General features: G+C 45.7%; 4 protein-coding genes and 1 pseudogene across 5 annotated transcripts in view; 3 read left to right on the top strand and 2 right to left on the bottom strand.

Annotated features, from left to right (window-relative positions):
- Positions 1-2,694, top strand: part of LOC136472787 (heme A synthase COX15-like) — a 4,584-nt gene extending 1,890 nt beyond the window's left edge. Inside the window, exons 3-7 of the mRNA XM_066470492.1 lie at positions 480-705; positions 778-1,023; positions 1,124-1,234; positions 1,855-1,986; positions 2,194-2,694. Of these exons, the coding sequence (XP_066326589.1) occupies positions 480-705; positions 778-1,023; positions 1,124-1,234; positions 1,855-1,986; positions 2,194-2,364 (886 nt within the window). The 3' untranslated portion in view covers positions 2,365-2,694. The remainder of the gene's footprint in view (positions 1-479; positions 706-777; positions 1,024-1,123; positions 1,235-1,854; positions 1,987-2,193) is intronic.
- Positions 2,695-23,021: 20,327 nt separating this feature from the next.
- LOC136472788 (nuclear transcription factor Y subunit C-6-like) lies at positions 23,022-24,835 on the top strand. The gene has a single exon (XM_066470493.1). It carries the CDS (start codon positions 23,108-23,110, stop codon positions 23,711-23,713), a length of 606 nt encoding a protein of 201 aa, XP_066326590.1. The 5' UTR covers positions 23,022-23,107; the 3' UTR covers positions 23,714-24,835.
- Positions 24,836-33,190: 8,355 nt separating this feature from the next.
- Positions 33,191-34,670, bottom strand: LOC136472789 (uncharacterized). Of its 2 annotated transcripts, none has more exons than XM_066470494.1 (2): positions 33,650-34,670; positions 33,191-33,439 (listed from the first exon to the last, which is right to left on the bottom strand). In XM_066470494.1, exon 1 carries the CDS (start codon positions 34,399-34,401, stop codon positions 33,676-33,678), a length of 726 nt encoding a protein of 241 aa, XP_066326591.1. In that variant the 5' UTR covers positions 34,402-34,670; the 3' UTR covers positions 33,191-33,439; positions 33,650-33,675. The 2 variants fall into 2 exon arrangements, with proteins under 2 accessions (XP_066326591.1, XP_066326592.1); XM_066470495.1 differs by having other exon boundaries at positions 33,191-33,461.
- Positions 34,671-35,100: 430 nt separating this feature from the next.
- Positions 35,101-36,615, top strand: LOC136472790 (protein RAFTIN 1A-like). The gene is made up of 3 exons (XM_066470496.1): positions 35,101-35,258; positions 35,364-35,475; positions 35,569-36,615. The coding sequence occupies exons 1-3, from the start codon at positions 35,211-35,213 to the stop codon at positions 36,432-36,434; spliced, it is 1,026 nt and encodes a 341-aa protein (XP_066326593.1). The 5' UTR covers positions 35,101-35,210; the 3' UTR covers positions 36,435-36,615.
- A 24,977-nt stretch (positions 36,616-61,592) lies between these two features.
- On the bottom strand, positions 61,593-70,285 carry LOC136469493 (chloride channel protein CLC-f-like; annotated as a pseudogene).
- Between the last annotated feature and the right edge of the window lie 970 nt (positions 70,286-71,255).

The raw sequence follows: 71,255 nt of genomic DNA on the forward strand, positions 1-71,255 counted from the left end.
CAACATCAAACAAAAAGAAAAAAAAAGGGAAGACTACTGTTTTGTGCTATCCTATGTTCCAAATTATAGTTCACTTTAGCTTTGTCCTAAGTCAAACATCTCTAACTGTTGACCAAATTTATAGAAAAATACACCAACATCTACACCATAAAACTAGTTTCTTTATATTTTCCATGAAATATGTTTTGACATCACATTTAACTGAATTTGTAGATGTTAATATATTTTTTTCTAAAAAACTTGTTCAGAGTTAGAGAAGTTTGGCTTAGGACAAAGCTAAAGTGAATTATAATTTTGAACGGGGGAGTAGTAATTGATATGAGTTTGGTAGCAATCTAGAATAGGTAGTTCACATGGACTCTCAGAAACTCTATTTATTTTCCTTGAAATAGATAATGACTATCCCCTTCCTTAAGTGATGCTGCTTTGAATGCCATATTTCTGCTAATGCAATTGCAGCATTCTACAAACATATCTAGGGTGAACAAAGGAATGAGCCTTGAAGATTTCAAATTTATATACTGGATGGAGTATGCACACAGAATGTGGGGAAGAGCTTTGGGCTTTGTATTTGCGGGTCCTTTTGCATACTTTATTGCAAAAGGTTATGTTACCCGCCAACTTGGGCTCAGGTTGTCGGCTCTTTTTGCACTTGGTGGTGCACAAGGACTCATTGGCTGGTGGATGGTGAAAAGTGGCCTTCAGGTATTTAGTAGACAATGTCTTTCATGTTTAATTACTTTGAGGCTTTGAACTTCACTATTTTTTTCACCTCAGGAACCAACATCTGAGTATGTTCAACCAAGGGTTAGCCCGTACAGGCTGGCAACTCACCTGACATCTGCATTTGTTATATACTGTGGTATATTGTGGACTGCTTTGTCAGTAGTGATGCCTGACCCTCCAACCGGATCAATGAGTTGGGTTAATGGTGCAGCAAAAATCAGAAAGTTGGCAATTCCTGTCAGTGCTGTTGTAGGCATTACTACAATATCTGGAGCATTTGTTGCAGGCAATGATGCAGTACGTATTACATTCTCTGCGTGTGTTTTGTAGTTTCTGTCTCAAAACTACGTTTACGTTTTCTTTCTTTCATCTAATTATTTATTACTGCTATGACAAGGGGCATGCATACAATTCATTCCCAAAGATGGGTGACAGTTGGATTCCTGAAGATGTATTTAGTATGGAGCCTTTCATACGCAATTTTTTTGAGAATACATCTACAGTACAGGTAACTTTTTCTCGCAATGTTAAGTTTACAGATCTGTTCATGTTCTCACACAAAGGAGTTCAGCTCCACATGTTGTCTGGAATATTTTATCTGAGAGTTTTCAGTCACTCTCTTTGCTTCTTTTCCCTTCATCCCAAATCATATGTCGTTTTGACATAGCTTTTGCAATGCACCTAGATACTCCCTGCATTCCAAACTGTAAGTCGTATACACTATGTCTAGATACATAATAAATAAACACTATGAATCTAGAAAAGCCAAAATGACTTACAATTTGGAATGGAGGGAGTGTATGCTATGTCTAGGTACATAGTAAAAACTATATATCTAGAAAAGCCAAAACAGCATATAATTTGGAGTGGAGGGAGTAGTTTTTAAGCAATTCATTTTGGCAGAACCACAAAATAGGTAGTTTAGTGGCATAACAGTTTGTTTCTTCCCCAAAGTATGCATTGACCATTTTGCAAGAAGTGTCATATAAGTATTACAGTAAGTTCTTGTGTCAATATGCATTGATGATCTGATCACCAGTAATTTTGGAGTGCATCAACACAAGAATTGTGTTAGTCCAGAGTTCTTCACCTTTTTTGTAGACTAACAAGCTCTTCTCATTCTTGTAGCTGAATCACCGAATTCTCGCAACAACCACATTACTCTCTGTGGGTGGATTATGGTTGGCTGCAAGGAAAATAGACATGCATCCAGCAGTCAAGTCACTGATCGGAAGCACACTTGGGATGGCTGCTCTCCAGGTAATACATCCAGCTCATATTGTTAGTTCCTGCTAGTAACTTATGTAACTATCAATTGTTGTGCACAATCCAATATGTGTGCTGATGTGCCAGATGAAGTTATTGCATCACATGGACAAGTTCATTTTTGAGGCACATGAAGAGTATAACCGAGTCCTAATGAACTAGTGTACAACACCGATAATAATGTTAAATATTCTATTTCAGGTTACATTGGGCATATCTACACTATTGATGTACGTTCCAACCTCTTTGGGCTCAGCGCACCAAGCTGGAGCATTGACTCTGTTGTCACTTATGATCCTTCTCACTCACACTCTAAGAAGGCCGTCACCAGCTCTTCTTAAATCAATTTCATCTGCTGTGAAATCAACCTGATACTACTTGAATTTTTCCACCCTACAATTATGAGTTGATTTTCCTTTCCCCATCCTAACATGCAATGGTGCCCGTGTTTCTTTGCACCACCTAATTACTGTAGCATTTTGGAATTGCTGGAAAAGCATGCAGCTCTTGAATAAAAGGGTCCTCAATGTTTTCTAGTGCCAAGTGTTAGAAATCTTTCCTAGCCTTCTTTTAATTGCTGCATTACATTTTTTGGCACAGCTGTGTGCACTTCTTGTATCCAGGATGAATTTGTACCGAGAAATTATACACAAGCTTTGGTTCCTTTCTTCCCCGCAAAAGAAAGAAGCTCTATTTCCTTTCTATTCTTATGAATAAACCAGATGCAAAAGAAAAAAAAAATACTCTGTTTCCTTTCTTTTCTTATGCATAAACCAGATCCAGGTTGATCTTTCCCAAATAATTTATAGCTAATGTCCCTCTTACCTTAACAAGATGCTAATTCAACTCACCGCCTGGAGGCAGGTTTGATTTCAAATCTCCAAACTTAGTCATGTGCATAAAGTATTATGAGAGCATATTGAGCCCTGTTGTCAAGGGGTGGAACTCCCTCGATTCTGTTCACTCTAGGCACAATTTAGTTTGTTGGCAAGAATACGAAACTCTTTCGGCTTTACAACATGTTTTCGTTTATTAGTGATCAATATAAAAAGACAAAAATATGTAAATGTAGTTCAGGTGTCTTGTTCCACAAAGGATGATGCCTTGTTCTTGTTCCACAAAGGATGCATGATGCCTAATGGAACCTCGGCATAAACCATTGAACGAGTTCCAGCCAGTCAAAACAAAGCTGAATGGCTTCAAAGTGCCTTTTCCAAATTTGACTAGAAGTACTAGGAACATGACCGCAATCCCCAAAGACGAAGAGAAACAATCTGTAGTGGCACGGTTCTTTAAATCATAATCATATAGATATATATCCCTTTACCATTAAACATGAGCTGTTCAAGACTCTTTTCTGTATCCAGCTATGGGAGCCAAATTAGAACCTCAACTTGGATGTTGATTCCTCCACCGAATGGCCCCTGTAAAATGTGATGGTACGTAGAGCGTTATATAAATATGCTCATTTAGTCATTTCATTACAAATGGCCATGTTCGCTTGTTTTTTTCAGCCTTGTTTTTTCAGTCATAACAGTGTTTTTCTCTTACAACAAATCATCCGGAACAGTGTTTCGACTTGTTTTTTTAGCGAAACGAACGGGGCCAATCTACTGAACCAAGGTACTTCGGTCTGCAAATCGAAAGTCTAATGATGCTTCCATGATCGAGATATAGTCCTTGATAACCTGGTGCTGCCGAAAATGTGGACCAGGAGTGTTACAGCTAATTTTAGTAGAATATGCTCATTATCGTCGTCAGGAACGCAGGAACAAAGGAAAGCAAACAGAGAAATAGAAAAGAAACCACAAGAATAGAAAAGGGATGTTGGCAAAATAGAGGATTAGAAAATACAGGAAGTAAATGGGAAGACATGTTTGGAACGCAAGAAGTAGAATCAAATAAACTATATAAATTTGTCAAAAAACATAGAAATAATGAAATGAACTTTAGTGCTTACTACAACAGCTATATGTGTAGCTGTTGTAGTGTATCTGTGTTGCTCAGTGTACTTTGTGAAGGGAGAAAACCTAGACTCAGACTGGATCTTTGTTTTCCTTCGAAATAAGAAGTCTGTAACAGTGTTCTATAGGAAAGGAACTGGATAATCCTTTGATCCAAACGCCATGCTCATAATACTCTATTCCAAACGGGGCCTGATGGTTTGATTCTGAAAATACAGTGTGGCAGATGATTGGTAACTATATATGATTTTCAACCCTGAATCGCATTACTATCAAACTCCTAGCCGTCTTGAATTTCCAAAATTTACCAATCACTTAACCTCTCAATTAAAACAAATTGACTATTTTTTTGCAGCCTGTTGATATCAGTCAGAAAATTTGTTTGTTTGTGCGTAGGGCTGTATAACAAGCTAGCTTAGCTCGTTAAGAAAGCGAGCTTAACTCTAGCTCGGCTCGACTTGATTAGCTCCCGAGCCAGCTTGTTTCACTTGAGTGAGCTTGTGAATAGCTTCAACTAATGAATAATCAACATAGCTACTAATTCGTTCCATGCAAACATCAAGCCGAAAAAAGTATAATGCATGGCATACATTATTTCTTGACTTCAGCCTTCTTGTGACTACATAACATCAAGCCTAATTATTGTTGGTTTGGTTGCCCCATGAAATACTTGGCTCGTTTTGCTCATGGGCTAGCTTGCAAGCCGGCTTGAGCTAGCTCCTTAACTTATGATCTAAAATATTAACTCGTCTCGTAAAAAACAAGGAAACAAAGCCGAGTCGAGTCTAAGTTACCAACTTACCATCGAGCCAAACGAGCTAGCAAGCCAGGCCTGTTCGGCTGCGGTAAAAAGCGGCTGTTGCTGCTGCAGCGGCTACAGGTTCTCTCACATAGATACTATTGCAGCAGCTGCAGGTGGCTGCAACAGCCGTTTTTTTTTAAAGGGCAGCATTATATATTATCTTAACATATCGTTACAAAGGAGGGTTTGAATTGCATCCGGAGCCTCATTACACCAAACTGAAACAGAGAACTGATTAGCTAGCCTAGCCATTACATGAGCTGCCTCATTGCAACTTCTCTTAGTGTACATGAAAGAGACAGAAACTTCACGTACGAAGTTTTTGACATCACACACAATGGCTCCAACATGAGATCTATCTAGATGCGGTGATTGTATTTTTTTATGATGTTTTGACAGTCAGAAGCCACAATGATATATTGAAGATTTTGTTCTTTTGCAAACAAAACACCACATCGAATTGCTAAAATTTCAGCCAACTCAGGATCTTCAACTCTGTGCATCTTCTTACAAAATGCCATTTTGAAATCCCCAAGATGATCACGAATTACTCCACCTATTCCGATTCGAGAGGGATCTTTAAAGGTGGCTGCATCTACATTGAGCATCAACCAGTCATCCGGCGGTAGAGTCCATTTAGGGGCAAGCAATTAGACTTGCACCTGTGGGGGCGGATTCATCTCTATGTAAGCTTTTGTTCGTTCAGGAATGGAATGAGGATGCAACATTTTCTCTCCATTCCTAACTATTTCTTGCCTCCCAAATGTGCCACACAGTAATTGTAAATGCGGTGGCTTCATCATCCTTTGCTCTATCTAAAAAATCAAAAAGTCATTGTTTGATGTGTAGAAAAGCATGAGGCTTGCAATTTATAACAAAACACTTTCTAATTTGACGCCATACCTCTGAAGCATATTGGCACATTAAAATGGCATGCTCCACTGTTTATTCTCTTCCAAAATAGCAACAAGCATCAGATGCAGGAACATGTCTATACTTTAGTTGTGCTCCTGTTGGCAAACAATCATGAGCCATTCTCCATAGGATTATTTTCATTTTTGGTGGTGCTTTAATTGCCCATAGTCGCTTCCATAATTTAGATGTCTCATGTTGATTTGAAGATTCACCTCTGCCATTTTCGCTTAAAAAGTGATGAAGGCTTTTCAATCTTGTGAGTGAGTATGTGTGAGTGTGTGCAGGTGATGTGGTATCATGAATGTGATACCTAACAAGTTGCATGGGCTTCCGTGCTCTAGATATTATTTTTTTACCTATAGAATTATTATTTTAATACTTCTCCTTTATTTCAGGTGCCTGAATTTTAAGATAATTTCAGGCAACACTCCTGTACAATCACTAGTACAAGTAAATTATTACTTTTGTGATTTGTTATTTGTCTTTGTATCATAACATATCAATTTTTTTCCTTATCTAAGTATATAGAAAAAATTGTGAATTATGAATTGTGTTTGTGTCAACATATATTAGATTTTGTCTGGTTTTGTCTATCGGGTTTTGTATTCTCGGAATAAAAAATTGCAGATTATGCCTACATAAATTGTAGCAAACTAAAGCTACAATTTTAGTATAAACTATATGCAATAACGGTTGCCTAAAAAAAACTAAAATTCAGAGCAACTCCCTTATTTTAAACCAGCAGGAGAGCTGGAGAGGTAAGCAGGAACAAGGGTGAACAATAAAAACAAAGGTAAAAAAACTAGAAATAAAGAAGAAAATGCAATAATTAGTTTTTAGTGCAAATAAATACACAACTGCGTATATATGGTACATGTTCAGTTTGGTGAAGCCAGTAAGTGGTGTCGTCGGTCCTCCACTAACCAAGTCCCATAGATAAATAATTTAAAATAAAGTTCATCTTTTGAACTACATCAGAGGCACAATCTGCCTATATAAAGAAGGACCTGGCTGCTGAGTTCTCTCATCCTCCTCTTCCCGATCCCATATTCCAAACTATCTAGCTAAGCTAGAATCATCAAGATCACCGTGTCCTGCAGCTTGTTGTAAACTCCATGGCCATCTCGTCGAAAACCGTCGCTGCTGTGCTCATCACCATGATGCTGCTCACCACCACCCCTGCTGCCACCATGAGCACGCACCATTATCCATGCACTGGAAGAAGGGTTTTGCAGGTGCCTGCAGCTGCAACTAACAAGGACACCGATTCGTTCCCACCATCCACTCCAGGCCATAGCCCCAGCGGTGGCCATGGCAGCAGTCCTCCGATGACCAAATGATGAAGCGTACCATGCATCTGCTTGCTCCTGCTCAATCGCTGCATCTGCCATCCTACTGTACATGTAATTTCCGAGATTATATATTCCGTGTGCTTTGTTTTGCTTCGTTGAAACATAAATAAGTCTAATGTATAGGGCATCTAGCTAGGCGTTGTTTGTACCGCTCGTTGTAAAACTCTTGCTATCTTCTTGTATTGTATCTAAATCTACAAATATAAATAAAGGCAAAGATTATGCAGCACTTTCAAAAGGCAGGAAAAGGTTTACCAACAGCAAATAAAACATGTGCATCCATGCATATTATGAATACACGCTTCATTATTCGGCATAATACACGCTTCATTATTCGGCATGGCTAGCGTCTGGACGGACGCACGCGTCTGAATGCCAGTGCAGCCTGCCCCGTCTGCTAATTCGCCCTGCCCCGCACACGCACCCCACTCCCGTCACTGCGCCAGCGCGTCTGGATGACTCTCCTCGCACGCGCAGTCCGCCCGGTCCGCCTCGACTCGACCTGCCCCGCACCTGCACCTCGCCCCGTCGCGCCCCAACCGCCGGCTCCCAGCGCGCCGTGCGTCACGTCTGTCGACCCTCGGCTTGCCGCGCCCCACTCCCCAGCGCCCGTGACGTGCCACAATCACTCCCCGCGTCTCCTGACTCTCCGAACAATATGAAATATGTGCAACATGAAACACTTGAATGCAACGTATGTCTAGAAAAGATGAAACATCTATAACATACACTTGCAACATATGTGTAAAACATATGCAACATCCAGATAAAACACTTGCAACATAAAAACACTTGTTGCAACATAAGACTAAAACAGATGAAACATTTGGAACATTCTGTTGTAACAGTGTGAAACATATGCAACATCCAAATCAAAACACTTGCAACATACGTCTGGAATAGATGAAACATTTCGAACAAATGTTTGCAACAACATGCCTAAAAAACACTTGCAACATAAGCATGTACAACATCTCCGATATACTTTTGCAACATCTATATGAAACAACTGCAACATACTTCTAAAATATCTGAAACACTTGAAACATACATTTGCAACAAAGGGGAAAGGGAGGCCTGGGCCGGTCGATTCCGAACATCGGGGTGGGAGTCGGCGGCGAGCGGCGGCGCGCAAGCACCACTAGCATTCGACCACGCTTATGGGTGCCCTTGGCTCGGCTGGGGATGACCCGAGGCGCCCCAGCACCTGCGCCCAGTGGCCATTGGCAGGGGCTACTGCAGCGAGGCATCCCGACGGCGTTGGGGGTTGGGGAAGAGGCCGGAAGGCGTGCACTCTGCTGTTAGCTGACGTGAGATAGATAACGAGAGATGGGGAGAGTAGAGGCAGCACATGCAGGATGGGGGCACGGCGAGGAATGGTTGTGGCAGGCGGGCCGCGTGACGAGCTGGCAAGCGACGGGAGGGAGCAAGTGTTGTGGGCGAGGCATGTGTCGCAGGCACGGGAGAGAGCAGCGCGGGCAAAAGCGGTGAGACGGAGTGTGGCGCGCGGCGTCCGAACGGACAGACGCCAGCGTGGAAGCATTATTGTTCATTATTCGCCTCTTATGGTGTATGAATGACATACTCGTGTTAGAATTGTCTAAGGTGCTGGCATTTGGACATAAGAGCATCTCCAACCGTTACCAAAAATCACTTGTCAAGTTTACTATTTTTTCCAACTCTTGAAAAAAGCAGGGAGGAATTTGTTGTCTTTCTCGAGGACCTCGTTTGGATCATTGGAATTAAATTCATTCTAATAAACTATCATTTAGGCACATATTAATTAAGCTAATATAGTTCTATATGGAATATATTTGTATACTATTGTTAGCAATGCAAGGAAGATGCTTATATGTTACATTTCTCCGATAGGGAAGCGAGTTGAAGAGCGTGCTATAAGTTGAAGAGTGAAAACATAGCATTGTGTTCTATAGAATTAATATTCTATCTCTCACCCTATGAATTTGAGATAGGCTTTGTATGTGAACTTTGGAAAGTTATGGAATCTCAAAATTTCAAGCCAAATAGCCTAATCCATTAAGTAGATTCTAATTCCTTCAAAATGAAAGGATCGAAACAGCCTCTAATAGTTTTTAATAATATGCTCCTGATGAAAAATAAAAAAGGAAGAGTAGGACAGCAAATTGTTTGGTCGGTTGTAATCCTCAAGATTTAGAAACGTCATTAGTTTTTTTTCTCAAAAATGCTCAAAAATATGTTTACATTTAAATGAAAACTAAAGGCACCTTGAGTGTTTTAAATAGCTTTTTAAAACTGTACAATTTTTACCACTCAAAAAGTAAATCACTTTCTTGAAAACAAGACTATCACTACGGGACACAGTAGCTTTGCCGAGTGTCAGGCCCAAAAACACTCGGCAACTGCTTTGCCGAGTGTAACACTCGGCATACAACACACGACATCAACAGTGTCGGCAAACAGTAGTTTGCTGAGTGTTTTTTTATCACGCACTCGGCAAATAGTTTGTCGAGTGTCAATAAACACTCGGCAAAAAAATGTTAACGGGATGGCACGGTGACGGCGGTTTTGCTGAGTGCACGACGGAAAACACTCGGCAAAATTTCTCAAGTTTGCCGAGTGTCAAGCTCAAAACACTCGGCAAAGTTTCTAAACTTTGCCGAGTGTCAATTCCAAAACACTCGGTAACGTTTCTAAAGTTTGCCGAGTGTCAAAACCAAAGCACTCGGCAAAGTTTATACACTTTGCCGAGTGTCACGCCCAATACACTCGGCAAACAAGCGTGCTGTAACACCTCAGGTGTTTAAAATACTAAAACCTGACATATCATCATATGCATTGCAAAGCATTTGGCATTTGGTGAAAACTTTCAGATGCATACACTAAAACGAGTTTATATTCATGTGGTATGTGTTGAATTGTATTGTTTGAATTAAATTTAAAGTTTGTTTGGATTTTTGAATTTTTCGAGAAAACCCCGCGTTTCAACATGTAAATCCTACCCTGAAAATCCATTTCAAAATCTAAGCATATTTTGGGGTTGATCCCAAAAGAAAAAGTGTAGAGCTTGGCAAGTTAAGCAAAGTTTATTTTTGGAGTTTTTCAAGTTGTTTAGAAAAATTTTGAGTAATTCAAAAAGGCGTAATTCGTTAAATATCCCCTATTTGAATTTAAAAGATCATTTCAAAATCTAGACCAAATTAGGAGATGGTTATAAAAGCAAAGTTGTAGAACTTTTGTTTTTGAACAACTTTTGTTTTTGGAGATTTTTGAGTTGTTATGAAAATTTGAGAGTAATTGGTGAATTTTGGCGAATGGCAATTCTGTAATTTGGATGAACAGTGTCCACCGCCGAAGCTACATGGCCGGCGATCTTCGGTTTGCTTCCAGGCGCGGTCGTGGCCGTCTTTGGCGTTGCGCTGGCGCGGTGAAGGCCACAGCGCAGCTTCCTTGTGCTTCTGAGCCGTGTTATTTGAACCGAGGCGCCGTCGTCGTCGTTTTTCTTCTTCCTCTGTTTTTCCCGTCGCCACCGCCGCAGCTCCGTCGAGCTCTCGCCGTCGACTTAGCGCCGTTGCCATCTCGGCAAAGCGTGCTCCAGCTCCGCCGTATCCTTGCGCATCCAGCCAACCCACCAATTCAGCTAGTCTAAGTCAGGAACTCGAGTTGCATCGTCTTCTTCCTCGCGGCCGGCAACTCCTCCGCCGAGCGCGATTCGCCGCGACCAGAGCTCCACGGTGCATCTTCGTCCCTGGTTTTGGCTGATTCTGTTTCGCCTCGATACTGTGGTGCTTACTCCATAGTTGGTTGTTCATTTTGACCACTGCAGTCACCGGTACACCATCGCCGACGACGTTTTGCTCCGCCGTGATCACCGTGATCGTCGTCACGCCTCTCCGTTGCTTCTCCGACCTCGCTCCTTGCTTCAACACGTTCGGGGTGAGCTGCTGGTGCTTCCTGAGCCATCCGTTTAAGCTTTACAGGTCTCCCATCGCCGGCGTAGTGCAGCAGCGCCGTCGTGGCCGCCATGGTCGACGTAGTGCTCGGTTCAGTCCGTAATTGGTTGCGTTAGTGCCATAAATCGATGCGCCTAGACTTGGTGATCATTTTGGTACGTTGGTCGTCACCGGTGATCTCACCATCGGCGAGAAATCGCCGGTCAGAGCCGTCGCTGCCATGGTCAACGTCGGAGGTTGAAGATGACATGTGGGACCCGGGTGTCAGTGACTCAACGTTCTAAGTGGATTTCCTATTTTTCAGAATTAAATGAATAGTGCTGTAATTTGTTATTTTTGTGTAGAATTATTTAGAGCTCCAAAAATTATGAAAATTTTTGTGTGAATTCTCTATGATGTATATTATATAACAAAAATTTGAAATATTGATTTCCAGTATTTTTGGGGTATGATAAAAATTGCTCAATTAATTAATAAATGACTTTCCATGATTTTTCTAGGCTTATTTACTTGTCCAAAAATTATGAAATTTGTTTTGCCACTTAGTTATCATGTAATGAACATTTACTAAAATTTTGAGCTCAATTAGAATAAGTTGATTTATTTCATAATTTTAATTAAATAATTAATTCATAAAAGCAAATGGTAACCTTTAGTGATTTAGGTTTTGTTTGGAATTTTGGCTTGAGTGATGACCTTGGGTCATTTGTTGTTAATGATCCTTGGCAATTGATGTATGTGTTACGAAAAAGATTTAGCCTGTTTGACTTGCAACTATACCGCGAAGGAAAGTTGTATTCAAATTCTTAATTTTTGTATCCATCATCGAGCATCATGTTTCGTAATTCCGCATCATGTTAAACATGGCATTGTTATTACGTGTAGTGAACGAAGGTGAATACGCGGTAGTTAATCAAGTTGTTGAGGAGGTTAATCCGTCTATTGAGGTCGGATCGAATACTTGTGAAACGACGCAGGAGCCGGACTTTTCCGTCAACGAAGGCAAGCCCCGGATGCATACAACCCTACCTTGTGTTTTATAAATTAATTTCGCTTTTGCTTTCCGTTACTGCATTAAGTAATTAGGAGTTAAGTAAAAGCCTAATTGTTGCATTACCACCCTTGTTATTCCATATTTACCATATTACCAGTTTTTAAACTCGTATATGCCTAGTTTTGCTTAGCTATGCATAGAACGATAAAAGTCGGGTGATTACCTGCCACCTGCAAGTTTTAAATGGAACATCGGTTAATTATGTTAGCATGTGATATGGGAATGTGGAGTAATAAATCTAGACCGGGCGGACTCGGTGTGTGTGAGCCACAAGACATGGAGGTCTTGTGAGCGGGTTCTTTCCGCCTGTGTCGATTAAGGCACGTCCGTTGTTGAATTGCATGAGGTGAGAATTTGTAGTACTAACCACATACTCCGGTAAGCCTGAACTTGGCGATTCTATTACGAGAATGGCTACTCGCGCACTGGGAGTGGAGAGATGGCGGGAATAGCGTGTACCCACGTGGCCATGGGCTGGAATGGTGGAGTACTGTGTTCTCGGGTGGCGCGGACCCGTTCTTATTTTAAAGGATCTGAGGGTAGGTTGGTATATGTAGGTCGGGGACCTACATATGTCGTGTGGTCTGGAATCCCCAGCTGGGTTTAATCGGTTCGAATCGTCGTTGCTCCTCGGTTATGGAGACTCAACTCACTGTTCATCATCGTAGTATTAATAACTAGAACTTGAGAATAGTTGATGAAGGTGTTGGATATGAAGTTTCATGATCTCATTACGGATCGTGTCATCTTTGTATATGATTTTATGAAGTTTAAATTGTTGAAATAAAGAACTTTGTTAAAAGAGCTTTTACGCGAAATAACTTCGATTATTGCTAAAACCATACCTTGAATCCCTGAACCTGCATTCCTGAGTTCTATCAGTTTTATTTCGGTTAAGTCTTGTTGAGTACTTTTGTACTCAGGGTTCGTTGACCCTTGTTGCAGGTGAGCCTCATGAGCAGATCTGTTTTGGATCGTGCTGCATGACAGTTGTACCTTGTGATGACAATGAGAAGTAAATGTGTGGCCATTGGGCAGGGCAATCTCCTTGTGTGTTTTGTATTATATTATAATGCCACTCCACTATTTCGTTTTGTAATAAACATCGAACCTAGTTGCGAGGTTTGAAACTACTGTTTTGTAAATTATGTTATTGTAAGACTTCCGCTGTTTTTACTCTGATGTTTATATTTGAATAAATGTTGTAATACTGCAATGACTCTGTAACGTGATCCTGCTCGGAAATCATGGATGATTCGAGGTTCCCCGAGGACACCCGACAGTCTTTTTAAGTTATTGGAAACATATGCATAAATGTCAAAGGTCGTCGGACAGTGACAGGTGCATGTGGGCCCTATAACTTAGGAGGTTCTGCCACACGTGCAACTGGCAGATTTTATGGTCACTTTGCCGAGTGTCCATTAGAATACACCCGGCAAAGATAAAACACTCGGCAAAAAAGATTCCCAGAATAACAGAAATTGGTCTCTTTTGGCTTGACACTCGGTAACGCCTCGCTTTGCCGAGTGTTACACTCGGCAAAGCGACCAATACCCCCCTTTTTTACTAATATGTCCCGTATAACAGACCCCTCTCAATTCACAATAAACCATCACAATTCACAATAAAGCATCATCACAGGCATAATTATATGTCACAGGCATAATTGTATGTCACAGGCATAATAAACTAAATCATGGATTGGGGAGAGAGGTGGAGAGGGATTCTTGGGCTTCATCCTCTTCTCCTTGCTTTCGTTTTCTTGTCACCCTAGAGAAAGAATGACAGAGAGTTGTGGTAGGGTGTGAAAGGAGTGCAGAGCTGAATGGGATGAGGTTAGTTCATGCTGACATGTGGGCCCAAGGTAAGGTAGGAAAGAAGTGGACAGCTCATGACTTGCATTATTTTAGAGTCACTGATGTTCTGGCGGATAGTCCGGTAGACCTGACAGATAGTCCGGTAGACCTGGCGAATAGTTTGTCGAACCCAGAATGACTCAATGGAAAAGGTTGGTCAGCGAGCTGACATGACCACTCTCATATAGTTCGGTAGGACACTAGTGTAGTTTGTGGGTTTAAGTTTGGGCTCAACTATTAGGGTCACTTGGCTGGGGTACTTAGGTCATTGCTTAGGGTAACATCTCTTCCCACTTGGGATTATGGGGTTCCGATGATGTTACGACACTTCATCTCAAGGTCTCTTGAGTGATACTTGGCTCATTTCATAGGTGGCCTGTCTCACCAGAAACTGAGGCCTCGTTTGGCATAGCTCAGCTTCACCAGTGAAGCTGTTTTTTGGAAAACGGCTTCATGAGCAACTTCTCAGTGAAGCTACGCTATTTTGGAAAAATAGTTTGGCAAAATAGCTTCAGCAACAATTTCATACATGGATGAGAGAGAGAAACGAGGGAGAGAGCTGTGAAAAGCTATTTTTTAGCTTCACCTCTCTTCATTCCTTTGTGAGAGCATAAAAAAGATCTTCACCCCGTGAGCTGTTTTTTATAGGACCCTGTGAGTTGTGTTTGATAAAAAAACAGCTCACAACATCTCATAAAGCTGTTGGTGAAGCTATGCTAAACAGGCCCTGAATGTGTGGCCTAGCAATACTTGACCAATAGGAGGATTTCATGGCAAGGCATTGTAGTTGTAAGCTAGAGTAGACTATAACCCTTGAAGTTGAAAGGGAGTAAATGCTCACGGGCATTCATGGTAAGATGGGGTTAACCTAAGAGAGGGTTGCTAGCGGGGTTATTCTCCCGGGCTGGATGGAGGAGGATAACTAGATCTAGGTAGGGGTCAGTAACTACTAGGATTGACTATATGTAAGCACGTGGGAATCACATACTCGACAGACTAGGCGCAAGCACTAGATAAGAACTCTGGTGTCAGTGTTATCCTAAATACTAAACGGTAAACAGTTGATCACTTTCCTTTTAACCATTAGGCCAAATGAACACTTAATTAGGAAAAATAGTCATTTGAACAGGATAAACATGTGTTTTCTAAATAGAAACGATGTACTATCATGTAACATTTAAATCATGTGTAAATGGGCTAATTATGCTTGCCGGTGATAACTCCCTCATCATGAGAAAGAGACTTGGTCTAGTGGATGGCTAAGATGGTTTGGTTAGAAGAAGAATGACTCTACTTGCAAAGCTTCAGCCAAACCAGATTTCGATCGTACGATCGTAGTTGATTAGGGCTCCTATAGGTGATATTTTATGACATCACGGTCTCAGTTAGGGAACTTGATTAAGTTTGACAACAAATATAATTATAAAAATTTAATTTGTTTTTTCTGTGTCATTATAGGTGGGAAGGGAAATACTCTCCCCCATTCTCTTTTATAAGACCGTACACATACATCAATGTTCAAAGTTTAAAAATTTTAACTAATAATTTGGTTAACAATTTTAATTATTATAATGCAAAATCAATATTGTTAGATTTGTAATTAAATGTACTATCTAATTTTCATAAGTTTATAAGTATAAATATTATATTATAAAATATATAAATAGTCAAAACATAATTTTGGAGATGTTAAGGTACACCTTATAAAGGCAACGTATCAGGTGCAAACCAATTAATCTGTACAAATTTAAAAACTACCAATCAGGACCACTGGATGCTGATCCAATAAATAAGGTGAGAGGTGGGATTTTTTACGCTTAAGCCCCCCACCCGCCGTCCTTTTTTTGCGCTTAAGCCCCCTTATCCTATCCATTATATCAGCATTTAGTGATCCTGATGGGTAGTTTTCAAGTTTGTACAGATTAGTTGGTTTATACATGATATATTGCCCCTTATAAAAGCAAACTGATCATAGATCAGTTGGTTAGGTTTCTTACGGTAGAACCTATCCACCTGGGTTTAAGTCTTCAACTTGGCACGGGTGTTCATATTTTTCTAGATTTATTCCAGGATTTACTGGCGCTATGCTTTCAATGGTAGGTGACGTCCCCATCGACAGCGAGGCGTATGTGGTGACTTCGTGAATCTCGAGATCTGCCGGCTCAGTCCTTCGTAGGTGCTCATAAGGGTAGGGTTTGTGTGGGGGTACGGCCCCCGGTATCAACAAGACAAGACATGGGCCGCACCATCAGAGGTGGTCCAGCCCACAAGATCAACGGCGCTGCTCGGCGTGCACCGCAAGATATTGTATAGTACCAAATAGAATACTTTATTTATAACCCTACCCCTCTAGAGTATATAAGGAGAGGTAGAGGTCCTCTACTCGACATCATGTATTCAATACAATACACCAAAGACACAGGATGTAGGGTATTACGTCGATCAGACGGCCCGAACCTATCTAAATCGTTGTCTCTGCGCCTTGTGTCACCATCCGGTTCCTGATTACGCGCATCCCCACCGACAAATCTACCATCGCGGGATACCCCTCGGTGGACTGCTGACGATATTATGTCGACAGTTGGCGCGCCAGGTAGGGGTGTGCGCTTGATCCATGGCGAGCCAGATGGACCTCAAATCAACAGCGCGATCTCGTCATCAATCTCATGGAGATCCATGCTGATCCACGACGACGATTCATCGCTGGCTACATCAGCCCCCATGACAGTAGATCCGATCTCAGAACCACCTCTGAGATCACCTTCATCAACAACTCGCTGCTCGCTTTCTCGCTACCAGAGGAGGCAGATCATCAACGATGATCTGATCGTATTCATCGATCGAGTCGGTCTAAAGTTCGTCGATTGCCTCTCCATCGTCGAATCGGCTCTAGACACTCTGGTTCAGCGCTGACCACCCTCCGATCCAGATCTATTAGAGGCTGCTTGAAAAACTCCAGGAGTTGCGGCTCTACCCTTCGGGTTCACCAATGCCACCGTCGCTTACCAACATGCCCAAAGGGGTAGATTTGCCGACCAGGTTAAAGACGTCCATCCTCAATGCCAACTAGATAGCGCCATACGCCACCGACTAGATGCTTCATCCAAAGCTAAGTCACGCTTTAATATTCTTCTAAATATTCTCCAATCTCCGTATATCGCTATAATGTTTCTCCGAACTGTTTTCTCCATATTTGCTCTCTGAAAGGTCCTAATATGGCTAGAGGGGGGGTGAATAGCCTATTTAAAATTCTACAAATCAACTAGAGCAATTTGATTAGTAAGACAAATAGCGTAATGCAAACTTGCTCTAGCTCTACGAGGGTTGCAAGCCACCTATCCAACAATTCTAGTTGCAATGATAGCTAGACACACAACTTGCTATGATACTACTCACTAAGAGCTCTCAATCTTTCTACTCTAAAGAGCTCCACTAAGCAAACTTAAATAGCAAAGCAAGCTCTCAAATCTAATTACACTAAAGAGCTTGCTACAACTAGTTTGCAAGAATATAAACGAGTGAGTAGGATGGTTATACTGCCGTGTAGAGGAATGAACCAATCACAAGATGAAGATCAAACCAATCACCGGGAGAATGCAAATAACAAGAGACAACCGATTTTTCTCCCGAGGTTCACGTGCTTGCTAACACGCTAGTCCCCATTGTGTCGACCAACACTTGGTGGTTCGGCGGCTAAGAGGTGTTTCACAAACCTCGTCCACACGATTGGACACCGCAAGAACCTACCCACAAGTGAGGTAACTCAATGACACGAGCAATTTACTAGAGTTACCTTTCGGCACTCCATTAGGGAAGGTACAACTCCCCTCACAATCACCGGAGACGGCCACGAACAATCACCCACTCGTGCCAATCCTCCACCGCTGTACCGAGCCGTCTAGGTGGTGGCAACCACCAAGAGTAATAAGCGAAATCCATAGCGTAACACGAATACCAAGTGCCTCTAGATGCAATCACTCAAGCAATGCACTTGGATTCTCTCCCAATCTCACAAAGATGATGAATCAATGATGGAGATGAGTGGGAGGGCTTTGGCTAAGCTCACATGGTTGCTATGTCAATGAAAATGTGCAAGGGTGTGAGCTTGAGCTGGCCATGGGGCTTAAATAGAAGCCCCCACGAAATAGAGTCGTTAGGCTCCTCACTGCACTAAACACGGGGCGACCAAACGCTCCGGTCAGATTGACCAGACACTAAACCTCAGTGTCTGGTCGTGCGATGTGCGCCACATGTCATCGGCTTCAAATGTCGTTCACCCAATTTCAATGATCAAGTGATGACCGGACACGTCAGTTAGAAAGTGACCGGACGCTGGACCTTAGCGTCCGATCATTTCTAGTAAGGTTCCAAACGTGAATTTTCATGACCGAACGTGTCCGATCATGCTCGACTAGACTCACCCAGCGTCCGGTCACTCAATGTCTCCACTGTGCACCACACGTCAGTGTACGTCAGCATTGACCGGACGCACCCTACCAGCGTCCGGTCACTCTTCATGCCAGCGTCCAGTCATAAGACCGAGACGCGTGCTCACTGCTGCTACTGACCGGACTCTAAACCCAGCGTCCGGTCACCACACCACCAGCGTCCAGTCACTCTATGAACCTCTGTCTTTTTTTTCTAGGGCGCCGGTGGCACCGTCGGACAGTCCGCACTCTACGGGCGAACACTCTGCCGGTGAAGTTTTCTACCCTTGCTCAAATGTGCTAACCACCAAGTGTATCACCTTGTGCATATGTGTTAGCTTATTTTCATAAACATTTTCAAGGGTGTTAGCACTCCACTAGATCCTAAATGCATATGCAATGAGTTAGAGCATCTAGTGGCACTTTGATAACCATATTTCGATACGAGTTCCACCCCTCTTAATAGTATGGCTATCGATCCTAAATGTGATCACACTCGCTAAGTGTCTTGATCACTAAAACAAAATGGCTCCTACAATTTTACCTTTGCCTTGAGCCTTTTGTTTTTCTCTTTCTTCTTTTCCAAGTTTAAGCATTTGATCATCACCATGCAATCACCATCGTCATGATCTTCGCCATTGCTTTATCACTTGGAGTAGTGCTACATATCTCATGATCATCTTGATAAACTAGGTTAGCACTTAGGGTTTCATCAATTAACCAAAACCAAACTAGAGCTTTCACTCTCCAAACAATTTTTCGAACTCCCAAATAGTCCTGTTGATGCTCGGACGCCTCCAGAGATGGCCCTGTCTGTGGCTCCTCCCTACACGTGCTACGGGCTCCGTGCTCTGTGTTATGGGTGGTTGGCAGCGGCTCCTTGGTGATGCCTGTTCCTCCTACATGTGCACGGGCTCCGCGCTCGATGTTATAGGCTATGGGCTAGCTAGGGCTGGAGACTCAACTACACACTAACTGGTTGGGCGGTTTATATTAAACATAAATATATTTTCACACCAACTAATCACCAAGCTACATACGCTATTTTTTCTCCGGAGTTCATATATTTTTACATCATGTACTACCCATTCTACATATTTGTTTTGCAGGATCAGAGTCTAGGTAATCACTTGGTGCTCGGAGGACTTCTCCACCGATCAACTGGTCAAACCGCTAGGTTCATGGACTTTATCGCCGACTAGTTGATCAAACTGTTCGCCAGTCGCTTCTACTCAATGCTCGCTTCGCCGCCGACCAGTTGACTAGACTGTTCGCCGCTCATGCTTTATCACTAGCTACGCCGGTTACTCCTCGGCACATGGATACTTCATGCTCGAGGACTAAGTGGGCACACTTCATCGCACGGACATCGTCAGCTACGTCGGTGCTCAGACCTCGCTGCCTACGCTGGGGACTCCTCGGTGCTCGAACCTCGCCGCCTACGCCGAGGACTCCTCGGTGGTCGAACATCGCCGCCTATGCCGGGGACTCCTCGCTCATCGATGCTCGGTCATCGCCAGCGACGCCGGAGACTTCTCGCTCCTCGGCGCTTGGTCATCGCCAGCGATGCCGGGGACTCCTCGCTCCTCAGTGCTCGGTCATCGCCAACGATGCCGGGGACTCCTCGCTCCTTGATGCTCGGACATCGCCGCCTATGTCGGGGACTCCTCGGTGCTCGGACATCACCGCCTATGCTGGGGACTCCTCGCTCCTTGGTTCTCGGACATCGCCAGCGACGCTGGGGACTCCTCGCTCCTCGGTGCTCGGACATCGCCAGCGATGCTAGGGACTCCCCACTCCTTAGTGCTCGGTCATCGCCAGCGACACCGTGGACTCCCCGCTCCTCGGTGCTCAGACATCACCAGCAACGTCGGGGACTCCTCGCTCCTCGGTGCTCAGTCTTCGCCAGCGACGCTGGGACCTCCTCGCTCCTTGGTGCTCGGTCATCGCTAGCGACGTCGTGGACTCCTCGCTCCTCGGTGCTCGAACATCACCAGCAACGTCAGGGACTCCTCGCTTCTCGGTGCTCGGTCTTCGCCAGCGACACCAGGGACTCCTCGCTCCTCGGTGCTCGGTCATCGTCAGTGATGTCATGGACTCCTCGCTCCTCGGTGCTCGGACATCGCCGCCTACGCCAGAGACTCCTCGCTCCTCGGTGCTCGGTCATCGCCAGCGACGCCGGGGACTCCTCGCTCCTCGGTGCTCGATCATCGCCAGTGATGCTAGGGACTCCTCGCTCCTTGGTGCTTGGTCATCACCAGTGACGCCGTGGACTCCTCTCTTCTCGGTGCTCAGACATCACCAGCGACGTCAGGGACTCCTCGCTCCTCGGTTCTTGGTCTTCGCCAATGATGCCGGGGACTCCTTGTTCCTCGATGCTTGGTCATCGCCAGTGACGCTGTGGACTCTGCTCCTCGGTGCTCGGACATCACCAGCGACATCGGGGACTCCTTGCTCCTCGGTGCTCGGTCTTCGCCAGCGATGCCGGGGACTCCTCGCTCCTCGGTGCTCGGTCATCGCCAGCGACGCCGAAGACTCCTCGCTCCTCGGTGCTCGGTCATCGCTAGCGACGCCGAGGACTCCTCACTCCTCGGTGCTCGGTCATCGCCAGCTACATCGAGAACTCCCTGGGTGGTCGGACATCGTCGGCTACGCCGGGGACTCCTCAGTGCTCAAATCTTGCTATGTCTCATCGATGTGCTATCAAGCTGCTCCATGCTGTTCGGATCAAGGTGCTAATCTTGTGGCGTCTGGGGTCTTGATACGTGCATGTCAGACAACGTCGGCAAGCTTTCAAACTTCTTTGACCCTACTATAAGATTCATTCTTTATCTTCCAATAGGCTCGGGGACTAAGTGGGCACACTTCACCTTGTGGTGAATGTGCTTGTTCTCGTCTCGAGGCTACGCCCAAGGACTGGCTACCTGCTCGGCTGGTTTTCTACTTTCTGACCCTGGCACCACGCGACTACGTCACCTACTATCAGGCTCGGGGACTAGTTGTGGGGGTACGTCCCCCGGTATCCACAAGACAAGACATGGGCCGCACCATCAGAGGTGGCCTAGCCCACAAGATCAAGGCGTGCACGGCGCTGCTCGACGTGCACTGTAAGATATTGTATAGTACCAAATAGGATACTTTACTTATAACCCTACCCCTCTAGAGTATATAAGGAGAGGCAGGGGTCCTCTACTCGACATCATGTATTCAATACAATACACCAAAGACACAGGACATAGGGTATTACGTCGATTGGATGGTCCGAACCTGTCTAAATCGTTGTCTATGCGCCTTGTGTCACCATCCGGTTCCTGATTACGCGCATCCCCACTGACAAATCTACCATCACGGGATACCCCTCGGTGGACTGTCGACGATATTCTGTCGATAGTTTGCATATGTGTGTTCATAGGGATGAGTGTGCGTGTGTGGGGGCGTCTACGTTGTACCGTATAATTCTAAAAAAAGGTACACTTATAAAAGTAAAAGAGAATAAAGGCAGTAGAAATTTAACATGCTAACTTCCCCGACACTTTCTTAAGCACATATAGATAACACTAACGCACCGTGCCCCACTCAGCCTCGCTGCTCTCCCTCGCGCCGATCGCTCCCACCAGCGACGCGCGCCCCGCCCGCGATGCTTGTTCCCTCCCGTCGCCTGCCCCACTCGTCGCGCGCCACGCCGACGCGGATTCGCCGCCTCCACTGCGTCTCGCGCTCGGAATCACGCCTCCCGCCCAGTCTAGTTTCGCCCGTCGCGGCCGCGCACCCATCCGCCTGTTGTTGCCACTGCGGAGCCCGTGCTGCCGATGAGCTTTGCACCGGCGACCTCCGCGTCACTCCGTGGTATTGAACTCCACGTCGATGAGCCTTTTGCAACCGTATGTTTCACGCGTTTTAGATATATATTTCATGTGTTTCATCTGTATGTTACATGTGTTTCATCTGGATGTTGCAAAATAATCTGGTGTTGCATATGTTGCAATGACTACACATGTATGTTTCAAGTGTATGTTCCACAAGTTTTAGTTGTTTCAGACGTACGTTGCAAATGTATATTCCAAATGTTTCAGCTGTTTTAGAAGCATGTTGCAAATATTTTATCCGGATATTGCAAAGCAGGTATGTTTCAAGAGTATATTGCATATGTTGCAACGGTCGAACGGATGTTGTAGAGGAGATAAGACGTTATGATGGGGAAGGGGCGCGACTGAGACAGAGCGCGGCTGTGGATGGCGTCGCGGTGAGGGGAGGAGCGTGGCGTGGTGGGGGAATGAGCGTGGCGGGCTTGACGCTGGGGCGCAGCCAGGATGGGATCAAGGCGTGGGGTCGCGGGCGGCCAGACGCGGGCGCTGGTGCGGGTTCTGATGCGAGCGCAGGGCGTCCGATGCGACGCGGGTATAGTCGTTGAAGCTGCGTCCCCACGGGGGCTAGCGTCTAGGCCCAAGGCTAGCCGTGCCGTATAGATAAAAGAATATAAAATCCAACCTCTATATGTGCTTTTAAAAAAAATATAAATGCATATGCACCGTCAATCCTAACTTGGCCTATAATTTCTCCCTTAAATATCTCCACGGTATATATGAATTCTCACTTAATTATCATTTTATTGACCAAATAGAAAAATAGAACTAACTCATATTAACGTTCTCGGTCAACTCCCAGCTCTAACTAACATGCCACTTCTAACGGCGCCAAGGTCTCCTTTCCTTTCTCCCCTGTTCAGTGTTCAGCCAAAGGCCAAAGCCTCCTCCCCCAACCCAATCCCGTCACGTCTCACTCTCCCCTTCCCTGCCTCGGGAACACCCTAGCAATGGAGCCCAAATCCACCACCCCTCCCCCTCCCCCGGTCATGGGCGCGCCCGTCGCGTACCCTCCGCCGCCCGGCGCCGCGTACCCCGCCGGGCCGTACGCGCACGCGCCGGCGGCCGCGCTGTACCCTCCTCCCCCGCCGCCGCCGGCTCCCCCGTCCTCGCAGCAAGGCGCCGCGGCGGCGCAGCAGCTGCAGCTGTTCTGGGCGGAGCAGTACCGCGAGATCGAGGCCACCATGGACTTCAAGAACCACAACCTGCCGCTGGCCCGCATCAAGAAGATCATGAAGGCCGACGAGGACGTCCGCATGATCGCCGCCGAGGCGCCCGTCGTCTTCGCCCGCGCCTGCGAGATGTTCATCCTCGAGCTCACCCACCGCGGCTGGGCGCACGCCGAGGAGAACAAGCGCCGCACGCTGCAGAAGTCCGACATCGCCGCCGCCGTCGCGCGCACCGAGGTCTTCGACTTCCTCGTCGACATCGTGCCGCGGGACGAGGCCAAGGACGCCGACTCCGCCGCCGCCATGGGAGCAGCCAGGATCCCGCACCCCGCCGCCGGCCTGCCCGCCGCCGACCCCATGGGCTACTACTACGTCGAGCCGCAGTAACGAATTTGCCTCCTTATCATGGCTTCGCTTCCATGGAGCCTCTGCGGTTTTTATTTAGTAAATTAATTACTGAGAGTGCCCTGCTGTTTACCCTTGTTCTGTCGTTGCCACCAATAACTCTAAGATGGCGTGATGATGATCATCTGGTGTGCCCCCCTTTTGAGTAACAAGTGATTCCATTTCATTTCTGATTTGAGAGAGATGACTGCTCGTAATTAAGAGGGAGGCTGCGTGATGGTGATGGTTCATGCCATGCTTAACAGATAAGATTGTTTGCCTGTCGTAATTATTAATCATTGTGCTATTACTCTTACCTTGTCCAACTCCCAACTGCCGTGTTCTTGTTACTTTGTCCTGAAGCTATAGTATTTGTGTAATGTCATGCCGTTCTTTATATTTTTGTAGTAGGATAGAAAAGCAATTATTTCCAATTGTAACGCAATGGGGGCTTTATGTAATCTCAAGCTTGTCGGTGGCACACATATTTTCTCTGTATTATTCAATCATTTTGTTTTGTTTTTTTCTCCTGCTGTGTAATCATGTTCCTCTTTGGAATAATTTGAGGGACCTTATGTTTGCTAAATTTCCAGAGTATGAATGTGTTTCCTGATTCAGTGATTCTTGGAATAGATCCAGGCCAGTGTATTTTGCCAAATATCCAGAACTTGTATTTGTATACCCTGTTTCTTTCTCCTTGGAAAAGTTTCAGGCCACTGTTGTTTGTAGGATATACAAGCAATCAGTCAATCACTTTGTGATAGCTACACCATGGGAAGTTACTAGGACCTTGCAGTGCTCCTAGCAATGGCAGATATGCAAGGATCCAGAATTTTCGTTTGCTGTGCAAACTTCCATACATTTTCTGCTGCTTTGTAGGTGGCGATGTTCAAGTTTATTTTCTTCAAGTTGGTAGCTCTGTTTCTTGGAGGGCATTTGGATGAATTGTGTTTCTTCAAGTTAACTAGTGGCCCCTGATGATTTATTTGGTTAACAGTTTGCCTAGTAGCCGCTTCTTACTTAGGACATTTTTTTTTTCAATAGAGTATACTCCAAACTCTACGTATCCATGATGTACTTTGTCACGACTCACGATATATTATTGTATGTATGTACTGCTGTACTGGACTTGATGTGCTGAAATATGGAGCTTTTTTTTTCTGAAGCTGGCTTAACTTCTCTCTCTCTTTTGTGTGTGTGTGTGTGTGTGTGTGAGAGAGAGAGAGAGAGAGAGAGAGAGACAGACAGAGCGCATCTTTAGCTAAGTAATGGCTGCAAACATACGCAATTCTCTTAGTTGCTGCTTTATGGAGTAATCATGATTGGCACTTGCATTGGACAGTTAACATTGTACCTCTCACTTTCATATCTAAAATCTAATTGATTGCTTTGAGCTGCCGGGAACTCCGAACAAATTGATGTTACAGGTAAACTAGATATCAGAACATTTGGGTGTTGCTGCTCCATCTTTTACTGTATGAATTATGCTGCTGGAATGCTGTTTTGCACCAACTAATCGTATACCTGAATACACTGGAATCTGAACGATGACAAAAATGCGCTGATGCCATTAAACTTCTGCATCGTTTCCACACCGGTAAACCGAATTTCATTACATGGCAACGAAATTACAGAAAGTATCAGTTCAGAACCATAGACCAAATGTAAACGAAACTACCATTACTCAAGCAAACAATCACAAAGGGAACGAATGCAAGAGTGCGCAGCCACTACAGACATAGCATCTACCCACAGATAGCACCAAAACACGGATAAAAGCGTTCCATACAAGGCACCCGGCCACAGCACCAGATGGTCACTAACAGCTCGAAACATCCCCAGAGCTTAACCAACGAACGGAACCATCTGAAGATCCTCCTGAGAACGCGTCTGCAACTCCTGCTTATGGAAGAAGAGGGCCGCCGTCTTCACCACCTCAGCTCCTTGGATCACTTGCTTCTTGAGGCCATCCTTTAGCATGCCTGCCCAGTATGTAAGAAAAGAGCAAATCATACAAATAATCTCAGTAGGAGATTTAATTTTCTTGTTGTCAAAGCACACTGTGTTTCTGGTCCGCCAGATGGCCCAGCAAACAGCAACCAACCCCACAGAATGAAAATTGGGGGCTTGTGGAAGAATCCTTTGGATCCAAAACCAATATTGGTTCAAGCTATTTGGTCTACAATCAGCACCCAGAGAATATGCAAGCAAACTCCAGACATATTTAGCCGTTGGGCATTCAAAAAACAAATGTTGTCCATTTTCATTGTCAGTGCAGAAGGTACATGAGGGGGAACCCTTCCACTTACGTTTGATCAAATTATTCTTAGTAAGAATAGCATCCTGAGAAACAAGCCACATGAAAATCTTGATTTTTAAAGGAATCTTAGCTTTCCAGACATGTTTAAAGTTGGGGCCATATTCATGTCTACACAGATACTTGTATGTTGATTTCACAAAAAAACAAACCATTTTTGTTCCAATCCCATTTAGCATGATTTTTATCACTATTAGTACCATACCGGTAAACAATATCATGTAGCCTTCTAAGCTGGCATTGCAGGTCTTCATGCAACCACCTCATCTTCATATATTCAACAGTACAATCCTGATCTTCACTGATTTGAAAAAGCCCAGGAAACTTGTCTGCTAAGGAGATAAGGCCACACCATTTATCATGCCAGTGTTAGTGTTGATCTCATCCAACTCGGCCCAATGGTTGAGTCGGGCCTTGATTCAGTGCCCTGATCGGGGCATCCAACCAAACTAAGGTTGGTGGGCCCCCGTCGCGCAGCACCATATGAAAGCAGGTGGGGGTCAGGGCACATGATACAAGGTTCAACTGAGCCGCTAGACGCCCCCACCTACTTCCTAAACCTAGACCGATCAAGAGGGGTGCTGCCAGCGACGAGAAGCGCCACCACCGCCTCTGTGCCACACCGGACGTCTACGCCATGCCGGACTCCACTACGTCCTCTACCCCGACGCTGCCGCCACCGGATCCACCGCCGCTGGACGACGCCACCGACTGGACCTCAACATGGATGGCTCATCCTTTCCCAAAGTCGATGGTCAGCCACTCCTACATCTCCCTCTCTCACTGTCTCCCTCTCTGTATCAAGTTATAGGTTGAATTGAACTAAACAAGTACCAGATTCACCTTCCAATCTACACCTAACAATGGTATCAGATCCGGCAGGGGTAGTAGCAGTTTAGAAGAAGTTGAAAAAGATCCAATTCGGATCGAAGCAGAGGGTTTCGAACCCTAACCCGAGAAGGGGAAGAACATCAGAAGAAAGAGGGTTCGATTCGGCCCGATTCGGATCGACCCAAATCCGAACCCTAACCCGTGTAGATCGATTCGGAGAAGAAAAACAGTAACAGAGGGTTCGCGCTGAATCCTCACCCTAACCCGACTCGACCCTAACCTTAAACCTAGATCGGACGAGCTCCGAGAAGAAGAGTAAGAAGAATCAAGTAGAAAGAATAAGGGGAAAAGTTTTAGGGAGGCGGCTTACCTCGCCGGCCTCCACTCACCGAAGCACTCTGGGAAAGACTCCGCGCCGGCGCACCGCGATGCGTGCTAGGGTGCCGCCGCTAGGGATGGCAATGGGGCGGATTCGGATCGGTGTGGAGTCTCTATGCATCCAAACCCGAAATCAAAACCCAAAACCGCACCGAACACCGATTCAGGTGATAATCCGTCCCCAAAACCGAACCCGCGGATACCCGAAACCCGCTTTGTATGACAACATAGTAAGAGAAATAAGGACTTTCTATAAACATATGCATGATATATATACACATATTCACATGTATAAACAAGAGGCAACAAATAATAAATATTTTCATGAGTCAACTTAGAATAAATTTAATAATATAAGTAAACAAGTTATTATTAGCATATTATAAAACATGAGTTTTAATTCCAAATGATTTATTTCGAATATCCATTGGATATCCACGGGTGAAAAACCAAACCCGAAACCGAACCCGATTGGTTTCGGGGCCCCGAACCCAAAAACTGTGGGTGAGAAATCATCCCCGAACCCGAACCCGCAAGACCCGAAACCTGCGGATATCCGACCTAAAACCGGCCCGTTGCCATCCTTGGCCGCCGCTAGACCGCTTGACGACGACACGCTCACCCGCTGGAGAGCGTGCGTGCCGGTGAGGGGGCCGACGATGGCACCACCACCCCTCTGCCAGCACCGGTGGCCGCTACCGCTCTAGCGCTCGGTCGCTGCCGCTAAGAGAGAGAAAGGGAGAGAGTGTGGGGTCAAGGGCAACGGCGCAAGGCTGCTCGACGGCGGCGCGCTCAGCCTCAGGCGAGCGTGCTCACCGGCGAGGGGCCCCGCGGCGGCACCACCATCTCCAACCACCGAGGTCCTAGAGAGAGAAGGGAGAGAGAGTGGACCATCGCGTGCGTAGAGAGATGAGGGAGGGGCGAGTGAGCTAGGGTTTTGGGGCGCGCGACCGCCTAGGCATTTTTGTTCTATCGAGGAGCGCGAACGGTCGTTCGATCAAGATCAATGGCCAGCGTTGATCGAACCGGGATCTGGCCCAGGCGGGAGTGCGTGGGTGGACGGCTTTGTCGGCCCAGGCCCAGGTTGTGGCCTGGAAGGCGCCGTGCGCGCGCGAGAAGAGCAGGCCGGGCCGGTTTTTGTCGCTGGGCCGAGCAACAGTGAAAAGTTTGAGCCCAATTTTTCCTTTTCTTTTTCCAGTAAATTGTTATTTCCTGGAAAATGATTAATGGCTCAAGAAAAAAAATAGCAAAAGAGAATTTTCCTATGGATAAAATTCACCAATTATGTTTAAGTTTCCGCTGCAAAGTTTAATGTTTATTATCTTCTAATTAAATTCGAACCAACGGGAGAATTTAATTTGAAGAGCAGTTATATTTAGTAAATCATGATTATGCTTATCCTCTAATTAATTGGAACCGACGGGAAAATTCAATTAGAGGAGTAGTCCATTTTTGTTTATGTAAGATTATGGTATTGTCATTTTTTGACCAACGTTGATGATGACAATATTATAATGAATTTGAGTTTAAAGTTTAAATCTCTAATAAATTTTACACCAACGTGATAATTTTTTTAGAGAGTAGATAATGACCAAGAAATGTTCCTGAACTAATAGAATGTATTTCATTATCAAGTTTCTGCTGCCATGATGTTGATTATCTTCCAATTAAATTCGAACCAATGAGAGAATTTAATTTTGAAGAGTAGTTATACGGATTTCAAGTTAATTTATGAGTTTTATGCATTAATTCTATTTTCTGCCCAACGGTGATGTAGAATTGATGCAGAAGCATATTGTATGTTTTATTTTTAACCCACGAGATCACTCGGCTGCATGCCAACGGACTGCAATGTTGGGGTGTGTGAATGAAAAGGCTTAAGTCAAGCCAGGATAATTTTTTGTTAGTTTACTAATTTCCTAATTAAATTAGAACCAACAGGAAGATTTAATTAAAAAATAAAGTATAAGTGAATGTTTTAGTTGTCATGATTAAGTTTTCGTATAGATGTATCCCGCACGGGGAGAAGTTTGGCATAGTATTTATGCTAGTCAATCCTGCATGGCATGAGAAGTTTTCTGATGATTCACATGTTTTGTATCCCGCATAGCGAGAGAAGCTTGGGTAGCTCTTATGCTGTCCTAATATTGACCTTGGCATAAAAGAAATACATCATCATGGTCAATACTAACTAAAGGATAAGAAAAGATGCAAGCGTGACTTGCAAAAGTACAACTAATGAAAGACCTCATTGAGTTGTTGAAGTGAAATAAGGAAAGTGTACTCCTAAACGGATCAAGAAATAACTTTGTTTACATGATATAATCATGTGAATGAAATAAGTTATAAGTGTCTTGTTCACAGGCTCTCTAAATAGTTATCGAAATTATGGCAGTAAAGCTCGTGCCATATTTCGAGGGGGGTATTAAGATCAATTAAGAAAGATACTCTTCATTAAAGAGTGAGATAAAGATTAATTAAGATGAAACTGTTGGAGGAGTACAACGGTAATAACAATGATACCCCTAAACAGAGAAATAGCTAAATTCCTGGACCTTTTAAAGTTCTGACAGGAAGATAGCGTAGTCAGCCTCAAAGATGTTAAGGTGATGCTTAAAGCGCCATATGAGGTTTTAAAAGATTAAACCGATGATAAGGTGGTGCTTAAAGCGCCATATGAGGTTTTAAAAGATTAAACCCAAAATAAGACATTTGAAGATACACCATTTTTTAGAAAAGATAAAAAGATCTAGGGGAGCATGGTATATAGAGGTATGTAGAGACCTAAGACTTGAAGAGAAGAGTGACTGTATGCCCACTCCAGTGACTTAGAAGCAACAAGTTTCTCAATACCTGTTGATGTTGTATGACCAATACAACACCTATTGTTAGCTCTTCGAAGAAGATGAATAATGTAAATAAGGATCTTGTTATACAGGAGCCTGTAGAATCAATTGTCTCTTGGCAATGAAAAGCAACGACAACCCATATGAAAGTGTCAGTAGCTGAGGCCCCAGAAGATCTCAAAGAATTAGTAAACCAGTTTTTTCCAATGACTATGAAGTCTATGTTAATAAAGAAATTCAAATGAAGTGTAATCCCACCTCATTTGAAGAAGCCATGAGAAGCGTTTACTCATTTAAATGGCAAGAAGATATGAAGTTGAAATAAATTCGATGAATACCAACGATGTTTGGGACTTAGAAGTAATTCCTAATGAAGACAAAATAGTAGGCTGTTAATGGGTCTATAAGATAAAATGTTGACTCCAAAGGAAATGTAGAAAGAAATAAAGCACGACTTGTAGTAAAAGGCTTTATGCAAAGAGGATGGATAGATTACGATGAGAGTTTTCTCTCTAGTCTCATCCAAGGATTCTTTAGAATTGAAATGGTGTTATTGGCACATTAAGATTTAGAGTTACATCAGATGGATGTAAAGACGGCATTCCTCAACGGGGATTTGTATGAAAAATGTTTTCATGGCACAACTCAAAAGGTTTTGTCATGGAAGAAAAGAACATATGGGACGCCGCTCGTAGAAATCCATTTATGAGTTAAAAGTAAGTCTCTAGACAGTAACATTTAAAGTTGATGAAACAATGAGAAAGTTTGGGTTTTAAAGAAAATGAGAAGGACAATAGCATTTATGTGAGTATCAAAAATGGAAAATTCATTTTCCACATCCTATGAATAGATGACATTCTACTCATTAGTAGTGATGTTAATCTATTATTGGAGAAGAAGTTTTGTCCTTAAGTTTCCATGTGAATGATCTTGGTGAAGCGTCATTGGTTTTAGGAATCAAAATTCACCGAGATAGAAGAAAATGGGGTATTAGGACTATCGCAAAGGCATACTTAGAAAAGATTATAAAGAAATAAAGTATGCATGCGAGTAAACCTACGCCTGTTACTATAATCAAGGGTAATAGATTTAGGAACTTTAAGTGTTTCAGAAACCGATATGAGATCGATCAAATGAACATGGTTCCATATGTTTCAGTTGTTGGAAGCTTGATGAGTGTACAAGTACAAGTAAGAACTTACCCTGACGTAGTTTACGTATCTGAGATATTTTGGCAGAAGTCCAGTCTAGATATAGATCACTGGAATAGAGTTAAGAATGTCTTACAATTTTGCAAAGTATCATAGGCCTCATGCTGAGTAAGAAAGAACAAATACTCTTAAATAGTTGAGGGTACAAATGTTAAGTCTTGGCGAGATGTGTAGTGAAATCCATAATAGTTGCTAACACTCGCAGTTGGAGTATTATTGTGGAAAAGCTCCAAAGAAACAGTTGTGGTGTCATCAGTGATGCATATGATGGTATAGCTTGACATGAGGCTTAAGAAACAAGCAAAAGGTGGTTAAGGGAATTTGTACCCGGATTTAACAATGGTAGACAACAACAATAATTATTTAAAGTAAGTTAACTCCTAAGACAACATATCAAGTATGCTGCCAAACACATTGACACTTAGTTATATGTTGTAAAGGAGAAAATCTAAAATCATTTTGAAAGCACTGAGCACATAAGTACCGAGTAAGTACTTGCGGATCCGCTTACCAAAGGCTAACCACCCAGTGCGTTCAGAGAACACACAGTCGACGTGAGTTTATAGAAAAGCCTATGATTTCTGGATACTAAGGGCCTAGTTGAGTATCTGTTTCAAAACAGAGAGGTGCATTGTAGCTGTTAAATCTAATGGCAACTGACTGTGACGATGAAGCACGCTCTATGCACTGATCTGTGATGGAATAAAAAAAAGATAATGAAAGTTGAGTTTTAAGTATGAGGTGAGATCAAGGAGGAGATTGTTAGTGTTGATCTCATCCGACTCGGCCCAACGGTCGAGTCGGGCCTTGATCCAGTGCCCTGATCGGGGGCATCCAACCAAACCAAGGTTGGTGGGGCCCCCGTCACACAGCACCATATAGAAGCAGATAGGGGCCAGGGCACATGATACAAGGTTCACCTGAGCCGCTAGACGCCCCCACCTACTTCCTAAACCTAGACCGATCGAGAGGGGTGCTGCTAGCGACGGGAAGCACCACCACCGCCTCTGCACCATGCCGGACGTCTACGCCATGCCGGACTCCACTGCATTCTCTACCCTGACGCCGCCGCCACCGGATCCACCGCCGCCGGACGACTCCACCGACTGGACCTCGACATGGACGGCTCATCCTTTCCCAAAGCCGACAGTCAGCCACTCCTACATCTCCCTCTCTCACTGTCTCCCTCTTTATATCAAGTTATAGGTTGAATTGAACTAAACAAGTACCGGATTCACCCTCCAATCTACACCTAGATGATCCTAAGAATCTAACAGCCTGAAGCTAGTGGATTTACCATTGCCCACTATCATAGTTCTACCTTTCAAGTATACAGGTCTTACTTTCAGTAAGTCATTCCAGACAGAAGAGTTTCTGGGGCTTTTCTTTAAGTGAGCAATGACCCCTTTTTTCAGATACTTTTTCCTGATGATATCTTGCCAGATTCCCTCTCCATTTTCAGCTTTCCACCACCACTTACAAAGTAAGCTGATATTCATTCTCCTCAGATCCTTAACCCCTAGACCACCTTTATTCTTTGGTTTTGTAATTCTGGCCCACTTAACTAAATCGTATTTCCTTTTTAAATTCCCCCCTTGCCAGAAAAATCTTTTCCTGACAGAGTCCATCTTGTTAAGGACTGACACAGGCAGCCAAAACATGGACATAGCATATACAGTAAACTTCTGCATCTAAGAAAAGATCATAACCACACGAAGTTCAAGTCACTGGGGCATGTTCGTCATCAGCTCAGGGTTCACAGAAAGATGACACCTGCACACGGTCGTTTAACAAAATGATCTTGAGCTTCTTTTAGTTAATTGTCCAAATTGTTAGAAACCTGAATAAGAGAGAAATTGCGCACGGAATATCACTTCGACTCAAGTTGCTGAAGAGCTAAGCAAAACTTGTCTTTCTGAAATTGCATAAATTTCTCATGCTACAGAGGCTCAAACAACAAGCCTAAAGGGTTTCCATTACAGAATATTAACTGAAGCTCCAGCTACCGTAAAAATTACAATAAAGAATGCGCATTTCTGCCATTTCAGAGGGTCTTGCCAAGGGAGCACAAGTAGTGTCTCTGTTCCCTGCGCGGCGAACAGTCCCCCATTTTTGGTTCTGCAGATCAGCTAAAGAAGCTGGCGCCCTGCATGCAAGCAAGAATAAACCTGCGTCAATAACAACATTTCGATCATTTACGTTTGAATTCCAAATGTGTTGTACTACCAATTGCAAGAAACCACAGCAAGGTGGGAAACATCGTGGAATTTCGTTAGAGTTTGATGAAAACATGACCCGAAATAAGCCAAGAGCAAGGTGGAAAAACAACGAGAAATTGAGTTGATTCAGAACTCACACAACGCTATATAACCTCCATCCATCCTAGGTGCAGAGGATGAACTTGCCGGAGGGCAAGGCGGCGGCGGCGACGGCGAGGAGGCAGAGTGTGACGACGTTCTGCCGACACCACCGGAGCGGTGCCCACGCGCCCGCGCCCTCCACGCTGGCGCACTTGGCCCTCGTCACCCCGTACTGCGGCTCCTTGGACAGGTCGAACGCGGCGCCCTTCAAGCGCAGCTCCTGCACGGCCCGCGCGAGCGCGCGCGCGTCGCCGCGGTCCCGGCGAAGCCGCGCCGCGGCGCGCCAGTAGGCGCACACCCGGAGCTGCACGGCCACGGCGAGCGCGAGCGACGCCGCCAGGGACAGAGACGACGGCGCCCACCACCTCCTGCACGCGGCGGAAGGGGAAGGGGAAGCGGCGGCGGTGGAGGCGGACGCGGCCACGGACGCAGCGAAGAGGAGCACGAGGGAGAGGCCGTGGAAGGCGAGGAAGGCCGCGCAGAGGTAGAAGGCGTCCCGGCGCGCCGTGTCCATGCGCGCTTCCAGCGCGCAAGCGCGGCGGCCCAGGCGGTCCTCCTCCCACTGCCACAGCTTGAGCAGCAGCAGGTGCCCCGCACTCGCTGCGATCTCCCCGAGCGGGTGGCCCTCACCCGCCGCCGCCGCCGTCGACTTGTCAAGAAAGGCCTCCTCGCCTCCGTAGGCTTCGCCGCCGTCGACGGCCACCGGGATCTCCACGACGTGGGCCTCGTTCTTGGCCGGCTCCGCCATGGCAAAGGTCGTCGGTTCTTGGTTTCTTTCTTTCCTTTTGTCTATCTAGGAAGAACGGATCTTTGTCGGGACCGGACTTGGGGGAGGAAACAGGGGAAGCGGCGATCTCTCAGGGAAAGATCAGAGTTGATGTGAGATCGGAGTCCGGAAGGGGAAGCGCAGATGGAAAGGCGAGAGTGGAAGCACGGTGATCGATCTGGCGGCCGCCGTGGGTTGGGCGCGGCGCGGCTTAAGGCCGGCGGGATGGCGCTGCGTCCAACGGTCGGGTGGCCGAGCGCTTTTGGGAGAGGCAGGCAACGGTCACATCTTGGGTGGGCCTTGTAGTGTTTCCGTGGGCCACAAAGGGCCCATAGACCTTGAGGGCTGCTGTGTTGTGGGAGATATTAGGTCCAAAGTCATAGACCGAAGGCCCAACTGAAACTTGTATACCCACGAGAAAAGTGTGACGCGAGGGAGATCGAGAGCAGCGTCACCACTATCCGATGCGGTAGGCGTGTGCGGACAACGCCGGCGACGAGCTGAGCCGACGACGCGATACGGTGAGCACCGCGGATGTCACACCGAAGATTATATTCCCCGGGCGTTCGACCGCATCGCTCATCACACCGGGCGTGTCGTATCTCTTCCGTTACCTTTCGCCGTCACCGGCGGCCGGTTGACACCGCTGCTGGCTTCTGCGAGCACTCCATTTCCATGGCGCTCGACGGCATGTCGCATCTATAAGTATTCGCCTTCCGGGTCAGCTTGTTTGCACACGACAAGTCCAGGGAGTAGGGCAGGGAGACGTGGCTTGCTTCTGCCTCCCAGCCATGGCGCGCTTCGCCTCCGCCGTCCTCCTCGCCGCTGCCCTGCTCATGGTAATGATCGATCGAACAACCCGCTGGTCAGTGCACGTAAGGTAGAGGAAGACGCATTCACGAAGTTCTCCTTGCCTCCCCTCCCCCTGGGCTTCACTTGTTCAGGCTGGACGGCTGACGAATGCGGGGCCATCGACGACGGCCGAGGAGGTGTTCTGGCGCGCACTCCTGCCAGGCTCCGCCGTGCCGGACGCCGTCCTCCAGCTCCTACGCCCAGGTCGGTTCTCCTCTCACTTTGCTGGTTCTATCTTGGAGAATGTACGGTTTGATCAGGGACCAATGCACTTGCACATGTGAATGGAACGTTCAGCTACGACTACATCACCTACGAAGCGCCCAGCGAGCCAAGGGGTACCGGCCAGCGGCGGCGCGAGAGACGACGACGACGACGACGACCCTTCGTTCAAAGGCTACGAGTTCAGCTACGACGCGCCCATTGCGACGACGCGAGGCGGTGGGGCGGCCACGCCGACGCCGACGGCCCCGACGGCGGCGGTGTTCTTCCACGAGGAGGCGGTGCGCGTGGGCGAGCGCCTGCCGCTCCACTTCCGGGCCGCGGCGCCAGCCGCGCTGGGTCTCCTGCCGCGCGGCGTCGCGGACTCCATCCCGTTCACGACGGCGGCGCTTCCGGCCGTCCTCGCGCTCTTCGGCGTCCCGCCGGGCTCGTCCAGGGCCGCCGCCATGGCCGAGACGCTGCGCACCTGCGAGCGGCCCCCGCCAGTCGCCGGGGAGGCCGAGGAGGCCAGGTTCTGCGCCACGTCGCTGGAGGCCATGGTGGAGCGCGCCGTGGCGGCGCTGGGCACGCGCGACGTCCGTGCGGTCACCTCCGCGCTGCCCCGCGCGGGGCTGCCGCCGCAGGCGTACACCGTCCGCGCCGTGCGGCGCATCGGCGGCGGCGCCAGCTTCGTGGCGTGCCACGACGAGGCGTACCCGTACACCGTGTACTGGTGCCACGGCACGGGGCCCGCCAGGGCGTACCTGGTGGAGATGGAGGGCGCCCGCGGCGGCGGCGCGGTCACCGTGGCCTTTGTCTGCCACACCGACACGTCCCGGTGGAACCCGGAGCACGTCTCGTTCAAGGTCCTCGGCACCAAGCCCGGCGGCGCGCCCGTCTGCCACCTGATGCCGTACGGCCACGTCATCTGGGCCAAGAACGTGAAGCCCTCGCCGGCGTGAGGAGCTAGCGGGGCACCATTAATATCCATTCATTCCGCTGGAGAATGAAGTATTTCTGTGTTGTATTCAGGACTTGGCCGTCTGATCTGCTCTTGTTTCTGCCTGTCCTGTGGTGTTCTGTGCCTGGTCACTAGACCAGCGTCTGCAATAAAATGGACTCTGCTGTGTGCAGTTTGTGCTACATGAACATAGGCCCCGTTTAGATCCAAATTTTTTTAGTTTTTGGTTACTGTAGCACTTTCGTTTTTATTTGTCAATTAATGTCTAATTATGGAATAATTAGGTTCGAAAGTTTCGTCTCACGATTTCTCATCCAACTGTGCAATTAGTTTTTTTTTCGTCTATATTTAGTACTCCATGCATACGCCGCAAGATTCGATGTGACGGGTACCGCGAACGGAGCCATACTCTATTGTGAAATCACTTATAACGCGCTGTGACAAAGAACTGAGTCTGAACAGGAAAAGGAACTGCTGGTCGACTATCCACAGAGCTTTCCGACCAAGTGTGCGTGTTGCTTTCTCACCTCTTGGTCGGAAAGGTTACTGCTGACGTTTCTCCATGGTGTACGGGATGGGGAAAAACAGAATTTGGCACACCTGACCATCTGTTCCTGCAAAGCAATGGCAAATTCAAAGATCCAAACAAACCAGACCCAATATGGATGTGTACGAAAACAAAAGTATGCTGTGTGATGGATCGAGTAGCTCGCCCTCCTCCTATCAGTCCTCATCCTTTGATAGTGGTACATATTGATATGAGTATATCTAATCAAACAAGCAAAATGAACAACAGATCAAAAATAAATCAATCAAAGAAGGAAATAAACAGCTGACCCACAAAAACTGAATATAGTCACTGAATCATTAGGATGCTAATCAAACTTCTGGTACGCATATTTGTAACTGACACAGCAAAACAATATGCATGGCGTACAAATTTTTTTCAAACTGAAAGATCGTCAATGATACATAACTGCTAGCCCTTTTTATCACCATACAGTTTTGTATGAACATGTCTGAGAGATTTAAGTAGAAGCAGAGCCAAAGTATTCATGTAATAGTTTAGTGAAGCACAAACCATATTGTAAACCATCCTGTACCAACCTCTTTTTGAAAAAGGGAACTGATAGGAAGGAGACATTGCAATGTAGTTTGAAAATTTATTCTCTAAATATCACAGTAGCCATGTGTATTCTATAGAATTAGATAAAATATCATTTACTTTTATAAATAGTTTCCTGAGAGCAGAAAATCATGGACACTTTTTTTCTTAGAAGTGAAGGACATGAACAAGGGAGCAGATCATTCATTAAAAGATTAAATGATTCAGTTACCTTAGCATGAATATAGGGACCTGGAAAGAGAAAAAAAATTAAATTTACTGTTTTTTCTACGGTTTTTTTTAGGTCAACGACGGGGGGAGGAGGGGTTGGTTAAGAGATCCCCACCTGATATATATTAAGCCACATATGCCGCCGTGAGCCTGTGGGTGGCGGGGCACATGGCCCAAACAAAGTTTTCAGAGTTACAAATGGAGAGGGGTAGACTCAAATAGGCAAAAGATTACACCAAATAGAGGAAAGACGAGCATCATTCTTTGGCAGGCGGCATCTCCATTGTCGCGCTGATTCTTGGCAAGCAGTGATCAGGCGCTGGTGATCTGGGTGCATGCCTCTAAACACAAATGTCACAGGTATCCTCGTCAAGTACCTTCTCGTCAGTTGACTCCCACAGGCACCGAACTTCAGCTATTACCTCAGCCTGCCAGCCTATGTGTCTCCAGAAAGCTTGGGCAAAAGGGCAACCTGAAATTATGTGGGCCGCATTCTCAAGCCCATGGCCACAAATGTCACAGGTATCCTCGTCAAGTACCTTCTTGTGCAGCAGATTGCTCTTGCAGTTGATTCTATTCTTCGTTAGCAACCATCCAAAGAACTTCACCCAGGGAGTGGCTATGTTCTTCCAGACAAACTGGTAGGCTGGGCAGGAGCTGCTGTTTCTCATAGAGGCTCTGTAAATCATACCTGAGAGCAGCCGCTGGTTGTTATCAGCAAAGAAGCATGATCTTTTGTCACTGCTGTTGTTGAGGGAGACCTCCTGTAACATGGACTCTAGCTTTTGTAGTTCTTCTATCGCCTGCCGACTTAGCCGCCGTTGTAACTGTGAGAGCAGTGATCTTGACAGCACCTCCCGGATTGAGGCTCCTTGCTCCACACAATGGCCGTGTAAGACCGGGAGGCTCTCTGCTAGTGGACAATCTCCTAACCAGACATCATCCCAAAATGCCGTGCTGCGTCCATCCCCAACATCAACCCTGGTAATCTTGCGGTATGCTGGAAGGAGCCCTCGAAGGACATCCCAGTGCACGCCGGCCAAATCCCCCTGCAGGCTATGTAGTTGTGTCTGTGTTTTTGCCCAGGTTGCCCATGCAGACCCCTCAGAGTGATGCAGCCGCTGTATCAGTTTGAGCAGCAAGCTCGCATTTTGTGTGTCCAGCCTTTTGATCCCATTATTCTACAGTTTGCATCATGCGCTTGGTACATACAGTAGAGAAAGAAATATTGCAAGGAAGATTTATTTTTTTCCCTGATGCCTTGCACCACGCACTTGGTACATGTAGTCTAGAAAGAAACATTGCAAGAAAGAATAAGGCTGTTGTTTCTTTACTGCCTTAACCTTATAGAAGAAGTGTCAGTTATCATAGTACAAGGCTAGCAGGCAACACTGATTATTAGCAAGTGCACTTACAAAGGCTGATGTGTCTAGATGCAATGTAATCGGTCTGAAATAGGTAAACCACCAAACCTCACAGCTGAGCAACTTATATGGTAGCAAACATGACATGTCATTGTATACAAATACATGTAGTATCCTATGGTGCCAGTTTTGCATACACATGGTAGAAAACTTAGCTGTAGTCCCGGTTCTCAACCCCCTTTAATTCCGGTTTTAGAACCGGGACTATGTAATCGGGACTAAAGGTCTTGATTTTTAGTCCCGGTTCCTCCAACTGGGAGTAGAGGTGTTTATTGAGTAAAAAAAAGTTGCAGCTGTGGAGATTCGAACCTACGACCTCCCTCAGAGTGATGCAGCCGCTGTATCAGTTTGAGCAGCAAGCTCGCATTTTGTGTGTCCAGCCTTTTGATCCCATTATTCTACAGTTTGCATCATGCGCTTGGTACATACAGTAGAGAAAGAAATATTGCAAGGAAGATTTATTTTTTTCCCTGATGCCTTGCACCACGCACTTGGTACATGTAGTCTAGAAAGAAACATTGCAAGAAAGAATAAGGCTGTTGTTTCTTTACTGCCTTAACCTTATAGAAGAAGTGTCAGTTATCATAGTACAAGGCTAGCAGGCAACACTGATTATTAGCAAGTGCACTTACAAAGGCTGATGTGTCTAGATGCAATGTAATCGATCTGAAATAGGTAAACCACCAAACCTCACAGCTGAGCAACTTATATGGTAGCAAACATGACATGTCATTGTATACAAATACATGTAGTATCCTATGGTGCCAGTTTTGCATACACATGGTAGAAAACTTAGCTGTAGTCCCGGTTCTCAACCCCCTTTAATTCCGGTTTTAGAACCGGGACTATGTAATCGGGACTAAAGGTCTTGATTTTTAGTACCGGTTCCTCCAACCGGGAGTAGAGGTGTTTATTGGGTAAAAAAAAGTTGCAGCTGTGGAGATTCGAACCTACGACCTCCCACTTCAGCTCTTGCACGCGTTACCATCTCACCTACTACCACACATCTAACTTAGATAAGATACGTTTTCCTTTTAAATTCAGTTTGGAGACACCTTTAGTCCGGGTTTGAGACATAAATCGGGACTAAAGGTACCTTTAGTCCAGGTTCGTGTCTCAAACCGGGACTAAAAGTCACACTTTTAGTTTGAGTTCATGTCTCAAATCGGGACTAAAGATTCTGGCACTGACGTGCCTCTGACACACCTCGGTAACCGTTACAACCGGGACTAAAGGGTAGAATTAGTCCCAATTTGTATTATAAACCGAGACTAAAGGTTCAGTCCTCCCTTTAGCTACGGTTGTAATTTTTAAACCGGGACTAAATACTTTTTGACCATGGGATGAAAGGCCGTTTCTCTGCCAGTGACATTGGAAAAAGTAGCGCTCGGATTGTAGCGGCGATGACATCCAACGCTGCTGATATGTCTGAGCTCAGAGTTACGGTGCTGGAAGCTAAAGAGTATCTGCAGCTGCTAGTTGATTGGAAGATCAACAAGGTAAAGAGAGATTGCAACAATGTAGCGCATGAGCTAGGTCAATTAGCTAGGCGAAATGTTCATACTGCAACGTCGTGGGGGCAAGCGCCTGCGTGCGTCTTGAGTCTTCTCAACTCTGATTGTAACTGGTCGCCAAGTTAATAAAGCTCTCTTTACCCCGCAAAAGAGAGAGAGAGAGAGAGAGGCACAATTGTTCTGTTGCAGGCCAACAGTATATATCAAGAGCCAAGATAACGATATGCATATAGGGACCTGGAAAAACACATGATGCTAGCTGGACCATGGAACCCAGTATTGGAGCCAATTCAAAAAGTTTGCACAGGAGAAAAACAAATGTACATTTTATAAGCAATATGTAAAAACACAATATATGTGCTAAGACCACATGTTAGTGTGAATATACTCCAAAATATGCCTTTAACATGATACACTACACTCTTGGCAAGTTGAAATGTTTAATCAAGTTTAGGGCTCACTAACTAATTTAACTAGATAATGCCTGCGCGTTGTTTGCGGGTATTTTGTAATATTACAAAGGAGATTGTTCTGTAATCCTAAACAGGAGAGAATCATTTTAAGTAAGATACATCAAGCTACAAATCCTCGGGTACCAATAATGAAATCAACTGGCTCGGGCAAGCAAAACTTCAATTTGATCTGTACTAATTAAAATTTGAAACTTAAAAGATTGTTGAAACCATTTACGTGATGTAAAGCCAGCAAATAACATTCAATTGAAAATGCAAATAAACAAATTTGAGTCCATACTTCTTTGGTGGACATCACAATTCATGGTGGAGAATAACAGCCATAGATCCATAAAAGAAGGCCAAACAATGATCCTTCCTATATATGCTCACACATAGTGACAGATGATGGAATGAAACGGAGATACGGGAAGTGAACAGTGCAGACAATAATTGAACCAAGATTTCTAAATTGCTTAGCAAATTAAACAAATGGTACAGAAGCTGTGATGAAAAATATTAAGCTCGTGCTTGACAATTAAGAAATCCGCCTACCTGATCGTGCTCCGTGCTCGGCGGCTCGGCGCTCAGCTGCAAGCTGATCTTGATCAGAGTTGTACCACAACATCGATGATGATGTGCTTGGCTACTCTTTGCAGTTGTGCACGGTGGGTGAGGCACGAGTGGTGCGGATCGCGTCTCTGCAGCACCATTGGTGCGCGGCGGCACCATTGCATGTTCGCAATTTCTGTTTATCTCTGGACGACAATTCATGTCGCAGGTCATGGTCGCTGGTTGCGTCAGGCTTCCAGGATCATCGTCATCAATATATATGGATGACATGATGGGCCGGGGGAGATTGTAGAGTAGCACGATGATCCTTTGTATGCCCACTCACACACACTGTATCAAAATTGAATGCTTCCTTGGTGGAGATGAATTCGAAAGAGGCTGCATGGAACTGATTCCTCCACTTTCTAGCAGTCTCCTATGCATCTAGTAGTGGAGAAGATCCTAGAGGAGTGGGTGTGCACGTAGTGGAATATTGGAGGTTGTGTCGTCATGGGATGACTGCAAGGGATATGAAACATATTTTGATGAGGTGGCATTATGAGGAGCTAGAGAAATACAGTAGTAGGGATCTCCTATTTGGATATAGAAGAATCTCCTATTTAGATATAGAAGATTAGAGTGAAACGTAAGTGACCAGGAAGTTCTGACAACTCCTTACATGCCTCTTTATTTTCTCTTCTTGCATGGCTATGGGAGGTGACAACCAAGCAACAAACACCAAAGGAAACAACGCGCAAGCTTAAATCGGTATTCGCCCTGTTCGCTGGGCTTATAAGCCGTATTTTTTAGTCAACAAACTGTATCACAACAAATCAGCCAATAGTACTTTCAGTCATGGCTTATCAGCCAAGCGAACAAGGCAATTGTCAGCAATTTGTTTTAAAAAAATGTTACCCTTACGACAAGAGCCCCCAGAACACATTAGAATCAATCTCCATAAAGTCGGTACATGAGATACTTTTTTACGGATAGATGATCTATAAATAATATTGGTATTACAAATTTGGTGACACCATCAGAAAATTAAAAAAAGACTGCCTATGTAAAACTACACTTATATCACCAGTGTGCATATAGTTGTACTCAAAACTCAAATAAAAAGGAGAACCAAAAGTGGTCGCACACAGCAAAGTGTTTGACAATGATCTTTAGGGATAGGACATGTGCTCAGAACCAACAATGTATACTTTGACGTCACAAGCAATGATCACAAGCCTAGAATCAAGAAAAATATATATATCTATCACTTCATGGGCAATAAACACAAGCTCAGATTTGCACGATTATGTGCTACTAACATCACAAAAAATGATCATAAGCAAGTCCAAGTGCAAAACCAAAGGCAATGATCAGATTAGACAAAGGAAGAAATCTGCACAGGCAATGACATCACAAGCTGAGATTTCGTAATTAAGAGCTAATTCCAAGCGTGTACTACGTGGATCAATGGGCAATAAACACTAGCTCTCGTTGGTGCCTCCAAACTATACAAAATAGAATAGTAGAAAGAGATGCAAAAAAAAAAACATAGCCAACCAATTGACCATTGCCTCAGTTATGATGGAACATGTAGAGAGAGATGAAAAAATAGAATCATCATTTGTTAGATGTATAGGATATATACATGTATTTCCCCTCTACTTGGAGGGCTTCTTTGCATTTTTGCATTGTATATCTGCCCCTTTGGGCCTGGCAGTACATTCAGTTGGCCTACTTCTAACACTCATGATCATTGCCTCGGTTATCAACATAGTAGAGAGATGTAAAAGGAAGAAACATCATAGCTCATGAGCATTGTCTCAGTTACCAAAAAAGGAAAGAGATGTAAACTGTGGAAAGATAGCTCATGATTATTGCATCAAACATTAAACATAATTTATGATGCTATCATCATAGCGCTAGCTCATTCCCTCAATTAAAATGTAACAGCAATAGAAAAGCGTACTCATCATTGGACATGACCAAAATGCAAACGATAAACCAAAAATCATGTATCTCTAGATCCCCATATGGTTTAGTATTCGAAGTCGTGTAATCTTTCGTGTAACCTCTGATCTACGGAATGTAATCGTGTTTCCCCTTCTGGTTCTTGCTTCGAATCTTGGGACGAGATTCTTTTTAAGGGGGGTTAGTTGTAACACCCCTGGTGTTACGAGCCTGTTTAGCACCGCGATTTAGGCCTAAGAAAAATTTCTTAAAACGTTTTTCTTGAATTTTAAAAACTTGACTTATGTATGTCTGATAGCAAATAAAAGGGCGAATGGCTTGTTTATTTAGCAAATAAAAGAGCCTGTTTAGATAAATTTAGCTCTGGTGCCGCCCCTCCTGGACCGGCCTGTTTCCGTGCGAGGACTAGTGGCCCACCCGCGCTAGATTGGATTCTCGCCTTGCTGGGCCGCCCGCATCGTTACCACACGTCAACATGGGCCATCCGCGTCATCCACCGTTGCTGGGCCGCTCACGCCTGCCGCGCGTGGGCCAACTGGCTGGCCAGCGCTCACCGCGCCTTTGGGCCGTGGTCTGGGCCATCGGCCACGCACCCTATCCCCACGTCGCTGGGCCGCTGCCTGCCCGCTAGGTCGACCTGTGCCGTGTCCGCCTGGGCCGCGCGTCCCTCTTGGCCATTCCACGCCACTGGGCCACGTCTGGCCAGCAAGCCGTGCGTGTTTGCGGGCCGAGCCAAGCCGCCGGCCCTTTTCGATTTGTAGAGCATTTTCTAAATTAGCTTACAAGGAAAATGGTAGAGTTAAAATAAAATAGTTTTGGTGTCCTAAAATAGTGAAACTTATTTTGTTAGTCTCCTAAAATCATGATCTACTTGCTAGTATAATTTGTTCACATAGTTGGATAATATTCTTAGGAGCTATATAATTAATTTGGGATACTTAATATTGTAAAAATATAAACTTATAGGAATTATTGTGATCAACTGGTAATATTGTTGAATCTAAAATTTTTACAGTGGGCTCCTAGCAATATTAGGTACTCACCGTAATTTTTGTAGCTCCGAAATAATTAGTTTGCTAAATAGACAACGATATCCTATTGTGAATGAAGGTTAAATTGATAGAATATAATAAAGAAACAACTTAGGATTTTATAACTAAAACAATTATTGGAAAAGTAACGCCTTATTCGCCAACATGGGTATGTAACCTAAATACGGACGTCGTTAGAACGAGCTTGTTAGCTTGAGAGGCGTAAATCGTATTGTACGAATCACGGTTGCAGTTGATTAATTACTTCTTACATTGCATCGCATTGCATATCATATATGTACGATGATGGATTAACAGATCAATTGAAGGATGATTGGGAATTCAAAGATGGTGTAATGGTATTCTCTCCAGGAGATGATGCAATAGGCTTTCTATCCAGTTGATGGTGGATGATCTGAAGATGCAGATACTAACTTTTAATATATATCTTACCCAGGCAAGCCCCGGTGCATAACCCCTACTTTTTTGCAGTTTAAATTATATTTGTGCATTAAGTTTTAAGGAGTTGAATGAAACCCACTTGCATAAATATATCTTTATCCTATGAGTCTTACTAGTATGATAGGATCGTGTAGATTGCTATGCTATAGGACTCTGGTAGAAGTCGAGTGATTGCCTGTCACTCGTGAGAGATATAAAATATATTATTGTATTATTATCACTTGAAAAATATAAATGGTGGAAAAGAAATTAGTGACCGGGCAAGGATATGGTTTAGGTATTGGTGGGTGTAAGAGGTTGTGTCGCCGTGGACGCGGGGCATAGCTTAGTTACACTGTTTTCCCTGTCTGTGTCGATTAAGGACCGGTCGTTGCATAAGCCATCGAGGCAAGTCACAGACTTATTATCTTAAGCACATACTTGGGTATGGGCGCTTGAAAGACTGGTTGTTCTCTTGTCGTGGGTTTTAGCTCTTTCCGGACCGACTGTCAGGGTTTCTTTTTGGTGGAGGAGGTCCTTGCACCGCACTGAGTCTAGGACTCAGGTGCAGGGGCTTGGAGTCCTAGTTTGGACGGAGACCTAGGACTCTAGGATAGGAGAGTGATGGGTTGGTCCTGCTTGTGTCTTAGGTACAAGCAGGGCGTGTGTTTTCGGGGTACCCAGCTGGGGGCATTGATTCGCGAATCATCGGGCAATCTAGTACGGCTTGTTTCATGCCTAGCACTATAGTAAGAACTGAAAGATGAAATATAGAAGATGAAAAGAAAAATAAATCTGATTGCTTACCAGCTGCTTGAAAGTAGTACAGGTGCTTACATAGAATGGTTAGTTAATGAACCAATGCGGCTATTAATAAAAATCGAATATAAGGACGTACACTTAGTAATGCTTCCTACAAATGCAATAAACCCACAAGCCAGATAGCCTTGCATATCCTTAGAGTCTTTTCTTTCCTCCTGTTGGGTAAATCTTGCTGAGTACAATTGAGTACTTAGGGTTTTATTCTCCCTGTTGTAGGTGACAGGTAGAAGCTAGAGCTGACCCTTATGTGTGGATATCTCCTAGTGGGCTCAGCGAGGATTCCTTTACGCTGCGATCATAGTTTTTATTTACAACTCTTACCAAATGCTTTTATAAATGAAAGTTTTATAATCTGTTGCCGTAGTTTATAAATCAATACTTCATCATGTCATGTTAGATATTTATTTCCGCTATAATTCGGATCACTTGTTATATTCCGCTGTTTAATTAAATTGTTTATACTCTGATAATATATTTATATTCCGCTATTGTAAATGATAAATATTGTACTCTGATGTTATATGCAAAGTGATGTAAGAAATGGTTAAGAATGATGTAAGCTTTATTCTCTCATTTGTGATCCTGATGGCAAAAATGTGGATTTTTGGGTTCTTCCCTAGGGTGTGCCCAACAGGACCATGTAATTTGATGTTCTCCTTCGAGTGCTTAGTGTCTAATGGAAGACGAGCACTCCTAGGAGGCATTAGATTAGGCGGTTCTGCTATGGTATCCGTGCGCTTGTGGATTTATCTATGTGCGTTAAAATATACCAACAAGCTTTCTGGCGCCACTGCAGGGGAAACGGTTGCTGAATTAACTTCGAGCCTAGCTTAACATTTTATGTTTTGTTCTTTCTTTTGTTTTACTTTTTCGTTTAGCATGGATTCCACTCCTATTTATCAATATGCTAAACCCACGAGCGCATGCCTAAAGCCACCTAAATCCTCAGACCCTATCATAACACCTGGTTATGAGTTGCGCCTGTATTTAATAAAACTAATTTGGGATAAATCCTTCTCGGGAGAAGGCGATGAAAACCCATACTCACTCCTACGGGAGTTTGAACAGACCTGTGCATGCTTGTGTATCGCTAGCATCTCTGATAAAACCTTAAGATGGAAGTTATTCCTGTTCTCTTTGATGGGAAGAGCTAAACAATGGTATAGCCTAACCATAGGAAGTATGCAAGAAGATTAGGAAATATTATGCTCTAAATTTTATTTATGTTTCTTTCCCATCTCTAAGGTAGTCAGCCTTCGGAAAGAGATTCTAAATTTTAGACAACTAGAAGAAGAATCTCTTGGTACATCGTGGGATCGTTTTAATGAACTAATCATCACTGGCCTGGATCATACTTCAATATTTTTACATGGGTCTTAGCAAAGATTCCAGGGAATCCCTTAATGTAGCCTCTAGAGGAGCTTTCCTTTATTCGTCTGCTAGTGAAGCAAGGGCTATGCTTGATAGAATTAATGGAAAGACTCCCTGCACTAGCATTCATTATGAACTCCTTGAAGAAGAGAAGGAATCCTCTTCAAAACAAGAAGAGGAAGTTTTGATAGCCAAATCATAACCACTCCGATTCCAAGATTTAGCTATCAATCCCGAACCAGCAATACCCCCAAAATCCCCCAAAAGAAGAAGGAATTCCACCTTTGGAAATCCCTATTGAGATTAAGGATGACCTCTTTGGTGCTGATTTTGGGAGAGCATTAAATTCTCATAAGAGACCTTCAAGCAAATATAATTCAAATCCTCTCAAGAAAGAATCTCTTAGAAAGCGTCCTTATTCCCATGTGGGACATTGGGAAGAATTCAAGGATACCATGTCTAGTGATGCCATAGAAGGAGAGCCAAGCCATTTAGAAGTCAATCATATCTTCTCCCCTTCTATACCCACATTAGATGTCTTATTTGAACCCATCTCTCAACCTATCCTTGACCCCGATGATCCCTCTTATGCTCTTTCTCCTAAGTCTCATGATGACCCTATAAATCCATTAAGACAATTGAAGCATAGGAGTCATGAAGACCATAAGGATGACCAAGAAGAGCAACAATAATGGCTAGAATGTGTTAAGAATTGGTTGCAATGTGTTAAGAATTCTTATGCCATTGCTACAGATTGGATGGACAAGGACAAAGCCTTATGGGTAGAATCCAAACTTGGCTTAGATTCAAATAGTGAGTTTGAATCAGCCTCTTTAATAAACATGACTCATCCAAGTTTGGAGGAAGCCTTAGACGAGATCAACCCGAGAGATATCAATCCAAGGAAAATATTGCACATTTAGGAAGAAACATCCTTGGAACTTGAAAAGGAAGATGACATCAATGAGCATGGGAGTTATTTCATGAACATATCATCAAATCCATGCTCACATGAGAATTCTCCTGAATCAATTGGTCTCTCCAACATTGCCACACATGAGATCTTCAACCCCCTCATACTCCCTATTCATAAAACTATTGAAAGGGTGGTTGTAGATGCATATGTTTATCATAAATATTGCAAATCTCATTGGCATTAATCTTGAGATAGGCAACCTAAGATTGGTGTTGGAGGGGAAACCAATGCACCAATTAGAAACATAATTCGAAGGTTTCTCAAGGACGAGCTTCTATCCTAAAACAAGCATTTTTGAGAGATAACATGAGCTTTTACTTTTTCCCATAATGCCCTTGTGAAGTGAGCATAGAAATATAATTCTAACATATTCCTTCGGGTATTTCTATCACTAACCATTTTAGGTTTGGAGCAAAAAGAATGAACGATGATGACTCAAGGTATGTCCAACCAATCATCATGCAACATTGAATCACATCCATCCAAACTTGACTTTGCCTTGCAAAATTCAAGCCTGGGGGATGGGCTTCTCTAAAAAATCTTATGCCATATTGCTACTTCATCTTGGTTGTCTCTACCTTTAAATCATGCTCAATAACAATCATGCTTTTTCATCTCTAATTGAATAAATCTCTATAATGCTTTCATGCTACCTTTGTTTGTCATAGTATACTTAAGATTTGGAGTATTTTCATACACCTTTTAAATTAGGCATGGTACTTAGTTTAAACCAAAAGGTGTGCTAATTTTATTTCCAAAGACTTTTAAATTAAGCGAGGTTCTTAGATTAAAATACCTTCCTAAATCAAATTAGACGTGGTGTCTAGGTTGATTTTTTAGTCGAGTAAGTCTTGTTGAGTACCCTCAAGTACTCAGGGTTTGTTAACTCCTGTTATAGGTTCTGACTTGTGCTGCTAACCGAGGTCATGTCGGTGGGCTCGACATGATCTGGCTGTCCCTTCTACCTTAGGTGCTTTACCTAAGTTGCTTCTGTAGTTTACTCACCTTTTGGAACTTAAGTTTTTATTTGAACATGTTTTGTAATCTAATGTTGTAAGTCTTCCGCAATTCGATGTATGTTGTTTTTGTACAAAATGTTGTAATCTTGTGGTAACTCCATTGTTGATATTGTATGAGTTGTAAAAAGTGTATGATTCAGGATTCCCCGAGGACACCTGACAGACTACCGAAATTATCTGGCTCTTGTGTGCAGCAGTAAGAGGTCTTTAGGACAATGATAGGTGCATGTGGGCCATATAATTTGGGCAGCTAGCTAGCTAGGGCCTAAGCCCTTGGAGTGGTGCTCTTATTCTTCTCCTCAAGTGTGGTGTGTCTGTGAGGCCCTCCTCCTCCTTATATAGTCTCCCAAGGTCTATTCTAAGGGGAATATTCAAGAGAATCACCCACAACCGACGTAGGGATAACCAAGGGAGCGACACATGGAAGATGGGCATAAGAGGTGCCATTAAGGGGTCGGCCGACCCGAGGGGTTGAGCGACCCCCTAGGACCACCTCTCGCACTGCCTTTCGCCTAGGAGACACTGTCTAGTGGGCCCTTAGGTGGGTATAGGGTGTTTGGTGCAAAGTTTAGTCAGCTTTCCACCATTTGTGTTCCCATGAATCCATGTGTTTCACCCTGATTGGCCGAGAGTGTGTTTCTTTGCCTTTTTTGGGTGTGTTTTCCCTTTCTTTGGATGATAACTCACCTGCATACAAATATTCACCCGACACTTGTGGAAATAGTTAGTATAAGCTCCTATCACTATGTTGGTGCTTATTTTATAGTGTCTTTTATATCTTTTATGCAGGAATTGACGATGAGATATGGCACTTAAGGACCGTCAACACCTCTACTCTAAGTGTTGTGATTTAGATAGGTTAAGTCCTTTGGTCCGATGTGGACCATCGGACCAGTCCAATGGCAATTTGAGCTCTCCGAAACCTCTCTAGAATGCACCAGACTATGAGCATCAGACCCTACTATAGCATGCATCAGACCATAAGCTACAAGCTTTGAATTCAACCATTGTAGACCTATTAGGAGTTGTTGGTGCCTCACGGTATGATCGGCCGACCCCATGGTCGGACCGCAAGCGACGGGCTGAGCAGGATGAAAGGACTAACGGCCATTTCCTCCCCTCTCCTTTATAAATAGTGGGATGGCCAGATAGGGGTGTTCTCTTGGCCATTTGTTAAACCTCCTACACCCATTGAAAGCTGAGAAAAGTCTCTCCTCCTTTCTCTTGCTCTTGTGCTCTTTCAAAATACTTTGAGAGATAGATCGATTCATCACTAGAGCATTGCATTTGTTGATTGCATCGTGGTGGTGAAGCTTGGGCGTTCTTGTTACTCTTGGCTATTGTCACCACCTAGATGGCTGAAGCTTCGGTGATTGGTGAGGGGAATTGGTGATTGTTTCTGCCCCAATCAAGTGATTGTGAAGAGGTTCTTGTTCTAGCCTCATGGATTGTAAAAGGGGAACTCTAGTAAATTGCACGTGGCTAGATGGAGGGCTTGTGGGAGTGATTCTTGCAACACCCAAGTTATGAGCATGTGATTGTTGTTAGTTCACAATAAGACTCACCACAACAGGGATAAAGTTGCCGGCAAGCAACCAAACCTCGAGAGAAAAAATGGTTGTGTCATCTCTCTTGCCCGGTTCGGTATAAGCTCTACACTTGCGTTACTTTCACATTCATACTTGTGAAGTGCTTGTTGGTTGTGTGGTTGAGTATTGGTAGTTCTCTTATTAGTTGTTGCCTAGTGTAGCTAGTAGCCCTTTTTAGTAGTGACTACTTGTAAGTTGCTCTTGTTTCTAGCTCTTTAGTGTAGTCTAGTTGTTAGTAGCTTTGTGTGGTGAAGTGATTAGATAGTAAAACAACCGATACTAGAATTGTGTAGGGGGGCATGCTTGATTTGAACTAGAGCTAGTGGTTGTAGTTGCTATTTGGGTCACCTATTGTTGTAACACTTTGCTCTAGTGAAATTGTGTTTTGTAGAAATTTTTTATAGGATATTCACCTGACTCTATCCATCTAGATCCTATCAACATCGCCTTGCCCGCACGCAATGCGGGAAGGCATCGGTGCTCAGGCCTAGCCGATGTGCTGCCACATTAAGAGAACTAGAAGACGGACCTACAGATTGTGGCTCCACAGGGCGAGAACACGCAGCGACAAGGCCATGCCTCGGCCTAAAGTCACCAGATCTGCTAGGGTGTTAGAGACTAGACAAAGACAAAGTCATCTCTATGCTATCTTGGTATAGACAAGAGTCGCGTGTCAGGTCTGAGTTGTAATTGGGTCATACTTAGTTGTATTCAGCTATTGAGTCTTGTATTTCTCATCAAAACTGAATAGCTAAGGGGCTATTCTTAAGGGGTGTATTATACATTGAGGAACCCTATTGGTGTGTTTGGGCCCAATACATAGCCAAGAGGCTTGTGAGGTAGTGTTTAGGGTCCATTTGTAGCCCTAAAGGCTCTTTTGTAAATACAAGCCCCCCAGGGGAAATAATGAAAACCTCCCCTCCCACCTCCCTATAAAAGGGGGAGAGGGAAGGTGGAGGGGCACTCTTGCCTCTCATCACTCATTTGGCTCTCTTAATTTCTCTCCACTTCCACATCTCTCATGTTCGGTTATAGACCAACACCTCCCTCAAAAAAAGTAATTCTAAACTTTGAACCCATCAAACTTTATTGAATTTGACCAAATTTATACAAATAGTATTAACATTATGTTTCTAATTATTGTATGAATATAATTCATAATTAACCTAATTGTACTTATTTATATCATAGATGTTAGTATTTTTCTATATAGATTTGAGAATTTGTTGTTGTAATATGGAGAAACTGTAGAATTTTGTCACAGCTACATGGGAAACAAAAAGTATTCCAAGAAATGAGGAAAGACTAGTTGCGGCGCTGCCACTAGCAATGCCACCATTCTGGCTCCACCTCCACCTCCACCTCCACCGATTGGCAACCCACCATCGAGCGGGCCCCCACCAACTCCATGGCTGGCTGGTGGTGGAACCATGCCACGGACACGGCCACGACCTCTGCCACCAACTATCTCCGGCATGAGGCGAGCTATGTGTCCAACGGGGCACCCCATGCTAGTGCATGAGGAAGTATGCTAGGAGGTATCAGTGGACCTGGTGGCTTGGGAATAATTACTCCAACAAAGCCTTAAGGCTGCTTCGTGGTCTTCCTACTGTTGTGCTAGAACAGTGCGATCTTCAAAGCTATGAAAGGGGAACCTAATGTACTGCAACTCTATTAGATTTGGGTGTGGAGGAGGGAACCCCTTTTTCTACTTGAAATCTATAGGCAGCATTGATGTGCTGCACTAAGATCACATGCCTCAACAGATACGCCCCATCCATGTGAGGTGGGTTCACCATTCAGTTGGTGAGAATGTTTTTTGAGATTCCAATAAAGACTTCCTTTGTCAGGATTGTTCCATAGCTCGTATACCTATCGCTAAGAGTCGCCCCTGCACGACTTCTCATTCTAGCATGCTTGCATAGAGTGCCAACAAAGAAGTAACCATGTCTTCTCATGGCATGATCTTCGAGTAATCCTTTCAGTCGAAATAAAGTCTGCTAGTAATACTGAAACCTGGCGCAAACAACTCCTCCCTACAACTTCGTAACTCAATAGATAAGGGCCATCGATGTGGGGAGGGTTTACCATTCTGTTGGTGGGGATATTCTTTGAAATCCTAACCAGAGCTTCCTTCGTTGGCATGCTTGCATAGTTGATATATCTATTAGTAACAGTGGCTCCCGCACGAGACCTCATCCCACCATATTTCTACAAACTACCAACAAAAAATAGGTGTGTCTTCGCATCGTTGTGTCTTCGAGTTAACCTTCTAATCGGATGAGGGTTGAACAACATAGAACCCACCACAGCCGAGGCCGTGGTGGATGGGTCCTCCACCGCCGCCGCTGATGATGTTGCATGTCACAGGGTTAGAACCGCGGCAAGCATTGTTGTTAGAGTCGGTGTCAGAGTACGTGTCTCTGGTGGCTCGGGTGGACTCAAGAATACAAGAATCATAGGGAGAATGCAACGGTTTATCATGTTTTGGGCCAATCAATGCCCTACGTCTAGCAGCTGATGATCCTTATACTCAAGAGCACCCAAAATCGAGGGGTTACAACATAGTGTTCAGGAGGAAGAGATAGATTTGGTAGGGGGTTAGCTCGGTGCTAATCCTAAGGTTGCCTCACCATCGGTGGAGCCTTTCCCTTGTTGGAGAGGAGAAAGACGACGGGTGTAGTGGAGGAGCTCTCGGTGCCCCTCTTTGGGTTGCTCTGCTCTCGGTGCTGAGCAGCAGCGAATCGGTGAGGAATGGAATGATCTGTCTAGGATCGTCCTCCCCCTCTAGGATCTAACTGTACCCCTTATATATCGAGATAGGTCAGGTACATGGTGGTTTGGAGGGTTGAACCCATGGTATACATGCGTCAAAGTCTAGGAGGGTCTTACAGCGGCGCTCTGTGGACCATGGCAATGTCGTGGAGCCAAAAAAGCCCAAGGTGTCGTCCGGCTGGCCTATTTTGACATGCTGAGTGTCAGGTTGTGTCGGCTTGGACCGGCCTCCCCTAGGCACACCTTTTAGAGTCTTCTTGGTGGCGAGGGAGGTCAACTCGAGGGGCTAACACGCGGGTCCAGAAACCCTCAAGCCCCTGGAGGCCAAGGACGAGCTTGTCTTCTTGTGTCACGCCCTGTGCGTGACCCTGTCAGGGAAGCGATCGACAAAGCCACGCCCAAGGTGCAGCATCAGAGAGCCCCCGAGCCTTGATGGCTCGGGGCATGTCTTCTTGCGCCCATGCCTTGGCTGGCGTCGTAGGCCGAGTAGGAGCCAAGGATCGAGCTTAGGCTTCTCGTCGATCGGGAGCCTGAGGCTCGGGCGAGCCCCTGGGCCCTGAGTAGAGGCTGTGGCGTGCTTAGGCTTGGTCGTGTTTCTTAGTCTGAGGTGCTCACAAGCGTACCCGATGGGTATAGCCCCCAAGCCCCTGGGCGATCCTGGAGGGATCAGTTGGGGTCTCTTCGATCGGGAACCATTGATCCCAAAGCTTAACATACCCATATGTTAGGATCTCGTTAGGAGCCTCCGAGCCCTTCATGGCCTCACTTGGCCTAGTTCATGATGGCGCGAAGGGCTGAATTTGATCTTCTAATGGTCGAGCTAGCCATGGTGGGGATGGCTTCCACTGACGAGAGTGTGATGCCCTATGTGGGGCCCTCTCCTCAAGTGTGACGGGGGCCCCTCGGCTATCAAGGCCAAGCGATAGTGGTGCTGACCCCTTTTTGGTCCTTATGTCGTGTAGGTTTGTGGCCCGAGCGAGGGTTCGGTAGACTTGTCTAGGAGTTACCGACCTTAGGCCCGAGCCACCCTTCTTTTTGGTCAGAGCCTGCCGTGGGTCGGGTGATCGAGAGCGTTTGGGCTCTAGCTTGGGGCCACCTGATCACCCGGCGTGCCACGCCCTTCTGGGGGCTCCAGTAGCAGGCCCCAATCCTCTTGGGCTGGCCTTCTTGGGCTGACCTTCTACAGCATAGGTCAGGGCACGGGGAGCACCGAGCTTGGGCGGGGGACCCTCATTGGGGCCACTAATCAGCGGCTCCCGACCCAGCTCCGGGGAGTTGGTTAGTTTTAGGGGTGCGTTGCTCGGGCGCCCATCGATTGGGGGGTCGGGTTGCTCCGTCGGGATGCCAGCACAGCCCCCGAGGCCATCGTGGGGCCTCCCACTAACGCCTTGCACAGGCAGTTGATGGCGCCTAGGCTACCACGCCTAGTGAAGGAGTTATGGCGTGCACTCCCACTTTGTCTGGGAGATGGGACGTCAGGCCACGTGGAACATATCTAGCGGAGGAGAAGCCACGACACTTGGTGTGCACGGATGCGGGCTGTTGATAGCGGTCGGTGGGCCCGAGGGGAGTCGGATCCCCTCAAGTCCCATGAAAAGGCGTGCGTGGAGTGGGCGGTGTGCTTAGGTTGGCTCGCGTTCACTCCTACGTGCTTGAGTTATAGAAAGGGTAGGATGGGGGCGCAGTCTACCTTCTACTCTAACTTCCCCATCGCCTTCTTCCTACACGCCATCAGGCTCACTTGCGTCCGTTCCCGGTCATCTCACAATGGCGGAATGGGACACCACAAGGGCCGAAGTTGAAATCCTAGAGGTGGCCCGGGCATGGCTGATCCTTCCCCCCATCGGGTGGATCTATCGGACCCAGAGGTGGTAGAGCCCGCACCGAGGGAATCTCAGGTCGTCTCCTTCGTCCCCTTCCACCTCACCGGGTTTGGGGTCCCTGCGCACCCATTCGTGCAGAGGTTCATTCGCCACTTCAGGTGGCACACCTCGTGGTGTTTGTCACCCTCTGTGAGTGCTATTTGGGGATGAACCCCATTTCGATTTGTGGTGGAGGATCTTTTGGCTAACCTTGAACAAGGACAGCAACAGATCCGTGCAGTGGATCGGCACCGCCGCCATCCAACTACGCAAAAATCTGAAGTTGCAGTATCCGGAGCTCTCCTTCCCCACCTCAGAGAAAGGGTGGCACCGGAAGTGGTTTTATCTTTCTGACCCCTCTGGGTCTGTCCTGGCCTACTCCCCTGACTGCCTAGGGCCGGTGACGTCGCTATCTTAGGCTGAAGGGGCCTACCCTCGAGGTCGTTAATGGGCTAATGGACCGGATCACTGCCCTAAAGGATGCCGGGCTGACCAACCGGATGATGCTCCGGGTGTTGTTCCGCCGCGTCCTCCCGCTGAGGGCAAGGCCGGCCCCAATGTCTAAGTATATCGGGCTGAGCAACCAGTCCACGACGGTGGACCAATATCTCCCCAAGGAGTCTGTGACCAAGGTTATGTGGATGGTGCTTGGGTCCGTGTCGGGGGAGCCGGCAGTCGATGGTGGGCCACCCCCGTTCTCGGTGTTCAAGCCAAGGCCTGACAATCTCTCATTCCTAGGAGAAGTCTTCGTTCCCCCCAGCCCCGGGGGCTAGGAAGCGGAGGTTGATCCTGGCAGTTCTTCCCCGCCGCTGGGGACGCGTATCTGAGCTTGTCCCTAGGCGGGTCGCCCTCTACCCAGGTCGCCGAGAAACGCTCTTGTTCGAGCTCTCCCAGGGTGGGGGTGCCCCGATGGAAGAGGCGCTCTGCCATGAGGCGCTCTGCGGGCGGCAGGTAAGGATCCTCTACTGATTCGGTAGTCCCTGTTTTAGGTCTGTGCGCTTATTGTTTAATTGTGTCACCGCTTGCTGCAGGGAGTCCTCTTCGGCGGGGACCTCAGGTGTGGCGAGGGTGCCCCTCTAGCCGCTCGCGCTGAAGGTGCATCGTCGCCCCTTGCTAGCGCCCCGAGTGGGCGAGGGCGTTGTTGTTGCTCCCACCAAGGGGACAGCCGTAGACCAGGGCGTCGCCGGAGATGGGACGATAGGCGGGGCCCCAGTGTGTCCGGGGGGATCCAGCACCATCGAGTCGGACCCTCTCCCTGAGGACCCTCTCGCCCAACTAGAGCGGGATCAGGGGAAGGTTGCTGCCCCTGAGCCTCCACCGACATTGCGGAGCGAGGAGGCCGGCTCCTCGAACGCGGCCATGCAGGTTCAAGGTTTTCATTTTTGGAAATTAAAATTTATCGGGGGTCACAGATAAAGAGGATAAACAGGATATATCGGAAATATCGGACCAAGTTCAAATAAAATTTAATTTGAATTTAAGTAAATTTAAATAAATTTAAACAAAATTTGTACGAAAAAGATAGAAATTTCCTTATCGACACCTACGAATAAAGAGGATATATCGAAAATATCAGGAGATTTCGACCGATATTGGAAACCGGTCCCCTCCACGCCGCCAGTCGGAAGGCCACGCGAGCTGAACGACGGTCCCAAGGCGGACGCGTGGTTGGGGATGATGGAGCTATGGGGCACCATCGACGAGCTGGTCGCCTTCTTCTGTGACTCCCATTCCGGCATGATGGGCCGGGCGGAGGAGTTCTTCAGCCTCCAATAGGGGATGTACGATTCCTACGAGGTATGGATAGGCAGAGCAATTTGCTGAATTGCGGGTAATATGACGGGTCATCTAAACTCCCTTTGCTGCTATTGCAGGTGAAACTCCAACTCTCTTGGAAGAAGTCAGATCTTGTCCGCAAGTAGGAGAGGGTGGCCTCATTGGCGTCCTCCAACTCCTCCGGAGGGGGCGAGAGACTCTTACCCGCCCTACTGCCTCACCCTACGCCACATGCTCGAGTGGCGACGCTAACGAAGATGCTCGTCAAAGAGCATGACGGGGCGCACAATAATGCCGTGCGACTGGGGAACGAGCTGGTGGTCGAGCGAGAGGCCAGGCACGTCGCGGAAGCACGGGCCGAGGTGTTTCGGCAGAAGATTGCAGAGGTGGAGAATGCTCACCGCGCGGCCGAGGGGACGGTCGCAGAGCTAAGGGCTTCCCTGGGTCTCTCGAAGACCGCAAGGGACGCTGCCCGTTTCGAGCTCCACAATTCCCAACAGCTCATCACATGTGTGTCCTACATCTTCCTTCTTTCCCTTGCTTCTGGGGCGGGGCCTCCCGCTCTCGCTCACCATGAGCTCGGTCCTCTTTTCTCGTATGGTGCAAGGCAGCGGGCGGAGCTTGCGGACGAGCGCGGCAAGGTCCTCATTCTAAAGGAGGAGGCGGAGAAGGTGCGCGGCAAGGTCCTCATTCTAAAGGAGGAGGCGGACGAGCGGGCATGAGCTACAGGCAGAGGCAAAGGTGTCTGAGGTGGGCCAAACTGCTTTAACTAAGCGTGGCCAGGAGCTTGCCGCGGCGCGGGCGAAACTGCAAGAGCTCGCTACCGGCGCATAGGAGGCGTGCGACGCCTTGCTCCCTCCGCCGGCCCTGGGGTTCCCCTCAACCTCGCCGAGCGCATGCACTCCCTTACGGCGTGCATCCCTCGGGTCGTCAGGTGCGCAATCCATCAAGGCGCTACAGCGGCTTTGATCCTCGCGAAGCTCTAGCTCCCTCAGGTTGACTTAGGTGCCGTGGCGTTAGGCGTCCCTGAAGACACCTCTGATAGGGCCCTAGAAAGAGCGGAGGACGCCATGGCGCCCCTGGTCGCCGCCTCCGCAAACATCATCGAGGACGCGTCGCTGCTGGTGGACGATTACCCGGATGAGGTGGATGCGTCTGCCGCTCCACCAGCTTCCCCGTGATCTGCGCAAGAATTTAGTTGTAAAACTTGTTGCTGTAATTCTAGGGGCTTGCCCCTCCGAACAATGGTGCGCCGGGGGCGCGCCCGCCCACCAAATTTTATGCTTTCATCATCATTTTCACTCCGTCCCCCATTCGTCTCGATGGGGAGCATCCCTGGCGCCTACCTCCTCCCGCGAGCCCGAGGGCGTCAACCATTAGCTCCGTTAGTCGGGGTCATGCCCATTCAGCATTAGGGCATTGGCTTATCCCGTTCGGTGGTCTCGAGAGGGAAAACAGGGTGGTTCTACCCCCCCCCCCCCCCCCCCGACCGCCAGGCCAGGATGAGAAGGTTCATGGCTCGAAAGCGAGTCAATTTTGAGCGGGTGAGCGCGTCTCCCTCCTAGCGATGATCTAAGGAGCAAGGAATGAACGATAAAGGACTCTGAGGTGTGAGGACTTAGCATTTTGTCGAGTTCGCAAGTCTGCTTCTTCGTCGCATCGTTCTTCCTTCGTGCGGCGCTTCCGCGCGAGGGGATGCCGAGGGTGCACCGCCGCACATGTAACGTCCACCCGGGACCAGGTTGTCAACCACCGTGTGGGACTCCCGGTGCCGTCTCGTCAGGGCGGGGCATAGGCTTGAGTCACGACGGATCCACCGAGCTAGGACCGGGAGACCTGCTCCTAAAAGGCCCGGTGGAGGGGACGGCGTCGGGGGCCCAGTGCCCGCCGGTGTGGCCCCGTTGAGTGGTCGAAACTCACCGTAGAAGTCGGCGACGTAGGCCAGGCTCCTGAAGTTGAGGACCTAGATCAGAGCGAAGGCGCCGGCTATGATTAAGAACTTGCCAGGGAACCAGACACCATCATCTGGGGCAGTGCCGCTTGCTCCGGCAATGAGGCGGGTGGCTCCGGCCATCGTAGAGCCTGAATCACACTTGACGCTGCCCCTACCTGGCGCGCCAGCTGTCACGGGGTCAGAACCACGGCAAGCATTGCTGTTCGAGTCGATGTCAGAGTACGTGTCTTCGGTGGCTTGGGTGGACTCAAGAACACAAGAATCACAGGGAGGACGCAACGGTTTATTTTGGTTCGGGCCGATCGATGCCCTACGTCAAGCAACTAATGATCCTTATACTCAAAAGCACCCAAAATCAGGGGGTTACAACAGAGTGTATAGGAGGAAGAGAGAGATTTAGTAGGGGGTTAGCTCATTGCTAATCCTGAGGTTGCCTTACCGCCGGTGGAGCCTTCCCCTCGTTGGAGAGGAAGAAGACGACGGGTGCGGTGGAAGATCTCTCGGTGCCCCTCTCTGGGTTGCTCTGCTCTCGGTGCTGAGCAGCAACGGATCGGTGAGGAATGGAATGATTTGTCTAAGATCGTCCTCCCCCCTTTAGGATCCGACCTTACTCCTTATATATCGACATAGGTCGGGTACATAGCGGTTTGGGGGGTTGAGCCTATGGTCTACAAGCGTCGGAGTCCAATAGGGTCTTACAGTGGCGCTATGTGGACCATGGCGATGTCATGGAGCCGAAGAAGCCCAGGGCGTCGTCCGGCTGGCCTGTTCTGACATGCTGAGTGTCAGGCTATGTCGGCTTGGACCCGCCTCCCCCAGGCGCGCCTTCTGGAGTCTTCTTGGTGGCGAGGGAGGTCGGCTCGAGGGGCTGACGCGTGGGCCCGGAAGCCCCCGAGCCCTTGGAGGCCGAGGAGGAGCTTGTCTTCTTGTGTCACGCCCCGTGCGTGACCCTGTCGGGGGTGCGGCCGGCGAAGTCGCGCCCAAGGTGCAGCGTCGGAGAGCCCGCGAGCCTTGATGGCTCGGGGCGTGTCTTCTTGCGCCCGGGTCTTGGTTGGCGTCGTAGGCCGGGCAGGAGCTAAGGATCGGGTTCAGGCTTCTCGTCGATCGGGAGCCTGGGGCTCGAGCGAGCCCCTGAGCCCTGAGCAGCCGGGCTTCTTGGTCTGAGGGTGTGCGCGAGCGTACCTGATGGGTATAGCCCTCGAGCGGTCCTGGAGGGGTTGGGCAGGAGGTCTCTTCGGTCGGGAACCATTGATCCCGAGGCTTAACATACATATGTTAGGATCTCGTCACCGCTCCCACTACCGCCGCCGCCGCACAGTCTGATTTAAACTCTGATGGAAGTGGTTGCAGCTGCTTAATTTGTTAGGTGAATTCATTTCCACACGATACATGATTTCAGTTGCTCTTTCTAACCCTCCCACATTATGCAGGCAGGCGTTTACTAATGCGACTTTGTTGTGCCGAAATTTCCATTTGATCCAGGTTTAACTAGCAGCATTGGACTTAAGCTGGCAAGCAACATTTTTGGGTGGGATATGGCCTGCTCTGCGCCGGTGACATGCATTGGGGATCCGACTGGAAGTTCAGTTGGCAGCTCCATTTCTATCCATGGCACGCCATGGCATGCTGTTGGAACACTACTTATGCTATTTCCCTGAATGAATGTTATGATCGATCCCGGCTCGTCTCTGATGGAACATTACTGACTTGGATCATGCTTGATTCTGGTGACTTCAGCTGCAATGTGATTCTATGATATATGGTCTTGGGCGACTTAAGCTGCATTTGGTGTTTCATGTTTTTTTTTTCTATTGGTTCCCAATTTCGTACTCCTTTCTGTTTCTTTGGTGTTACACTTGACTATCTTTGATGTCCTTTTCCTTAATGGTGGTTTGCACAAATCACAGTGACTCCGTGTAGGGAGTCCTGCATGATCCAATTCAGTCATAGTAACTATAGACAGTTTTGAATAAGGCTTTCGTATAACAACAATTATGAGCCACAAGAAAATGTGTGTTACTCGTATTTTAAGTAATATTATGGGAGAACAAATACATTATTTAATTTAAAACTACTAAGGCTACGTTTGGTTATGTGGGAATAATTCCCGGGCATACTGTTTCTTCATTAATTTAAATAGTGTAGGAATGATTCCTGGCCGTTCTAGGCCGGGAACGGTGTAACCGAACGGCCTCTAATTAAGTTTTCCAGACACCATTTATTTAGCTCCAAGGAAGTAACGACAGAGTGGGATGATCAAATGCATGTTCTAACGAAAAAAATAGGCCTTAATTTTTCTCTCTTCCAACAACCATAATTTAAGTAGCAACCTCTTGCACTGAACAAGGGCAACCAAAGCAGGTTGCTGTACAATACCATGTCCGAACTTCAGCACTCCACAGCGAAATCTGGCAACAGCAGACCACACATCATCTCTTATATATGGATCACCTCTTAAACCTCTTATATATATGTTTGATATAAAATGCATATCTTGGTAAGGCTCAAGACTTCACACTTTGACAAGGGGACTCTTTAATAGCAGTGTTTCTAAGTTAACCCTAGTTTTGTTGGAATGTCACTTTATATATTTCGTATCTTCTTCGCTACAAGGCACAAACAAAACTTCAATTCTGCATATTCAGTGCCCATTAGCTGTTGTCTGCTGGAAATTCTCTCTGGTATATTGCCTTCCACCACTCAAGCTCTTCCCTGCAGATGGGTAACAGCCCAAACATTAGCATCAAGTTTTTTTTTTTTTTTGAAGAATCTGGAGGGACCGAAGTCCCTACAGTAATTTTATTAAAGAACAAATAACAAGGAAGTTACAGATGTACACGAAGAAGGGAGGCAATACAGACAGACAACCTTAATAGACAAAGAAAGAGACGAAAAAAAAAGCTCAAGCCAGCTACTTAGACCAGACTTTGTATCCATGAGTTAAACTGGTTTTCTTGACTTGATTTTATTCTGTACTGCAACAGTGACAGTTCCTTTAGAAATATTCTTCGGCAATCTGTCAAATTCAACTGTATTCCTTTGAAAATGAGATCGTTCCTTGCAGTCCAAACTGTCCAGCACATCAAGATGATAGCATCCATGAAAAAAGGGGAATTCAGTTGATCTTTGAGCTGTGAGGTCAGCTCTGGGAAGGCGCCATGTAAGGGCATCTCAACACCCATTAGGTCCCAACACATTGCAGCAAAGGGACACTCCACAAAAAGATGATCTGCTGATTCTTCTGTCAAGCTATTGCATAGGACACAATCATAAGAGTCAAGGTACATGTTTTTCCTTCTCAGAATATGTCTGGTGCTTAGCCTGTCCTTAACTAGTAGCCAGAAGAAGACTTTGTGCTTCGGTTCACAGTTGCTTTTCCAAAGCCATTTAAAAGTGGGATGAACTTCTGAGTGACCAACAAGGATTTTGTACACCTTGGCAGAGGCAAAAATACCAGATCCCCAGCTGTAGATCCATTTATCATTCTCCTCATTTCGATCCCAAGAGTCAATCAGCTGCTGAACATTTTGCATTTGTACATGAGCAGTCTGAGAAAGGGGGAGTTGAAACAAGGTTGCAAGTTCTTCATGACTAAATGCCCCTTGAACTGTGATGAGCTTGTTTATTTCAAAAGAGAAGAGCTCAGGGGCAGACAGTGCCAGGGGTTGATTAGCCCAACTATCATGCCAAAATAGGGAGGTTTCACCATTCTGAATTTGTGGCCTAGCGAAGTTTTTGAACTCAGAGAGCAGCTTCAGGTTATCCCTCCACCAAAAGGATCCTTTTCTTATGTGGCTTGGGAGCTTCCCATTCTTATAGTGCTTTTCCCAAACAAGATTTACCCAGGGAAGGTCAAGTCTATTGAAGAACTTGTGCAGGTTCTTTGTCAAAAGAGCTTTATTCTGCTTTTCAATGTCAATCACACCCAGCCCACCTTCATCTTTTGGCACACATACCATCTTCCATGCTGCCTTTGGGGGTTTCTTTGCATTTATATCTGAGCCTCTCCAAAGACAGTGCTTCCTGTATTTATCAATCTGTTTAATGATGCTCTTGGGCAAGACAAGGGAGAACATGAAGAAAGTTGGAAGAGCAGTGAACACAGCATTGGTGAGTTGAAGCCTTCCAACTTGGTTCAGAAAGGTGGAGATTCCTGTTAGCCTTCTTTCACACTTATTTACCAAAGGTAAGAAATCTTGGGCTCTTGGCCTTTCAATGCTTAATGGAAGACCAAGATAAGTGAATGGCAAGCTCCCTTTAGAGCGTCCAAAAGTTGCAGCCAGGATATCAAGCTTCTCATCTGAAACATTTATGGGGACCATCATTGACTTGCTGAAGTTAACTTTAAGCCCAGTGGAGAGGGAAAAGCTATTCAACAGGGATTTCAAAAAAAAAAGAGCTGCCTGGCATCTCCTTTTACCACAATCAAAGTGTCATCGGCATATTGAATAACAGGAAAGTCATTAGTTGTTGTGGTTGGGATTGGGAGATTGAGTAGACCCAAGTCCTTGACCTTGTTGATCATAGACTGTAGGAAATCTGCTGCTAATACAAAGAGCAAGGGAGAGAGGGGGTCTCCTTGCCTTACCCCTCTTTTGCAATGAAAAGTCTTTCCAGGAACTCCATTCAAGAGTACTGCTGATGTCTCAGAAGAGAATATAGATTGCATCCACCCTAACCATTTCTAACCAAAACCCTTTGCTTCCATAAGAGTAAGCATAGCTTGGTGTTCAATTTTGTCAAAGCTTTCTCGAAATCCAATTTGATGATCACAATTTCTTTTCTTGAGTGGTGACAGAGGTGAAGATACTCAAAGGCCCAGGCCAAGCAATCTTGAATTGTCCTATTCCTGATGAAGCCATATTGGTTCCTGTGAATCAGAAAGGTTATAACTGGTTGTAACCTGTTGGCAACAACTTTGGTAATTAATTTCACTGAAGAATTCAGCAGTGAAATAGGCCTAAAATCAGAAACATTCCTGGCACCATGAATCTTGGGAATGAGAGTGATGTAGGAGGAATATTTAATACTCCTTAGACAGACTGAATTTTCAGAGAAAGCATTGCAGAGATTATAGAAATCCTGCTTGGGTTTATTGTAAGGTAGTCAATCAGTTATACCTTTGCTCTTGCTCAGTTACAGTCAAATGCTGAAATCCTTAAGGAAACTGTGGGTATTTGGTAGTATTCTAGTGTGCTAGAAACTTTTGGGCCTATAAAACTCCTCTCAAATTCAACAGTTTCTGTGCGAGGTATCTGGATCCCAAAACCGTTTGCTCCTCTCAAATTCTATTTTAGATTTGCATGTTTCGAGGTTTTCTAAGAATTTTAGTGTAATTAATGATAAGACAGGTCTACAGGGAATTTGAGACCTGAAGAATGGATGCTGGAAAACCAAAACATGATCACCTCCAGTTTCATCCAGTTACTTCCAAGTTTCCAAAACACTGGTTGTGTTACAGTACATGTGGAAGTCAATTACTGTTTGGTTTTATCTCATTAAAAAAAGCAAACATGACATGTTAACATTGAAAAAAAAGTGGATTATTAGATAAGACAACTAAAGTAATCAAACCAAAAACACAAATAGGGGAGAAGGATCACATTAGACCTTGTTTGGATGCATGTGTATTCACTTCAATCCGCGTGTGTTAGAGTGAAGTGGAATAAAACTTAGTTTAATTCCACTCACACATATGGATTGAGATGAATACATACGCATCCAAGCAAGGCCTTAAACACCATCCTATTGAATCATAATGAAGAAGGCCAAGGACCTTACGCCTCGCATCATTTCTACGGCCAGCACCACGTTTGACCACTGGAAGTTGTTTAATCCCTTTAACTTCCATAAGAACATTGGCAGTACTCAGGTCCTTTTCTGGAAAGCAGGTCACCAGTCCTCTTTCATTGCCATGGAACTGAACCTCGAGTGAGGCATGATGACACAAGAGAAGAATTTGCCTGCGAAGTTGCCAAGTAAATGTTTGTATTGCTAACATAATGAGTAAATAACATGAACTAGAATTGCAGCCACAATATGAGCAGTTTACATACATCCAAGGTCGATGAATTTGCCTGGGTACTATCAGAGTTTTCACTTGGCACAAATCGTTTACAACAAAGGTCATCTAATGTTACAATTCCCTCGAGAAAATCTTCATTATATACAACAAGAACACAGCTTTGCTGCTTCTCTTGCATAAGCCTTGTTGCCTCCTCGATGGTGAATGTAGGTGTGACCTTCACATAATGCTTTGCCATTGCTTGCGATACCTGGAACTCTGGAAGAGTGATTGTTAGGAAGTTGCAAAATAACTCAAGCGTCACATTTCACAATTGTATTAATTATTTAACTTTCTATAGACAAAAAAAGAGAGAATAACTTTAATTATCAACCATCAAGAAGCATCTCCTCATTGTTACTACCATAGTGGTAGGGATCAACGTCTAGAATTGCGAGTTCAACATTGTCTCCATCTTGTCGCCTCCAATCTGTCTCATTCCTATCTGTGGGAGGTAGCAGTGACGAATAGCCATGGCGAGGTGATGTTGCCTCGAATGTATCTTTGCTACCAGATTGGTTTACAACAGATGGGACCCATATTGCTAAACAACAGCTCCCTGTTAATCAGCACAAAATTATGAATATATTGAATTATGGTGCAGTAAAAAAATTGCAAACCCAATGTACACTACCATTAGAGGAGGTAGAATTCTGTAATCCTTAGTCAATTCAAAGAGCAGCAGCACAGATGTCAGTGGAACAGAACACACTGATGTCAGCGTAGCAGCCATTCCCACCTAAATCGTATGGAAAGTTAGCACACTCTTGGAGTTATCAAGCGTTAAACTGACTGACAAAAAATAAGAGAGGATGTGCAACAGCAGTGTTACCTGGAATCGCAGATTTACTAATTCTTCTGCTGAACCTCCAAAAATACACCAACAGCAGCCCCAATCATCAAACTTGGAGTTGGAGCATAAAGGCCACCAACAAGACCAGAACCTTTGCAAAGTGCCATTGCTAAAACTTTTGCAGAAGCTAATTGAGCCAAGAGCCAGATTCCAAGGGCTGAAGCACTTTTACCCGTATGTAGAATCTCATCGACATTGGTGAAACCCCAATACAATATTCCTGGGTACCTTAAAGCTATTAAACCTGCTCCAAGACCACCTAAAGCAGGACATACTACAGCAGGAAGGCCAACTTCTTCCTATCAAGTCAAGTCTTAGTGAACCAAACAACCAACTGCCTGAATGACACACTCACAACACTGCAAAGGGCGTACCCAGTGCAGAGAGCTCCCGCTCTGTGCGGGGTCTGGGGAAGGGTGTTAGTGGCAAGCCTTACCCTCGCCTGTGCAATGCGAAGAGACTCGCACCAGGCCCGCCCTTCTCACAACACTGCAAAGCATGCCCAGAATAAGGTAGAGTGGCAGATCTGGAGAATATAATCTTAGTCAGTTGTATGTTGAAACAAAGTAACATTAACGGTAAAAAAGTTGGAGAAATACAGCTCGTGTTAGGCCACAAAGTATTGCAAGTTACCAAATTTTAAGTGGCAATAAAAAATGCTAGCTCATGAAAACACTGATAAAACAGAGTTGTAGGTACTTCTACATGGAATCACATGTGCTGCATCATGGTGGTAAATAGCAGCAACAAAACCATGAACCTGCCACATCTGATTATTAAAAGACTACAGAAGGGCAATACAATTATCAGTTTTTGCTCCTGGGAAAGCAATTATAACACCAAAATGAAAAAGGAAAAAAGAACACATGTTCAAGCTCTTACCATAAGCCTAGAGGAGGATTAAGGAGTCAGATAAAGTTCGATTAGGCACTAGTGCCTAAAGTAGGAAATAAAAGCTTTATTTGAGTTCCCAGGTTTCAAAAAGAGAATGCTAGACAGGCTGCTGGAGGAAAATATAGAAGTTGGAGACAAGATGGCATGGTAATGAACAATTGCTATGAATGATTTACAATCGGAACAGAGTTGATTACAGAAATCCACACATTAATGTTTCTCGAAATAGCAAACGTGTAAAAAATGTACGGGCCGCGCATCACACAATGACAGACTGAAATTATCTCAAAAATATAGATGGAAATTAGAGCCAAAAATAAGGTGAAACCAGAACACATGCTTCCCTATATCTTGAAGGTAACTAAGAAACATCTACCTTATTAACACCAAAAATGATCAGAATAAGGTAAAATACCAGCAGCAGATTTTAGTTCATACGTCGGGACAATAAATGTTGCTTTTTCCCCTAGCAAAACATTGGAAACAGTTGATGATATAACTCATGCCAATATAATCATAGCACTAGTAAATGGTGGAGAATTTTCTGCTCGAAGTGGACTTAATACTGTTTAGATAGCAAAAAAGCATCCAGCAACTGCAGCATTGAAATCTAAAGGAACATAGTAACAAAAGTTATGGGAGGATATAGGGCAAGAACTCAGTAGCATGATGGTTACAAAAAGGAATTTAGGGGGTTGGCTGGAGCTTCTAAACTCCAAGAGCTCCTTGCCCGGTCGCTGTCCTTGTCTAGGTTGGTTAGGGTTTTAGTTGTTGCCTCTTTTATTTTTCTGTAAGAGTTTGCTTCCTGTTGGTGGTGTGTGTGTGTCGGGTGGAGTTCTTTGTACTTGGGCCGGTTCCTGCCGGCCCTCTGTTTCATTCTTCTTCTTAATGAAATGACATGCAGCTCTCCTGCGTTGTTCGAGAAAAAAAAAGAATTTAAGCAAATATTTATTGTTCCTAAAATATTTCATGTTTCCACTTCCTAAACAAAAGTGCAATTTTTGAGATAAAAATGGACGATATCTTAGCAACATGAAACAAAACTGGAAACACAACCCTTTCATTTTTGGTCCATCGAGTCCATATTTCATGAATGGAACAGATAATTAATTAAAATACCAGAAGCGATTCCAGCAGCAACAAGAGCAATTCTCCGTTCCCTATTGTTCTCCATCATTTCAGCACACCCATTTGCACACGATTTACCAATATCAACACTGGGTCCTTCTGGCCCCAGTGAACATCCTGTCCCTAAAGTAATTGCGGCTTGGATGGCTTTGATTGTGGGAAATCAATACCCTCCCTTTAAGGTTCAAATAAGAACTTTGTGTAAATAAAAAAAATGCACAGCCAAACACAATTAAATAGCCCTCATGCGATGACTATATGTTCTCCCAAACTAAGATATTCTCCTTTTGATTTGAATAGCTGACTTAAGTACACAGCGCAACTGATGTGCAACGGATTTAGATCTAACCCTGTAAACTACTTGCCGATTGCCAGTGGCTCAAGATCACAGTAAGAGAGCAAACAGGTGATAAAATCACCTTGATGGTATAGAATAATAAATCCACATTTAATGGTATGGAATCACCAAGATATCACCCCAATGACCAGTGACTCACAAAATTGAGAATCATGTTAATAAAGTCACTGGTAGCACTAACTAGTAAAACAACAAATTGAGCCATCTTTACATATGGTTAGCTTAAATTCTGTGTGTCTGTCAGTCTGTGTCTTTTGTTTTTCTTTGCATTCTGAGGAAAATAAAATAGTCATCCACCTAATAAATTGAGTATTACCAGACGCTATCTGATTAATTCGCAGCATAAAACAGAAAACCAAGTCGTTCATAAAAATCACCAGCAAGAAGACGGCAGGCAGTCAGTAGCACTAAAATTCAACATAAGACAAAAAAAAATGTAAGCACTGTGAAGCATTCTACCATCCCCACGGCATGAAATTTCACATTTAGGAAACACAAGAAATACATTGAGGTCTATAAACAAAGCATCCTATAAACACCAAATCACGAACGCAAGCTGTAATAAACTAATTAAAACCAGCATACCAGTAGGGTTTCCTAAACATGCATACGACTCACAGTCGTCATTGAAACAAAAAGATGGCACATATTATTCCGTAAGAAACAACACGATTCCCCACATGGAGAGATCTCGGCACTCACCCCGCGATTGAACGCGGCGACGCAGATGCCGGTGGCGAGCCCGAGGAGGCAGCCGACAAGCCGCAGCGCCCACTCGGGCGGCGCGCCGTCCCCGAGCTCGTCGCTGTCCTCGTCGCCCCTACTCGGCGACGCCCCGGCCTCCCCGCCGCCGTGCCCCGCGGCCGCGCCCTCGCCGCCGAGGCTCCGGTTGGAAAGCCGGCGGTCCAAGTTCCGCAGCAGGCCCTTCACGCGGCTCCGGCGAGAGGTCGCGGCCGGCGAGTCCGGGTCCGACGAGGACGACAGCGCGGTCGCGCCTGCGCGCAGCCGCTCGAGGTCGCTCCCCGCCATGGGCCCGGGCTTAGCGGGTTTGTATTCGCAAGCATGCGCCTTGCCTTTCTCGGGCCGCCGCGGCCGCCGCAGCTGCTGGTCCCCCTCCGGCGTCTAGCCGGTACGCCGGAGAGCGGAGGGAGGGAAGATCCATTGTTTTTAATAAGTTTTCTAGGAGATCACGTCCTTATGTTAGGGTTTTTCATGCCAAATTTTTTTGGTGTCGTGGATTTATCTCCTCTCTGACGACAGCAAAGGAGAAGGGTGGAATCATTTTCCCTACGACGGCTACGTTGAAGATGAGGGCGACAACTATGGTGTCAATAACTTCATCGGCATGATGATATGGAGATATTTCTTTCCGCACGGCGACATCAAGACTGAGATGATATCGCCGCCATGGAATAATTTTCTCCGGTGTCTTCTTTGTTTTGTCGTGGTTAGATCTGGCCACGATGAAGGATCAGGGAGAATAATTTTCAGATCAGTCTTCCACATTTTCACTGGCAGAAAGAAGAAGGAAGATAAAAGAAAGAAATTTCTCAACTCTGTCTGCAGGAATGTTGGCCGTCGTTCGTTAAGCATATGTTCTCAGGCCTTTCGAAGCGTCATACATGTTTGGTTTTGAGATTTGAAGCTATTCACAGTGTTGGTACAATTTAAGTAAAAATGTATTGTATTCTAGAGTGTTTGTAACGTGTTGATGTACCCGCTATTATATAACATAATTCTCTTTCGTCTACAAAAACGGCAGTGGCAGATCGCCAGATCAACACGCCATTGTCGTCGTCGTCAAAGTGCATGAAGAGCAGACATGTCATCCTGCTGTGCATGTATAGACGAAGCTCAAAGAACAGAGCAGGATTCAGGGAGCATGGAAAGATCCTTTGGACGAACAAAAAGGGCGGCACCTGTCCTGTGTTGCTGCTAGCGTCCCTCTACTACTGCTTCCTTTCAGTCAAAAACATCATTGCTTTTTTCTTTCTGCTTCGTATTTGCTTTCGGCGAAAGAATCGTTGGGTGAAATGTCGCGCGATCAGACGCCGCCGTTTTCCCCGGCAGACAAAAGCTGAGCTGAGCTCGTAAACACCACGAGAGTTTGCGTATCAGGCAACAAGCAACAGGACTGTGCATAGCTATACAGATTGTTGGTGCGGTGACAAAGAAACATTTCAGAAAAACTACAGATTGTTGCTGTTTGGCATTCAGATTTGCCCATAGATGCATCATAGATTTGCCCATAGATGTAATTATTGTTGTTGTTGTTTTTTTTTAGGAAACATAGCACTTTCCAGCAACTTTAAGGCATGACGCAGCTGTTTGTTCATCAAATCTGAACTCGAGATGATAAAAGGAAGAACATCTTCATTTCTGTTTGTTCAGCCTGGGAGGCTCACTGGTAGTAAGGCGATGATGCACATTGGAAGGTTTTCATCACTGGATGCCTCCAGGTTCAGTTTTACGTAAGGATGTTCTAGCTGTGCCTCCTTCGACGGTTCCTTCAGAGGCAGCTTTTAAGCTCGGGTGGACGGATTATAGACCCACTTCAGAGCAGATTATCAACTAACACAGTTAAAACCTTAATTTGTGCACAGAGCTGGCTAGAGCCCCTGAACTGGTCAGAACGGACAATGATTACATCCAAACAAGAAAAA

Source organism: Miscanthus floridulus, chromosome 8 (genome assembly GCF_019320115.1).
Source record: "Miscanthus floridulus cultivar M001 chromosome 8, ASM1932011v1, whole genome shotgun sequence".
Classification (NCBI taxonomy): domain Eukaryota; kingdom Viridiplantae; phylum Streptophyta; class Magnoliopsida; order Poales; family Poaceae; genus Miscanthus; species Miscanthus floridulus.

Excerpts from the sequence above, each read along its gene's own strand:
- LOC136472790 (XM_066470496.1), top strand. The coding sequence starts at position 35,211 with ATGGCGCGCTTCGCCTCCGCCGTCCTCCTCGCCGCTGCCCTGCTCATG. Across the intron at positions 35,259-35,363 it reads TCGCCGCTGCCCTGCTCATG|GCTGGACGGCTGACGAATGC; the intron begins GTAATGATCGAT and ends TCACTTGTTCAG. Across the intron at positions 35,476-35,568 it reads CCTCCAGCTCCTACGCCCAG|CTACGACTACATCACCTACG; the intron begins GTCGGTTCTCCT and ends TGGAACGTTCAG.
- LOC136472788 (XM_066470493.1), top strand. The coding sequence starts at position 23,108 with ATGGAGCCCAAATCCACCACCCCTCCCCCTCCCCCGGTCATGGGCGCG.
- LOC136472789 (XM_066470494.1), bottom strand. The coding sequence starts at position 34,401 with ATGGCGGAGCCGGCCAAGAACGAGGCCCACGTCGTGGAGATCCCGGTG.